This window comes from Gopherus evgoodei, chromosome 9 (genome assembly GCF_007399415.2).
Source record: "Gopherus evgoodei ecotype Sinaloan lineage chromosome 9, rGopEvg1_v1.p, whole genome shotgun sequence".
In the NCBI taxonomy this organism is placed as follows: Eukaryota; Metazoa; Chordata; order Testudines; family Testudinidae; genus Gopherus; species Gopherus evgoodei.
The window spans coordinates 20,899,295-20,971,383 of NC_044330.1; the positions used below are offsets into that span (position 1 = coordinate 20,899,295).

Below are 72,089 nucleotides of genomic sequence, written 5' to 3' on the forward strand. Positions count from 1 at the left end.
CCTGGAGAAGAAAAGGAATATAATTGTTACATTAAAGAGACATGTTCACTTACATTGCACACACAAATGACAGTTGCATGTCCAAAGTGAGCAGCTGCTTATGCAATTGCAACCAAATTAAAATTGAGTAACTTGAATTTTCTCTTTAATGTCCTTTGTGTGTTTGTGCATGGTACACATTTAACCATTTATCCCTAATTTTTAATTAAACTAATGTCCCCTTGTTGAGCCTGATTATTTCTGGACGAGAAGAATTAGGAGCACCAGGGAGCCAATTACAGCTCACCAAATCTGAAAACTAGCTACAGTGAGACAGAGCTGCCTGGCTGCGGCTTTAAGCTGCACCACTGATGGTGATTTCTAACCTGTATGACTGGTGCAGGAAAGTTGCGGTGGAATAGAGTTCCTATGCACCTTCTCTGCTGCCAGCGCTCCTGCCCTTGGCAAAGGGAGCAGAGGCATGAACTCAAACACACTGGAGCCAATATGGCATTCCCCCCCCCAGCAAAGAATTCTCTGCTGACCATTTGTGGTCAGTTTCCCAATTGGCACAAAGAGGACCAAATCTCAAAGGAGGATCCAGTTTGCTCTCTTTACATAATATTTATATACAACCTTGTGAAGAGGTGCGTTTAAAGAGAATTTTAAGATTTAGATTTGTAGCAGTACTGCCCAGGCTAGATTCAGGTCCTGCTGCTGACTTATTTCCCAGTTAAGGGAACAAAGACTGGATGCTCGCTCAAAAACACTCCCTTTTGGGAGGCTGATTCATTAACAATGTTCAAAACCAGATTTCCACCCAACCTTCCTAGTTGGCTCATACCCTCAGCAGAAGGTTTAGTCCTGTCCCTGCTATGGTTCTTCTCCAAAAAGTTCTTCCACTCCCCACCCCTAACTCCAGCCTTAGGTGGTTCTTACTCCCTTCAGGCTCATATTTGTCAGGGCCTTTGCCTGGGAACTGCACAGCAGTTCAAGCATCATTTGTATTTCTTTGAGTCCCTCCCTCATTCAACTCAGCATGGTTCTGAGTCACATGTTTTACTTGCATGACCCCCTGGACTGACTGCCCTCATCTGGCCCAGAGGAGGCTGAATCCCAACTCTGGAAAGAACCAGCTTCTCCTGTGACAAAGCTCATTAATGAATTTGTATCTTAGAAATAATTAGCTATAAGCTTTAGCATAAAAGTTTAAGAAATTCTAGTTATGTAATATTTCCTATACAGCTAAGGCTTCTCAAATATTAACTCAACTCATAAAAGTCCAATTGAACCCTTTGCCCCATTTCCTATGATTGGTCTTTCCACTACATGAGAAAACTTCATACGGACAATTAAGTTCCCTGAATATTTTGTTCAGTGTTTTCTCCATTATTTAAAATCTGATGTTTTCCTTCTAGACAATATAACTATGTGGATCCTTTAAAAAGAAATATCTGAGTTCCTTTCCAGGAAACAGTTACTTCCCAGTTACTCCATTTACTAGAAGGAGATAAGTTACTGTATTTTACAGTTATTTTCTCATGTTTATGTGTTTTATGATAAGTGCTACTGAATGGCTCAAGGAAGTAATTGTTTTAACTTAAAATGTTAATAGTTTAACAGGAGTTATTTGGGCTAGGTGAACTCATACAACTTCATGACTTCTTCCGACCGAAGGAACTTAATTACTTATATTCCAGACTCAAAAGAAATTTTGTAGCAAAAATAATGCAGCTCAGACTGTGGTTACCATGATAGAATCATGTCTAGGAGAAAGAGGATCAAGTGCACCTTTATTCATTATAATACACAAGAGTCAATAATCCTGCAGAGATAATGTTATTTCATGTTAAAAACATTACAATTACACCACAATTATTTGGGCAAACCAACCTGTGCCTATTTTGCAAGGTCATTCAGTGTGTTGAGGGCCTGTTTATCCTTAGGAGTTAAAAAAACTGAAGCATTTTAGCCAACATGCAATTTTTTGAACAAATCCTTCTGGCTGTTTAGAGCACTTTATGTTATGTATGATAAGGCAATAGGTGTGTCATAAACAGATAAGTAAGAGTTAATAGAACAGAAGTACTTCATATCTTTTTTACCTGTAAAGGGTTAACAAGATCAGTGAGCCTGGCTGTCACCTGACCAGAGGACCAATCAGGGGACAGGATACTTTCAAATCTTGAGGGAGGGAAGTTTGTGTGTGCTGTTAGAATTTGGTTGTTCTCTTTGGGTTCTGAGAGAGAGACAGAGACAGAGACTGACCAGACATGCAGCTGGGTTTCTCTCCAATCTCTCTGATACAGGCTCTTATGTACTCAGAATGGTGAGTATTAGGTAGATAAGGCAAGTTAGACTTATGTTTGTTTCCTTTATTTGCAAATGTGTATTTGGCTGGAAGGAGTTCAAATTTGTATTTTGCTGAAAGGATTTTAATTTGTACTTGTATACTTAGGCTGGGAGGGTATTCCCAGTGTCTATAGCTGAAAGACCCTGTAGTATACTCCATCTTAAATTTGCAAAAATGAGAGGAAAAAACAGTAAAAATTATTAAAAGCTTTTCCTTGTTTAAGAACCTGATTTTTTTATGTTCTGGTGTGTGAGATCCCAGGGGACAGGGTCTGGATTCACCAGGGAATTGGTGGAGAGAAAGTAATCCTAACAGAGAAATAAACTTCTCTCTCTCTCTCAGGGAGAGTCTGGGAGGAGGAGAGAGAACGAGGGGGGGAAGGTGAATTTTCTTCTGTTTTGAGATTCAACGAGTTTGAATCACAATAATCTTCCAGGGTAACCCAGGGAGGGGAAGCCTGGGAGAGGCAACAGTGAGGGAAAGGGTTTACTTTCCTTGTGTTAAGATCCAGACACAGGGGTCCCTGGGCAAGGTTTTAGGGGGACCAGAGTGTACCAGGCACTGGAATTCCTGGTTGGTGGCAGCACTACAGGTTCTAAGCTGGTAATTGAGCTTAGAGGAATTCATGCTGGTACCCCATCTTTTGGACGCTAGGATTCAGAGTGGAGAATTTTACCATGACAAGCTGCCTCTAGTATTAGCCATCAAAATAACAAAAGTGGATTCTTTCACATGGAGCATTTTTATATTGTACCAAGAGGGAATGAATCAGAAAGGTGGCACTGTGTGCCTCCAGTAGGGTGACCAGACAGCAAGTGAAAAAATCGGGACAGATATAGGAGGTAATAGGAGCCTATATAAGAAAGAGACCCAAAAATCAACTATCCCTATAAATATCTGGACATCTGTTCAGTCTAACCTCTGGGAAGATTAGTATTTCTAAAATCTTGCGACTCCATGTTTTGCATCAGCCACAAGAGTTCTGATTGCTTTTGAAGTGGCAAAGAGATTAAACTAATAGCTTTATTGGAATAAGTATCAGATGAGAAGCTGCAAAAAACCTGTTAAGAGTCATGGCAACTCCAGCTTGTTTGGGATAAAGGAAGTTGGATCAACAGTCTGGACTAGAGACTAGAGGTACTTCAGTGAAAATAGGCAACAACAGCTGATGGGCAGCTCAAACCCATCTTGAGCTCCTTCATTAAAGAAGATTGTTCACTGAATTCCAGTGGGTTTCTGTATGTGTTGCAGAGCAGCAAGACATCTGTCTGATAATGAAAAACAGATGGCTCAAGCACACTCAACCAGTAGAATAAATTATGAGAGGGTTGCGTTTTGGAGAGTGATTTATGGTAAAGTTGGTGCAGTGAAGAACAGGGATACTAAATAACCTAAGCATGGAGATATTTGTGAGTGGGTGGGTGGGCTGTGGGTTAGGATAACTCAGCTGAAAGTCAGTGGAACAAACCAATGTTGTTCCAAACTAGGCAAAAAGTGAGGAGAATTTCAGAAGTGTTATATAGGAAGAAGCAGTGAGATCTGGTCTCAGCCTAGATATACAGAGCAATGGAGTCAAAATGGACTGCAATGTTATGGGCTTGAAAGAGTTGTCACTGAGCTAGAGTTACTATACAAAAAGGTATTTCCTACTGTACCATGGTTTGGGAAGCAGCTAAATTATTCAAGACGACCCACACTTAACTCTGAGACTCAGGCTTTTCAAAAGGAGGCAACTAACTCCCTTAGGCCTCTTCAAAAATCCCAGCCTCAGTGCTGATTCATCCACTGGTTTCAGTAAAGTTATGCAAATATGTATTCATGACAGAACACCGAACATGACCATGACTTTTTCTTCAAATATATACATTAAACAGTTCCTATGGCATCTCTGCCTGCCAAGTACAAGTACCAACTCAAGAAGCTACACAAGAAAAAACTTAAATGCTTTTTTCATAATTCTGGAATAAATTCATAGCTAATGAAAGAACTACCATGATTTCCATTTGAAGCTTAATTCCAATATAATTCAAGTGTACAACACTGACTACTCAAGCCAGTTATGAGCAAAAAATGGAGATTTCACCATCAGCAAGACTGAAAACATCTATGCCTATAAGAAGCTAAGCAAAGGGGTCAATGTCTTAGACAGACACTTGGGTTTTCAGACATTTCAGTCTCTCATAAAACCAAAATTTAACTTTTGTGGGATTTTAAATGTGCACTGCCTATTCCAAATACAAAGATATGAGATCAAAACATGCAAATACTCAGGCCAATGTGACTGTCATTCACTGCAAGCAATAAATCATAGGCAAGCAATAGGATTTTCTGATATTTTCATAACATTGCTGAAGTAGCTCTGGGAAAGTAGGGCTCTCACATCCAACTCTTCAGGTGGGAGCTTAAAAGTGTCCATTTCTGGAAGACTTTCCTACATTTTTTGAATTTAAAAGGCTGTGTAGAGTCCAAGGAAATGTTCTAATTACTGATCACCATATACCACACAATTTCCACAATGAGAGGTGAGCCAAAAAAAGGACTTCTGGCCATGAAAGCGAGAGAGGAGAGAACATGCTTACGAGGACATGCTTACATTTTTCCCTTGAGCAACATGAAATCTTGTTCCATATTAGGCACCGGGTATATTTCAATCCATGGATGAGGAAGGTGCAAATCATGGATAGAAGGGTAGACCTTGGCAGTTAGTCAGCCACAAAACCAGGTTATCCCCTCCAAACTGGAGCAAAATACTTTATGAGTCTGCTCTTTCCCCTGAAATAGATTCTGGGCAAGCCAGAGTTGAGTCCTAGGGACTCGAGCAAAAGGGAAAAGATAGGAAGCAGTACAGAAGCAAGTAGCCTTTGTGTCAATGCCTTTTACTTTCAGTAGATTCCTTGGCCTTTTCTTCTGGGTTTAAGGGAGGAACTTCTCAATGGAAGCTGTGGGCAGCTCTGCCTGTGCACAGTCAAAAACAAACAAACTGTCTTATGGCCCACCAGTGGATTACCCTGAGGGGCTGCAGGTTGCCAGCCACTGATCTAGATCCTGGTTAGCCTTAACCCACCCTATTTCAAGAACTTTGCAGTCACAGGCCTAGATTCTGATCTCGGTGGAATTGCTCTGTACTACACTAGTATAAATGATATCAAGTCTAGCCTACCTGCATCTGGAGGATGTATCTTGCTACTCACTCATTTAAACCATACAACACTGCTGGTTTCACTGGGAAAGAATTTGGGCAACAGGATTTGTCTCAGGGAATAGGAATGTGTCCTCTTTGTTCTAATGTGACTGAGTGGCTAAATGTGAGGTGGTGAGTCAGGAGCTAGGTTTCACAATGTGACAGACTGATGAGACTCAAGCCCTCAGATCGCTACCCCTTCCAGCTTCTCCACGTGGGCACCAATGATACTGCTGAGAATGAATGACCTTGAGTGGATCATTGCAGACTATGTGGCTCGGGGAAGAAGGAAAAAGGAAGTTGAGGTGCAAGTGGTGTTCTCGTCCATCCTCCCTGTAGAAGGAAAAGGCCCAGGTAGAGACTGTGAAATTGTGGAAGTCAACAAATAGCTATGCAGGTTGTGTTGGAGAAGGCTTTGGATTCTTTGACCATGAGATGGTGTTCCAAGAAGGAGTGCTAGGCAGAGATGGGCTCCACTTAATGAAGAGAGGGAAGAACATCTTTGCAAGCAGGCTGGATAACCTAGTGAGGAGGGCTTTAAACGAGGTTCACTGAGGAAAGGAGACCGAAGCCCTGAGGTAAGTGGGGAAGTGGGATGCTGGGAGAAAGCACGAGGAGAAGAGCACAAGAGGGGAGGATCCTGCCTCAAAAGTAAGAAAGCAGGATGATTGGCAAGTGCCTATACACACACATGCAAGAAGCCTGGGAAACAAGAAGGGAGAACTGGAAGTCCTGGCACACTTGGAAGTATGATGCAATTGGAACAGAGATTGGTGGGATAAGTCACATTACTGAAGTACTGTCATGGATGAATATAAACCGTTCAGGAAGGACAGGCAGGGTAGAAAAGGTGGAGGAGCTGCATTGTAAGAGCAGTATGACTGCAAGTGTGAGCAACAAGAGTGATGTCATGATGGCAGTATGCTATAGACCATCAGACCAGGGGGATGAGGCTCTCTTCTGGCAACTAAGATGTTACTAGATCACAGGCCCTGGTTCTCATGGAAGACTTCAAATCACCCTGATATCTGCTGGGAGAGCAACACAGCGGTGCAGACAGACAGACAACCCAAGAAGTTTTTGGCGAAGTGTAGGGGACAATTTCCTGGTGCAAGTGCTGGAGGAACCAACTAGAGGCAGAGCTCTTCTTGACCTGCTGTTCACAAACAGGGAAGAATTAGTAGGGGAAGAAAAGTGGATGGGAACCTGGGAGGCAGTGGCCATGAGATGGTCAAGTTCAGGATCCTGACAGAAAGAAGAGCAGCAGAATATGGACCCTGGACTTCAGAAACACAGACTGATTCCCTCAGGGAACTGATGGGTAGGATCCCCTTGGAGAACAACATGAGGGGGAAAGGAGTCCAGGAGAGCTGGCTGTATTTTAAAGACTCCATATTGAGGTTGTAGGAACAAACCATTCTGATGTGTAGAAAGAATAGTAAATATGGCAGGTGACCAGATTGGCTTAACAGTGAAATCATTGCTGATCTTAAACACAAAAAGAAGAAGCGGAAGATTGGACAAATGACCAAGAAAATATAAAAATATTTCTCAGGCATGCAGGAGTGAAATCAGGAAGGCCAAATCACACTGGGAGTTGCAGCTAGCAAGAGATGTTAAGAGTAACAAGAAGAGTTTCTTCAGGTATGTTAGAAACAAGAAGTCAAGGAAAATTTGGGCCCCTTACTGAATGAGGGAGGCAACCTAGGGACAGAAGATGTGGAAAAAAGCTAATGTAATCAGTGCTTTGTTTGCCTCTGTATTCACGAACAAGGTCAGCTCCCAGACTACTGCACTGGGCAGCACAGCATGGGGAGGAGGTAACCAACCCTCTGTGGACAAAGTACCACCATATATACTCCTTCATAAGCCAATTTTTTTAGTAAAAATATGGAAGCACTAGAGACAGGTCAGCTTATGAATGGATATATAGAGGGAGAGGTGGGACACAGCCCCTCCCCCCAGAACGAACAAGGAAAGGCAGCACAGCCAGCAGAGACAGAAGAGAAGAGAAGAGGAGAGACTGGCCCAGCTGCTCTCCTCGCAGCCTCCAAAGCTCCTGCAGCTCTGGGGCAACAGGCTGCAGCCACACTGCCTGGCCACAGCCTGATTGTGATGGGGCCATGCCACCCAGCTGCAGCCCACTGGAACATGCTGTAGCTGCACTGCCCAGCCTGCTGGAGCAGCTCCAACCAGGCAGGAGACATGCTCCTCTGGCCCTCCTCAGGCAAGATGGGGAAGGGAAGAGTGTGAGGTCCTGGGCTACTCCCCTGAACCCTAGCTTCTCCCCCCAGAAAAAAAGTTTCCACCAGTTGCTGTCCCGGCTCATCAGGGTAAGCAGCTAGCGCACCGGGACACTGTTTATTTCCATGCCTGCAGACACTTGAAGTAAAGAAACCATCTCAGCCCACCAGCGGCTTATCCTAATGGCCTGGGAGCCAAAGTTTAGTGACACCGAATTACCTGGTCAGGTGATGAACATGTCAAAATGTTTCCATTTTTACTTATCCTTTGGGGGGTCAGCTTAAATGAACAGGCTTATGATAGTTCAGGACTATTTAGAAAAGCTGGACCAGCACAAGTTCATGAGGGCAGATGCAATGCATCTGAGGGTGCTAAAGGAGTTGTTGGATGTGATTGCAGACCCATTCGTCATCATCTTTGAAAACTCATGGCAAATCGGGGGAGGTCCTGGATGACTGGAAAAAGGCTAATGTAGTGTCCATCTTTAAAAAAGGGAAGGAGGATGATCTGGGGAACTACAGGCCAGTCAGTCTCACCTCAGTCCCTGGAAAAAAATCAGAGCAGGTTCTCAAGGAATCAGTTCTGAAGCACTTAGAGGAACAAGTGACCAGGAATAGTCAGCGTGTATTCATCAAGGGCAAGTCATGCCTGACTAACCTAACTGCCTTCTATGAAGAGATAACTGGCTCTGTGGATGAGGGGAAAGCAGTGGATGTGTTATTCTTTGACTTTAGCAAAGCTTTTGATATGGTCTCCCACAGTATTCTTGCTAACAAGTTAAAGTAGTATGGGCTGGATGAATGAACTATCAGGTGATAGAAAGCTGGCTAGATAGTTGGGCTCAATGAGTAGTGATCAATGCCTCCATGTCTAGTTGGCAGCCAGTATGAAGCAGAGTGCCCCCAGGGTTGGTCCTGGGGCTGGTTTTGTTCATATCTTAATTCATGATCTGGAGGATGGCATAAACTGCACCCTCAGCAAGTTTGCAGTTGACACTAAACTGAGAGGAGTGGTAGATATGCTGAAGGGCAGGGATAGGATACAGAGGGACCTAGACCAATTAGAGGATTGGGCCAAAAGAAATCTGAGGTTCAACAAGGATAAGTGCAGAGTCCTGCACTTAGGACAGAAGAATCCCATGCACTGCTACAGACCAGGGACCAAGTGGCTAGGCACCAGTTCTTCAGTAAAGGACCTAGGGCTTACAGTCAATGAGAACCTGAACACGAGTTGACAGTGTGCCCTTGTTACCAAGAAGGCTAACAGCATTTTGGGCTATATAAGTAGGGGCATTGCCAGCAGATGGAGGGATGTGATTATTCCCTTCTATTCAGCATTGGTGAGGCCTCATTTGGAGTATTGTGTCCAGTTTTGGGCCCCATACTATAAGATGTGGAAAAACTGGAAAGTGTCCAACAGAGGGTAACAAAAATGATTAGGGGGCTGGAGCACATGACTTATGAAGAGAGGCTGAGGGAAGTGAGATTGTTTAGTCTGCAGGAGAAGAGTGAGGGGGTGGGGACTTGATAGTTGCTTGGAACCCCCTTTCAGGTAGTTAAAAAGAGATGGATCTGGACTGTTCTCAGGTACCAGACGACAGAACAAGGAATAAGGTCTCAAGTTGCAGTGGAGGTGGTTTAGGTTGAATATTAGGGAAAAATTCACTAGGAGGGTGCTGAAGCACTGGAATTGGTTACCTAGGGAGGTGGAAGAATCTCCATCCTTAGCGGTTAAGGTCAGGCTTGACAAAGCACTGGCTGGGATGATTTAGTTGGGGTTTGGTCCTGCTTTGAGCAGGGGGTTGGACTAGATGACCTCCTGAGGTCCCTTCTAACCCTGATATTCTATGAATCTATGATCCCTGGACTATAGCCTGATTAAATTACATGCAGTGATGAGTCATTCTTGTATTAGGCTTTAGCCAATCCACAAGCCAGGAGCCATCTGATGACTCAGGTATATAAATCTTACAGGAGAAAACACTGAGCAGAATGAGTTGCTGTGTCATGGCCTGGAACTCTCCTCTGCTTATTCATAGATTTGAGGACTGGAAGGGACTTTGAGACTTGAGTCCAGTTCCCTGCCCTCATGGCAAGACCAAATACTGTCTAGACCATCCTGAATAGACATTTATCTAACCTACTCTTAAGTATCTCCAGAGATGATTCCACAACTTCCCTAGGCAGTTTATTCCAGTGTTTAACCACCCTGACAGTTAGGAACTTTTCTTAGTGTCCAACCTGAACCTCCCTTGCGTCCGTTTAAGCCCATTGCTTCTTGTTCTATTCTTAGAAGCCAAGGTGAACAAAAGTTCTCTTCATGACACCCTTTTAGATACCCAAAAACTGCTATCATGTCCCCTCTTAGTCTTCTTTTCCAAACTAAAGAAACTCAGTTATTTCAGACTTCCTTCATAGGTCATGTTCTCAAGACCTTTGATCATCCTTGCTGCTCTTAACTGGACCCTCTCCAAGAAAGAGGTGGAGAAATTGAAATGCAGAACTGGACACAAAATACTCCAGTTGAGGCCTAAACAGTGCAGAGTAGAGCAGAAGGACTTCTTGTGTCTTGCTCACAACACACCTGTTAATGATTCTGGGATGCATGTTTGCTTTTTTTTTGCAACAGCATCATACTGACTCATTTAGCTTGTGGTCCACTATAAACCCCTAAATCCTTCTCTGCCGTACTAATTCCTACAGAGTCTCTTCCCATTCTGTATGCATGAAACTGATTGCTCCACTTAGGAACACTTTGGATTTGTCTTTATTGAACTTCATCCTGTTTACCTCAGACCATTTCTCCAAGTTGTCCAGATCATTTTGAATTATGACCCTATCCTCCTAAGCAGTTGCAATCCCTCCCAGTTTGGTATCATCTGCAAATTTAAGTGTACTTTCTATGCCAATGTCTAAGTCATTGATGAAGATATTTACCAGAACCAGTCCCAAAAACAGACCCCTGCGGAACCCCACTTATTAATGGATCCCAGTCCTGCTGGAAAGGTATAACTACTGAGTATGGTTATCCAGCCAGTTATGCACCCACCACCATCTAGTAGCCCCATCCAAGTTGTATTTGCTTAGTTTATTGATAAGTATAAGGCATTTGATATGGTCTTGCATGATAAAGTCTAGGTATACCACATCCACCTGTTCTCCCTTATCCACAAGACATTATCCTATCAAAGAAAGCCATCAGATTTGTTTGACATGATTTGTTCTTTACAAATCCATGCTGGCTATTCCCTATCATCTTACCACCCTCCAAGTGTTTGCAGATGATTTCCTTACTTACTCACTCCATTATCTTCCCTGGCACAGAAGTTAAACTCACTCGTCTGTAGTTTCCTGGGTTGTTTATTTCCCTTTTTATAGATGGGCACTATATTTGCTCTTTTCCAGTCTTCTGGAATCTTTCATGTCTCCCATGATTTTCCAAAGATAGAGGAGGTATCTGAGCCTCTAACTATTAGCTCTTTGAATATTCTAGAATGCATTCCATCAGGCCCTGGTGACTTGCAGGCATCAAACTTTTCTAAGTGATTTTTAACTTTATCTTCTAAACCTACCCCTTTCCTATTAGCATTCACTATGTTAGGTATTCCTTCAGACTTCTCTGTGAAGACTGAAACAATTCATTAAGCATCTCTGCCACTTCCAAGTTTCCTGTTACTGTTACTCCCTCCTCACTGAGCAGTGGGGCTACCCTATCCTTGGTCTTCCTCTTGCTTCTAATGTATTGATAAAAAGTCTTCATTTCCCTTTATTCCTGTAGGAAGTTTGAGCTCATTTTGTGCCTTTGCCTTTCTAATCTTGCCCTTGCCTTCCTGTGTTGTCTGTCTATATTCATCCTTTGTAATCTGTTCTGGTTTCTATGATTCCTTTTTATTTTTTACATCATGCAAGATCTTGTGGTTAAGTCAAGGTGGTCTTTTGCCACATTTTCAATCTTTCCTACCTTGACACCTACCCAGCAGAATAGCTTGCTTTTGGACCCTTTGTAGTGTCCTTTTGAAAGGCTGAGGGGGAAAACAGAGGAGAGTTACCAGTTTTGATTCCTATAGGACCTCACCTATCAGTTCAGCTTACCAAAACCCACCTTCCCAAAATCCATTGTCTATTTTGCTGTGCTTTGTGAGATAGTAGGGACAGATTCCAAAAGCCTTAGCCTGCTCCAGCCCTGCTTTTGCACCAGCCTAGCTTCCAGCACTTTTACCTTGTTCCAACCCCGCTCCTGACTCTTTATTCTGCCTCTAACCAGTAGTCCTAACTGCCACCACTTCAACCCCTAGGTCCAAACATCCTCACTTTCGTTTCTGACATAACTTCTACACTATACACATGATGAGTTAGCATTTGGGATTTTTTTGGAAGCATTTCTTACAAAAGCAGTTATGCTAGCGTAACTGAGATCAGAATTCGGCTTGTCGTCTCTGGGTCTCCCCAATCTTAGTAGGAGTTCTCTTAAACTGAGTATACAGCCAAATGAGAGTTCTACTTAGCTAGAGTAAATAATCTGGGAAAAGGTCAATTGCATCCCTGAGCTGGTGGTAAGGATGCTAGATAGAACCGTGACTGAAGCACTGAGCCCACAGAATACATTCCTCCCATTTTAACAATGGATGGGAAACATCCAATATCAGAATCACAGGGTCAGAAGGGACCACAAGGGTCATCTACTTTAAATCCCTCATCTAAATGTTGGCTAAGAGGCATGTACAAAATCCTGAGTGCTGACTATCTTATCTCCCTTTAGGATCCACTTTGTTATGTAAGAGCAGCAGCATACAAGCCTCAGAGGAAAAAAAATTAGTGGTTTAGCTTCTCTCATAAGAAAGCTTGTTGAAAAAATTGCATGCTGAAATCAAAAATGTTTTGGTTGTGGCAGGTTTTTAGCTGAAAAATATTAGGTTTTCATTTTTGCAACAAATAGCTTTTTGTTTAAAAACAAATTTGGAAAATGTAAGATTTTTTTTAAGTCAATGTTCAGTGGAAAAATCACTCCCATTATCCAACTAGCTCAGCTCACAAGGCTCTTCTCTCTTTTTTATTCCCTCTGGTCTTGTCTACAATAAATGTCTCTCACACACTAACTACCATGATGTTGGACAATTTTGTCCTTCATATGGAGGACAGTAGTCATATTTAAGAGCATGTTATCTGGTCAGTGTTAACCCTAGGAAGAATCCATGGAACCACATAGGAGAATGCCAAGGGTTGCACACCCATGTTCTAAAGTGGCTTGAATCTTAGGCTACAAAGTTTGAGGAGCTGTAAGCTGCTGGTCTGTCTCCAGCCCATGAAGGACTGGGCACTACACCCAGAGTTGGGTTCAGGCCATTTTCTCGAGCTTCAGCTTTAAAAATTGTATCAATCTTCAGCAAGACCAAAATAAATTCAATTTAAATCCAACCATTAGTTTCCCTTTTCTCCAGGCCTACCTTGCCAGAGCTCATCGGCTCCCAAGAGCTCTCTCTGTCAGATGGCCTATACGAGGACTCCAGAGCCCATCATAAAGACAACCTGCTTCCTATTGGTATCCACAACTAATAAGTTTTCAATCTTTATAGAATCAGGTGCTCATCAAGAAATCCCTGAACCCCCCAGCTAGATCTGATAATTCCCTATTGCAGGGCCTCCAACACCTGCTCGTGAAGGGGGTACTGCTTCAGAAAGGGCTCACTATCCCTAAGAGGGGCAGAACACCTTGTTATTTTTACACATTTCCTTTTCTCAGGTATCTGCTATTGATTTATGGTTATAAAAGCTTTGGTACTACTGAAATTATTATTGATGTTTCATTTGGTAAGTCACCTCACCAGCTCAGAAATAGCTTCTTTCCATAGGGCACCAAACCATGCTACTAGAATGATATTTAAATAGCTTCTGCTTGATAAGAACTTTCAAACACTACTGTAGCTAGAGCAGCATCATTTGGTGCTCCACTTCAGACAAGATTACCCTCAATAGCCAAGACAAACTGTCTGTCCACTGGCAGGATTTCTACATTTTTAGAAATAATCTGCAAGCCTCTTTAGTTAGAATCATGTATAAGTTTTTTTCCCCACAAGAATGGACACTCACATGTTTTGCAAGACTGCGCCTATAGGGTTCTAAAATGAAACCTAACAGAATTAGGTGGCTACAACTGTGAAAATCTATTAAATGGTCCAAACCCAGCCATTTATCTTCAACATTCCCAAGTCCCAACTTAAGTCTTTGCAGGTAGCTAGGCAGGTCATGGGTGCTATGTGAATAAGATGTTGGTACCAATGAATTGATGGATTGCAGGCACAGTTTAAAATTCCACTTGTCTTACAGAACAGGGATTTTTAAAACAGGAGGTCAATGTTTATTGAGTGGAATTCACCTTGCGAGGGAGAAGAAATGTAGGGGTTTCAGGACTGTATTCTAGCCAAACTTAAATGTATATCTGATCTGCTTGAAATAAATATTTGTGGATAGTTAAATTATTGAAATAACCATAGCTTGATCACAACTATATTTTCCATGCTTGGTTAAAAAGGAAAGAAAAATCACTACACATGAGAAAAAATAAACTGCTATCCTGACTTTTTTCCAACTAAGCTATGCAATTTAGCATTTCTTAATACTGCCTCACTGTTCCACTCCACTTGCACCAACAGATGAAGCTGTAAGTTTGCCACATTTCCTCCATCCATTGCATCTGACAATCTATATCAGACATGGGGGAGGGGGGAAGTTGGGCAGGCAGCAAGCAAGAAAGGGAACAGTTGAGTTGTAGTAAAAAGTCATGTGGAATTGCACACAGGTCTGGGTGGAAAGTGACCTGAGAAATGTGGATCATTTGACAGGGGTAAATATTGCCACAGACATACTCCAGCAGTTCTATGCAGTCCTATGCCACACTCCGCCCTCTACTAGCAACAAATAGTTGATTGATATAAGGATCAAGTACCAAGAAATCAATTTGAGTTAACAAGCCACAAAAAAAAAAGACACTGAGGAAGGAAATTGCCAGTTAAAATTCTCCTCTGACTACCCTGGCTGAATATAGGTACATAAAGTAACTAATTGAGAACATGTAGCAGAGGGGTAGCCGTGTTAGTTTGGATTTGTAAAAGCAGCAAAGAATCCTGTGGCACCTTAGAGACTAACAGACATCTTGGAGCATGAGCTTTCATGGGTGAATACTCACTTCATCAGATGCATCTGACGAAGTAGGTATTCACCCATGAAAGCTAATTCAGAACAGAATTTAGTTACAAAAAAAAGTTAAATATCTCGGTAGGAAATCAGGAATAAGTCAACATGTTTTCCTTTGATTTAATTCCTTTAATATTTAATTGTGCAATTCTCTGGTCCAACTGGAAGCGAGTCATTTTCACATTGATAAAGGGGGCTTTGGAATTCTGTAACATTGATGTGTGAAGCATGGATACACTTTTTGTAGCTGCCCAGCAAACACTGAAAGAAAGCAAAACCACCAACCATTTCTAAATGTAACCATTGGTTTTTCTAAAAGCATGCATTGATTAGAAAACCATTTCCTGTGAAGTCCTGAGGAATCTAACAAGCAGCGTCATTCAGAGGCATCACCACTGAAATGCTGATTTTTGGCAGCAACACCTCTGGATGACGCTGCCAAAATACTGCCAACAAGCAACACCTACTTATGTTGCCACTTGGCAGTGGCATTTTGGCAGATGCTCATTTGCAGCCATGGTCTTCCGTGGCTCGTCGTCTGGCACCTGCCAGACGAAAAAGTTTGGGCACCACTGCATTAGGGTAACATTAGCTAACATGTTTGCTATCTGTGACCTAACCACAACTTTTACCTTTTATCTTGATCTTGCTCAACTAGTGGACTCTATGCTCTCAAACTACACTGAGAAGAAAGGTTAATACCTGCATTGACAAGAGGAAAAGGTCATAACCTAGTCCTGTAGGCTTTTCCTAATCTTTACAAAACCCGATCATCAAGTTTGAAAAAGTCACCATTTTTCTCTTGTTTCAAGTCAGAGTAATAACCAGCTTTCATATAATATAATACAAAACCTGTAAATCAAGCCAAGATTGTTCAAAAGGGCTGTAAAACCTGGTGAACTTGGCCCAAGTTTCAGATTCCAGGCAGACAACCCAAATGAGTAAATTTTGCTTGGCTTGGGGTTTTCACCATGGAACTATTACACAGATATTTGAAGGATGAGTACTTGTGGCACCTTAGAGACTAACGAATTTGAGCGTAAGCTTTCATGGGCTAAAACCTGCTTCATCAGCTGCATGCAGCTGAATACAGCAGGAAGATACACACGAAAAAAATGGGTGTTGCCATGCAAGTTATAACAAGAGTAATCAATTAAGGTGGGCTCTTAGCAGGAAGAAAAAAATTTTAGTGATGATCAGGATGGTCCATTTCCAAACAGTTGACAAGAAGGTGTGAACAGTAGGGGAAAAAAAAATAGTATGGGGAAAGTTTTTACTTTGTGCAATAACCCATTCAATCCCAGTCTTCATTCAAGAATATTTTAAAAAGATGTCTAGTTTGCAAATTCAATTTCATTCTGCAGTTTCTCAGAGTCTGTTTAATTTTTTTGGTTGGAGTATTGTGACTTGAGACACCTACAAGCTCTCTATCAAGCATTCTTACACCTACAATACCCACCTGCTGAAGTGAAGAAACAGATTGACAGAGCCAGAAGAGTAGCCAGAAGTCACCTACTACAGAACAGGCCCAACAAAGAAAGTAACAGAATGCCACTAGCCATCACCTTCAGCCCCCAACTAAAACCTCTCCAGCGCATCAAGGCTCTACAACCTATTCTGAAGGATGATCCTTCACTCACAGGTCTTGGGAGACAGCCCCCAACCTGAAGCAAATACTCATCAGCAACCACACAACAAAAACATTAATCCAGGAACCTAGTCTTGCAAAGCCTGTTGCCAACTCTGTCCACATATCTATTCAGGGGACAGCATCATAGGACCTAAATCACATCAGCCACACTATCAGAGGCTCATTCACCTGCATATCTATGAAATATGCCATCATGTGCCAGCAATGCCCCTCTATGTACACTGGCCAAACTGGACACAGTCTATACAAGACTAAATGGACACAAAATCAGAGGCCAAGTCAAAAGCCAGTTGGAGAACACTTCAACCTCCCTGAACACTCAATTACAGACCTCAAAATCACAATACACTAACAAAAAACCTTCAAAAACAGACTCCAAAGAGAAACTGCAGAATTGGAATTAATTTGCAAACTGGACACGATTAATATAGGCTTGAATGAAGAATGGGAGTGGATGGGTCATTGCACAAAGAACTATTTCCCCATGCCATTTTTCCACTACTGTTATTCACACCTTCTTGTCAACTGTTGGAAATGGGCCATCCTGATCATTACAGAAGTTTCTCCTGTGATAACCCACCTTAATTGACTACTCATGTTATTGTTGGTATGGCAACACCCATTTGTTCCTTACACACCTTCCTACTGTATTTTCCACTGCATGCATCCAATGAAGTGGATTTTAGCCCATGAACGCTTATGCTCAAATGAATGTTGGTGTTTAAGGTGCTATAAATACTCCTTGTTCTTTTTGCTGATACAGACAAACACGGCTACCACTCTGAAACCTGTCAGAGCTATTTGGAACCTATTCATCTGAGCCAAGATATAGTGCAACATCATTTACAGTGAAGCAGAATGCAAGTCCACACTTGTACAGTGCAAAATGCACTTCCCATGAGTGTGAATGAGAGCTCTGCAAATAGTTTCACTGTGGCATTGCCTTTTGAAAAGGTAACATTTTGTTGGTGCTTTCGGCATTCTGACCTCATTTCACTATTCTACTTCAGCAATATTAGCCTTGAAGAGCTCGAGAGACAATTTGCCAGCAAATGCAGCTCCGGTGTATGATGTGACATTGCATTGTTGCAAGATAATGTCATTGCCAAAAGCTGCATTGTAATGTCTGAATCATGGCATCACAATGTCAGTTTGTCACTATGTTTATGGTTTATCTTTGGTGACTGGAAGTCCTGAGATCCACAGTATTTACTCTGTGCTCATCTCTTCCTGGGTATTTGCTCAGAGGCAGGAGTTCTTCTCCCCTCCTTCCTGGCAGCTTAGAAGGGCAAGAAGAACTCATGGCAACTTCTATCTTTGTCCATAGCAGTAAGTGATTAAAACAAACAAGCTGCACAAAAGTCACATATGGGGTCCCAAAAAGGCAAAGTATGGCTCTGCAGACACAGGGTCTGATTCAGGGCCAGCTCCAGGCACCAGCTCAGCAAGCAGGTGCTTGGAGCCGCCAAGGGGAAGGGGCAGTCCATTGGGCTCTTCAACAGTGGGGTCCCTCAGTCCCTCTTGGAGGGAAGGACCTGCCACCAAACAAGAAAGCAGCATGGTGGAACTGTGCCAATTATGGCTTCCCCTCCCCTCTCCCCCCAGCGCTTGGGGTGGCTAAAACCCTGGAGCTGACCCTGGTCTGAGTCTTCACTGCTATGCACCTTGTGAGAGCATCAGTGCAAAGGGAATGCAAAATATTACCATATCAGAATGGTGGTGTTTTACATCCACTTTGTACTAAGGTAAACAACAACTCACAGCCCACAGAGCCATGGAGAATTGGGCCCAGAGACCGAGTATTACTATTCTACATACTGAGGCTAGGAATACACTGTCTCTTCTGGGATGAATACCTGACAGACACAAACAGATTATCACAGATCTTCAAAGTTTCAGGGAAACTGGGACAATTTAGTACAGCAGCACACAGTGGTCTGAATACTTTGAGTTGCATAAACGTCAGCATTCTGTAAGTCTCACTAGAACAGATTCTTCCATCAAATTTCTGATATTGCTGGTTTCTGAGTCAGATAAGCTGCAGCTAAAGGCTCCCTCACTTCTTCCACTGAATGACCTCTAGCTGTGGAAAGACACAGCAACAACAACAACAACAACGCTTTTGAAAAACTTGTACAAAAGATTTTGTGGTAAGGTTCCAGTTCCTGGCATTGCCTATTGCCTACAAACCAGCACAGATACACTAACTGCATGAAGAAATGTCCTTTTCCTCCCCTCTGAAAATTTGTTGGGGAACAAAGTATATGACTTTGCACATGGTCATTTCCTTCCAACTGGGGAGGGGTCAAAGATTAGCTTTCTGATCAAATGGGAAATGTATGACTTATCTATGTATGACTTGACCTGGGTCAAACTGGTGTGCAAAGGTATCAATCAAGGCAGGACTCAGTCTATTTACTTTAAGCTTTTTTTCTTGTTGTTTCACTGATGAGGTTAGCCCTTTATTAAAATTCTGTCACTGAATTCGTGCATCCAACAAGTGGGTATTCACCCATGAAAGCTCATGCTCCAATATGTCTGTTGGTCTATAAAAGATGCTACAGAACTCTGCTGCTTTTACAGATCCAGACTAACACGGCTACCCCTCTGATACTTGTCACTGAATTGAATGCATTGCTATTGGCTTCACTGGGAACAGAGTTAGACCAATTATGCCTTTCCCAGTATCCAGCTGTAGTCAAGACACAGGGCCCAATCCTGTGAGGCCCTGAGCACCTTCACATTGGCCAGGACCATCAATGTCTGGCATCCAGGTCTGTTCTTCAGCTTCAAGCTTGAAAACAGACCCCAGCAGTAAACATCTGAGCAAAGATGTGCCTATATAACTAGCAGTAATGTGAAAGGTTGGACACCTTGACAATACGCTGATGTTTTCATTTGACATGGCCCTAGGAATAGCAAAGGAATTTGTTTTAAGATGGCTCTTATTTAATAGCAGATAAATATGCATGATCTTAGTTTTATGACAGATGTCAAGAATACTGAGATGTAGTATAGGGAAGATAATTTTATTGCCACAGCAGCAGGAGACACCTTGTGATTAATCGATCTCCCTTTTCTAGTTTATTTTTTGTCAGATTACTGACAGGAAAGAAGAAATGTCAAAATGAGTGAATATGCATGCTCTACTGTGCATGGTATTATGACTGCTACAGAGATTATTCATTAGACAAAATTAAATACAAAAACTGCATATAAATGTTACTATTTAGACAAATGCAAGACTAAAATCACAAGTGTTGCACAGACCCTGTGTAAAAGATTAAACAAAGACACCAACTCACAAGCAGAGATTTCAGCTTGAGGTTTGACATTCCTAAATCTTTGTCAGTATGTCTCACAATGGGAACATTAACTAGACATAACTCTGTATGGAATTCTCAGAAGTGGTTACAAAAGATGAAAGGGACTGATCCTGAGTACATGCTGTGCATACTTATTACCTAATGAATGATTTTGAAAGGGGAATACATACAAGACAGGATCTGGTTATTTAATATGGTTTTATAACATTTAAAAATGGAGGTTCTCTCCTTTTACATTCAATACATATTTGATGTACAGATTATGCCTTTAAAGGCACAGCTCTGAGTGTCCACCCAGCACACAGACAAGCTACCTCTACTTGCATATTTGGGGTAATGTGCTTCATGGGTCGGGGGGGGGGAGTGAACAAAGGAATCCTGTGCTACTCAACCCAGGAACTGTAACTAACTAACTCTTGTGTTGAGTATGCATGGGTGAGACTTCTCAGCTTTCCCTGACTTCCTACTTGTGCAGTTCTAAGCTGCTGATCAGCGAGAGCTGCAAGTTCGTATCAGTGCCTGATTCAGAGAAGTCTGTTATAGCCCCCAGATACAGAGTCTGCCTCATTAGCTGAAACACAGACTCATGCTTTCAGCTCTAGAGGTCCCTTGTTCAGTCTCTAGTGTGTTGGTAGTCACATAACTGGGGGCTTGTCTGGGATTTATCCAAGCCTGTTGAGGCTGGCAGCTAGGGTGACCAGATGTTTGATTTTATAGGGACAGTCCCAATTTTTGGGTCTCTTATATAGGGTCCTATTACTCCCCACTCCCTCTCCTAATTTCACATTTGCTGTCTGGTCACCCTACTGGCAGCAGTTGAACAGATTCATGTTCTTGCAGTTACTGAATACTGCACTGAAATTGCATGCTCTCACTTGAAATGCTCAGGAGGTTTTTCTGATCTGGCTTGCAGACTAGGAGGCTTTGTGGACAAGCATGCATTTTGTGCCTAGCAGCAGTCTGCTAACAATCTGGGATGAGTTGTGCAGCTCTGTTTCAGGGAGCAGCCTGCTTTGGCTCTCTGTTTTTGGGTTCTTTGTGTTACTGTTCTGAATTCTAAGAAATAGCTTATTTTTTTTTAAACTTTTCATTTATGTGAGCAAGAGCTGTGTCTCAGTAAAGACTCAATATTTATCTAAACAATTGAGAAAGCGACACTGATGTTTTCAAATCACTAGTTAGGAGATAGACTTCTGAATGTTGGAAGTGAGGATGCAAAAACACAGACCTTATCCTGGACCCAAATGTAGCAAATTAGGATTTGTTTTTATCATGGAAATCAGAACCATAAGCTTGTGGGGTGTTCAAAATCTGAATTTTGTCACTCAAACCAATACGTATAAGGAGTTCTTTTCACACTGGAAAGGAGTTTCATCCTTAACTTTCCCTTTACTCTTGTTATGAAAATGCTAATTGTATTAGCAACATAGCTTCTGAATTTAATTATTCTGAAGTCTCAGATACCAAGGGAAAACACTCCACCCCTTACTCAAGACAGTTCTAAAGTTACAACATCAGACTGAGTGTTCTTATTTTAGCAATTCTTACACATACTTCTAGATGTTACTCAATCATTTCAATCACTACACAAACAAATCTACCACACAAGGAAAGCAGAGTCCCACTTACAGACCTTGACATAGCCTGGCTTTCCTTTATGGATGTGTTCAAAAAGTTAACTCCAAACTGGTCCAAGTGATGCCTGGGAATTTCAGTTTAAAAAAAAAAAAAAAAGGAGTATCTTCTGGGAAAATGGGACACTACACCCCCTTTACATTTACAGCCTGGATCTCCTCCTCCTATTTACATTTCCCTTGGATGAACACTAAACTGAAGAGGTGCAGCCTGATAACTTTCATTCAAGAAAGTTTGTCCAATGATTTGAGAGAGAGTTCAACTCCAACTGGAGTCAATGGGTCTAATTCTGCCCACACCTCTACAACCACACTGAAGTCAATGGAGTTCCATGAGCATAGATGATAGAATCGGGCCCAATGAATTCCTTCTGTTAGCAGAAAGATTCAAAATGTAGGTTTTATGGAACAGCCTTTAAGGACATACAATATCAATTTCCATTTTATTGACAACTAACCAAGGGGAGGGGGCAGAAAGGAGAGAAAGACTAATTATAAAAGTAAACTCAGAGCAATGTCAGCCAAAGTTCAGCAACTTCCTTTGCTAAAGATGTCAGTAGTCACAGAACAAGTTGTATGGCAGCAGCAAAAGCACACATTTGAAACAGAGGAAACTATGCATACTTGCATGACAAATCTCATTAAACAAACAAGTTACACACTGCCAACAGAATACTATCCACCCTAAACTTCTACAGTGCCATGGCTTTTTAGATCAACCCACTTCATATGTCAAGTGTATTTGAGCTTGTATAATTGGCACAAAAATAATCCTTTTGTTTCCAGATTGATAGCATCACTTGTACTGCATCCAAGAACTGCCAGAAGATTAAGTTAGTAATGAGATTGTACCTTTCCCCATTCCAATTATTTGTCCTGACAAACTAATGGATGTGCCATTTTCTGTTCTTGCCATGAGAATGGATTAACACTGGTATTTTCTGTTCAAGAAACTGTTTTCTGAGATGTTTAAGAACAGACTTAGCAGGCAAGGGAAACCCTTCTCTCTAGAAAACAAATGAGATTATCTGGCTTTTTTTTTTCCTGTTTATATATTTTCTGCTATCAGTATACTGTTTCCTTTTAGTAGAAAGCAGTATTTTTATGTTGGCTCATACCATGTTGTACAACACTGACCTTTTCCACCATGTGTATTTGTTTTAGAGATCCCAGGTTTCCATATCAAAGATTCAAGTGTCTGCAAAAATGGTGTTCTGCTGACCTATAGCTAATCTAGGTATTTTGCTACCCATGCAACATTTTGTCTATAAACAAGAACATCATAGGACAACCCTTCAGATGCTGCAGAGGTTTCTACTACATAATTTTGCTCCTTTGGATACTTAATCTGCACTAGTGTCAGGCTTAGTCTCAGGCTACTAGTCCATTCACACTCTGATATATGCTAAAATTCTGCACAAGTCACCATTTTTAAAACCCGTTTCACAAATGTGTGTCTCCTGGAACAATACTGGTCTGAGTTTTGCACCAGAGACAGACTTAAAGTACATGTATCATGACCCATTGGGTCAGAAATGGAAATTTTATACCACTGAAAAGGAGAGCGATTCCTAGCTTTCCAAGCACAGCACTTGTTTTTAGCTCTGGTAGGGAGTGAAATAAAAGACTAACATCATAGATGGAAAAGCTGTTTCTTTAAATTATGGCCATCTATGTTTGCCATTGTCAAAGTAACACCAGTCTGACAATAAAGTAGTATCTCCTGCAGACTATATATACTGACTCCCCTTCTTGCTATTTTTCATGAAAACCTGTAGGACTTTTCCCCACAAGAGATTAAACAGCAAACAACATCTCTAGGTTTTTAAGAGCATCCTGTAGAATTCCACAGAATATTATATCCCTGATATAGAATTCTATAGAGTAATTAAAACAGAAACACCTAATAGAAAGGTGTTCTGAATTAAATGTTATAGGTTCTTACATTAATATAAAATTACCCTTCCAAAGAAGCTACTTCATTAAATTCTATAATTTCCAAAAGGGTTAAAGAAATGAATATCAAAAATATATGAATTGATAGAGCTTATTTGTGGAGTGCAATTGTAGTCAAACAAATATCCAAGATTAAGTTTGAAGCTATTGATATAAAAGACAGTCCTGAATTTTTAAATAAATTTTCAATCTGAAACTTGTGCTCAACCAGAACCATCTTCACAAAGCAATAGGAAAATTAGTATTAGTAAATTATGCCTGTGGATTATTTTTGAGTTTGCACAAATTTCAGGTCCCTTACTCAGTTTTCACTAGTGAACAGTACCAGAATTTAATCCAAAGCTCTTTGAAGCTAATGGGAAAAAAATCCAACAGAAATAATCAACCCATTTTAAAATTAAAGGGACATCAGTTCAGCAATCCACAGCATTGAGCAAAGCATTTAAGAACATGCTTACCTTTAAGCACATGCTTAGTGATTTGTCAAACTAGGATTGATTTAACTGTATACTTATGTGCTTTGCTGATTGGGGTATGTATCCCTATTTTCTAACACATGTTCTTGCCATCTTCAAGAGCTTAAGGCTGTAGGCAGTGATCAACCAATAACTGAGTGCCATAGCATGCTTGCTTTTTAAAAGGTCATTATAAACTTTCATCCAGTTCAGGAGCATGAGGGATTATGAGCACACCTGAGAGATGTGTGGCATAGGACTAGTGTTATATCATTTTAACTATTTAACACTAATGGTTTCCACAATGCAGTTTTCCTGCATTATCTACAAGTTACTTATAGTGAAAAAAGCAAGTCAGTATTGCCAAAGTATGATTAAAAAAGTTTTCCATGAACCTCTCAAAACTGAGAAGAATCCCAGTGTTTCCAATGGAAGAGTAATCCTCACTCTTTGCTAGCCTTTCATAGAAAGGTAGTAACATGGCATCAAAAATTAGGAGCAGATTAGACATTATGGTGATGAGATTTGTAGGTACCTAGATAGCTTACCATTATCAATGCATAAAGAATGTTCAGCCATTACAATTCTGGAAGGGTGTATGAGCACCTAGAGCAGTGTGTCTCACTTTTTTTGTATTGGTGACCCCTTTCACATAGCAAGCCTGAGTGTGACCCCCTTAATAAATGAAAAGCACTAATATATTTGACACCATTATAAATGCTGGAGGCAAAGTGGGGTTTGGTGCAGAGGCTGAAAGCCTCTGCGCCCCCCCCCCATGTAATAACCTCATGACCCCCTGAGGGGTCCCAACCCCCCCAGTTTGAGAACCCCGACCTAGAGTGATGGATAGATACTGATAAATATCTATTGGTATCTAATTTATTTTTTTCCAGACTTATCCAGCATCCACCAATTCAGTATCCGAGCATGTCACAATTATTAAAGATATAGCTCTCTCTCTGTTTCCCTGCTCCTCCATCCACAGGACAATGGCTTGAATTTTATTTTAAAAGAAAATAAAGAGAAAGTGCTCAGTAATCCTTTTGTTTCACTGAGTTCTGAAAGCAGTGAGCTTGACAGTAATCCTCCTTTCTTCTGGAAGCAAGTTCCTCAGTTTAAGTTCAGCTGTTTTGAAAGTTCTGTCTCCTTGTGCTTGCAAGCCTCCCTTAGAGGTTAGTCTCATGGAACAAAGCTGTCATGAGATGTTCTGTCAAGGAAGGAGGATTTTATGGCATGAAAGGCTTGAATATCCAGATCAGTATATTGGATTTGACTCTGTATTCAGTGGTGAGCTAGTGCAATGCAGAGCACTGAAGTAATGTGCTCACATTGGCTCATGTTGCTCAGCAGATCTGTTGCCTCCTATACTATCTCTATGCCAGAAAGCTCTTCCTCCAGCCTCTGTCAGAGCAGCCTCCCTTATTGGGAGGTACTTGTGGTGCATTAAGAGCATATTTCTGTGAGACTATACAGTAAAATGAAATTGCCAATGTGACATGCTAGACGCTGATGAGAAAACTCTCCAAAATAAGTGGCTGTTGAAAGGTATTTGCCAGTGATGAAAGAATACCTGAACAGCATTGTGTTTTCCAAGGCATACTTCTCTATGCAGGTCAAATCCTCACGAAGTAAAGCAATCCCCTGCCTGGATGGCTGATATCCAAGAATTTTGCAGCAAAATGTTACAACTCAATTAGGTTCTTCTAATTATGAGAAGCTTCCCATTTGTCCAAATTCCTCACTGTGAAACTGAAGTTTCCATATCCTCAAAGCCAGATTTCATTCTATTACTCTGAAACCTAAACATGGTTTTCATTCAGCCAGCAAGGGATAATTCCCGAGTCTCAAGTTACATTGACTACTTGATACGTACCTTCAAAAATACCCAGAAAACTAAGGAAAAGTTTTTTCCTGACTTATACATTTGGTATAGAATGTACTCAGGATCATTCACACCAAGAATATCACTCAAAGGGCCTGATATTTCAGTGCCAGCTTTGGTTTCAGGGAGCAGACACCATTATTTAGGGCCCCAAACTGCAAAATGAAGGAAGGAAGGAAGGTGGATCCCTGTGCTTTTGTGCCCCACTGACTTTGGCAGTTCCACACAGGCAAAAGGCTTCACTCATATGGACTTGGTGCAGGATCAAGGCAAGCTCTTTCGGCCTGGGCTTCCCTTTATTATGTGTCTGCATAGTAACACACACAGGACCTGCCCTTCACGGGGCTTCCGGATGCTAGTGTAATAGAAATAGTCATAATAATTTGCCCTGTGGTTTTTTTCCAGCAATTTAGAAGGAAAAGCAAACTTTTGAGTTCATAGGCTCTGTTCTGAGTTCCGCTCCATTTCAAATTCCTGTCTTTGCTACTGCTATGAAACAACCTGGATTTTTTCTTCCTTTACAAGAAGGAAAAAATACTTGAGAAACTTAATGAATCAGCTGGAAACCAAAGAATTTAGAAATTCACAGAAGTTGGATTTATAATGGTCTACCTGCAGTATACTACTTCCTTGGAAGATAAATTATGATGAGCCAATTTCAAATGATAGCATCAAAACATCCCTGAAGGTTTAGAAAGCTGTACATTTGTGAGATGTAGAGTTCTGTAGAGGAATAAGAAGTGCTGTGTATTAAAATGGTTGTTTAGCTATTGTTGAAGCAGCAAAGAGTCCTGTGGCACCTTATAGACTAACAGATGCATCATGAAAGCTCATGTTCCAATATGTCTGTTAGTCTATAAGATGCCACAGGACTCTTTGCTGCTTTTACAGATCCAGACGAACACTGCTACCCCTCTGATACTTAGCTATTGTTGGTAGGTTATCAGGATTATAATGAAACACTCCTATATCATTGGAAAAGCAGAGGCTAAAAATGAAAGATGCCTGTAGGAGAGCACATCGAAAAACAAAGAATATTTGAAGGTTAATTTTCTAATCTTTGCCCAAAATAGGTTTACTGGCAAGGGATGGAGAAGGGTAGATGGGGAGGTGAACAGGTGTGGCTCAACTCCTTAGCATCAGTTCTCCTCTTCCACAGACCCTATAGACCTCTTCTGAGAGGTGTGCATTTTGGGTCATATACTCTGTGGGAGGTAAGGGGACGATCCCTTACTTCAGCATCATTTATCCCTTAGACCGTGATTTCCTGTATGTTTTGTTAGCAAGGACCTTGAGAGAATAAATTTATTCCCCCTCTGCACTATAAACCCCTCCCCAACAGTGGAGGTTCTAGGGCAGCAATTGGAGGAAGAATTTTTGCATCAACGTACTTACAGGGTTGCCATGGAGCTAGAAGAAGTCAGAGAAGCCTGTTTGGAGGTAGAGTCTGATAATCTGCACAAAGGGGGTGTAGCCGTGTTAGTCTGGATCTGCACAAAAGCAGCAAAGAGTCCTGTGGCACCATATAGACTAACAGACGTAACATAGGTCTGTTAGTCTAAGGTGCCACAGCACTCTGCTACTTTTATGCAGATTGTTTTGTTTTATTTGCCTAGGAGGAGTCAAAGCATAGGTGTCAGGAATCTGCTGGCTTTGTGGGACAAACTTTCTATGTCTTCAAGTAGGGTACATCTATACTGCAATCACAGGGTATGATTGCAGCTGTGGTGGACCTACCCAAGCTAGCTTTGATCTAGTTAGCTCTGGTTCTGGAGCGCAATAGTACATGCTTCAGTGTGGGCTGCCCTGTGAGTAATTATCCAAGGTTCAACACCACAGCTTCACTGTTTTGGAACTCAAGATAGCTAGATTAGATTAAAGCAAACACAGATATCTACTCCATTTACAATCACAGCCCATGATTGTAGTATAAACATACCCGTGAAGTTGAGGAGGGAAAAGAGGGAAGAGAAAAAAATTCAGATTGTTCTTTGTCTACCTGAATTGCCTGCCAATGGATCAAAAGTAGTTTCACATTTTCTAAATTGTGTTTTCTCGAGCTGGAATCACTACTATTTTTTCCCTGTAGACAAATATTTGACTCTTAGGCTAGAGTTAGATGAGGAAAAAAAATGTTAATTTGAAATTGTCAAGGTTCCTTCCCCACTCTGAACGTTAGGGTACAGATGTGGGGACCTGCATGGACACTTCTAAGCTTAATTACTAGTTTAGATCTGGTATCACTGCCACCATCCCCCAAACACTACTTTTTTCCTCTGGTTAGTTTTGAGGGACTTCTCCAATTCCCTGGTGAACACAGATCCAAACCCCTTGGATCTTAGAACAAGGAGAAATCAATGCGGTATTAAGAAAAAAGGCTTTTAATTAAAGAAAAAAGGTTTAAAAAAAACTCTGGGAGAGATTAGCATACCAGCTACTCTCAGAGAGATTCAAAACACAGCATGGCACGAATTTAGTTACACAAAAAAATACCCAAATACCCACTTCAATTCTACCTCTAATAGCAATAAGACAGGTTACAAAGAAACAAACCTATTTATTCCTTTCTAAAAAAATTACTCTGATAAGAGGCTGATTCCTTGATCTTTTTCACTCTGGCTGAAACAAGCTCTAAACAAAGGAAAAAAAAACCTCTCCTTTCTTTTGAAACATCTTGTTCCCCCATTGGTCCCTCTGGTCAGGTGTTAGCTAGGCTAGGTGAACTTTTTAACCCTTTACAGGTAAAAGAGGCATTAACCCTTAACCATCTGTTTAAGACAGAAAGACAATATTTTGATTATGTGACATTGTGTTGGACATAAAAAGAAAGTCAGGCTCTTACATATATTATGAAATACAGCAGTTAGAATCAGATCTTTTTTACTCTACATTACATTAACAAAGAAAATCTACCAAGGAATACTTTCATTGGGACAGTCCTGGAGAAGTCTTAATATCCAGGACATAATTCATCACTGCCCACACCATACACACTTGCCCCTTATTTCAATTCCAAATTCAGAATTGTATGGATAACATTCTAAACAATGATTACTATCTAGCCTCAGTGAAAGCAGTTACCAGCAATCCCAGCTTTCAGCACTCTTAGAGAAAATTGGAAAGGAAGGAACTGTTCTTGTTAATTACAAGACTGACCCATCCCAATAGGCTCGCCAGAGATAGAACCCTGAATCATTTTGAAACTAACAGTTTGCCTACCAAGTTCCAAACTTTAGTAAACAGTTGTGTTAAATTTTGATGCATGATTAATTCATGAAGTTCTGTCCCAGATCTCAGAGATCTGGGACAGAAGATTTGCCAATGAAATACTATAAAACTTTGTTTTACTGAAGAGTTTAAAGCTTTGTAGCTTGTGGTGCACATATTAGTGTTGCTCTGGGGATGCAGTAACTTGCCCTCTTCTCTTCTTCAAAACCTTTTGAAGTTTTGGGGGTTATTTTTTCCTTAAAAAAAGATATTTTATGTACCACAGTCAGGAATGCCCTGCGGCTTATCTGTCAGGTGTGTACCACAAAAAAAAGGCCTACTTGTACATAAAGGCCAGGTCAGATAATTCACAGCTTGTATTATGCAACAAAAGAACTTTCTAGAAGTTTTCCCAAGTAAGATACCTGCTGCTGACAGAAAAGGAAATCCATTTTTGCTTGTTGTTAAAATTAGCTACAAGATGATTTTATTAAACTACACAGCAACCTAACATTAAAAGAAGTCACCATTTTGTATTTGGATTTACTTGCTAAGGTTATAAAAGCCTAATGGCTCTAAGTGAGCAGATATACAGCAGAAAGCCAGCTTAGTGAAGAAAAAAATCGATAAGGTGAGTGTCAGTTCAAAAACTGAAACAGCATCTAAGAAGTCTGATTGAAAAGGAACATAATGGGGTCTAGTTTCCTTTCAGTGGGCTAGAGAGGTACGTGTGTCTCTCCCTCAACATTAATGGGATTTGGATACTTAAATCTTCAGAGACCTATTGTTCTCCCTAATGGCCCTTCCCAACCAGCCATCTAGACTGATTGCATTCTGCATAGTGGGCATTCCTCAGGTGTAAACATTTGTAATAGATGCATAGACAATATTCCTAACTTCAGATACCAAAATGATATATGCATACAAATAGGACAATCATTCAGTGAATCGTATCCGTTGCATCTGATGAAGTGGGCTGTAGCCCACAAGCGCTTATGTTCAAATAAAAATTGTTAGTCTAACGTGCCACAAGTACTCCTGTTCTTTTTGTGGTTACAGACTAACGCAGCTGCTACTCTGAATCCTTTTCAATGATATCTTACATGACCTATCTTGCATAGTTAGGCCATAATCGTATCATATGACTGAAGAATATGGGGTGTAATGCCACCCACAGTAATTGGAATGCTGTGCAGAGGTCTAGAATTCTTCCCTGTGCCCACTACATTATTAGTAATAGGATTGGGCAACTCAATCCCCTCTCCTGAGAAACCATGGGTAGATTGAAAGGGGAAGAAGCCATTGCTAGGCATATTATTCCCAACATACTCTTGGGGAAAGTGACCTCTGGGTTCTGCAAAGATATTATATCTAGGGCAGGGTCAGCTAGTGATGGATCTCAGCTAGGAAAGGAGATAGGTTGTTGTCATAAACAGATAGCTAAGGGTTAATGTCTTACACCTGGAAAGAAGTACCTAAAACACCTGACCAGAGGACCAATCAGGAAACCAGACTTTTTCAGATCTGGGTGGAGGAAAGTGTGTGTGCGCGCGCGAGTCCTTTGTTCTTGGTTCTTCTGCCCGTCCCTCTCGACTATGGGAAGAATTTTTCTATTTCCTGCTTTCTAATCTTCTGTTTCCAAGTTGTGAGTACAAAAATAGTTTTTTGTATTTACATGTATGTAGTTGCTGGAGTGTTTGAATTGTATTCTTTTTGAATAAGGCTGTTTATTCATATTCCTTTTAAGCAATTGACCCTGTATTTGTCATCTTAATACAGAGAGACCATTTTTATGTATTTTTCTTTTTAAGACCTGTTGGAGTTTTTCTTTAGTGGGGAACTCCAGGGAATTGAGTCTGTGCTCACCAGGGAATTGGTGGGAGGAAGAATCAGGGGGAAATCTGTGTGTGTTAGATTTACTAGCCTGACTTGGCATTCCCTCTGGGTGAGGGGTAAAGAGAGATTAGCTCTCGGTACTTCTGTTTTCCAAGGCTGGAAACGGGGAGGGTGGAATCCCTCTGTTTAGATTCACGGAGCTTGCTTCTGTGTGTCTCTCCAAGAACACCTGGAGGGGGGAAGGGAAAAGGTTTATTTCCCTTTGTTGTGAGACTCAAGGGATTTGGGTCTTGGGGTCCACAGGGAAGGTTTGGGGGGGACCAGAGTGCCCCAAAACACTAATTTTTTGGGTAGTGGCAGCTTTACCAGGTCCAAGCTGGTAACTAAGCTTGGAGGTTTTCATGTTAACCCCCATATTTTGGACACTAAGGTCCAAACCTGAGACTAGGTTATGATACGGTGGCAGTGGTGGGATAGATAGAATCCAGAAACCAGTAAGAATATTATATTTTTCTTTTCTCTGCTAGGGGCTTTTTAGCAGAGAGGGTTTGGTTTTAAAAGGAACCATAGAGAATTTTTTTTCCTCTGCTCTCTCTTGCAGTTTCTGGCTTGCATATTAAGCAAGCAACCATTAAGTAACTATTACGGGTCTTTTGTCACACAATAGCACTCCCATTAGGAGTCAGATACCAGCACTATACACATGCAAATAAAGTGGTTTTTCTGGTTTACTTTACATTGAAAAGATTAGCTAGAGGAAGAAAGGGGAAAAGGCACTGTTGCTAGGCAGACCCCGGGAGGCAACAGAGCCTGCAGTTCAGACAACACCAGAGGGCACCCCAACACAAGAAAACAGGAACCATGCCTTCCAATACAAAAATGGAGGCCGAAGAACAAAAATCAAAGAAGCTGAACACAGGCGACAACTGGAAAAAAGACAAAGAGATGGAGCTGAAAGAAAAGGAAGAAAGCATCAAACTGGCAGCCTACAAAAAAAAAAAAAAAAAAAAAAAAAAGAGAACAAGCAGCCAAAGACGCAGCCCACAAAAGAAAACTAGAAGAAGAAGAGGTGGCCCACAGAAGGAAACAAGACGATGACATGGGCCACTGCCGAGAAATGGAAAAAACAACAAAAATAAAGTTGAGAAGGAAAAACAGAAAACATGAACTGGACTTCGCATGCAGCCCAGCTTGCGCTGCATGCGCCAGCCAATCCTAACAACCCTTCACCAATTATGGTTCCACATCACAGGAAATTTCCCACCTACAAGGCAGGTGATGACACCGAGGCCTTCTTGGAAAATTTTGAAAGAGCCTGTCTTGGGTACAGCATCCCTGAAGACCAGGACATGGTAGAATTGAGGCCACAGCTCAGTGGACCTTGAGCAGAGGTGGCAGCTGAAATGTATATCCAGGCAAAACACATGCCTCACCCCTTGACTCCAAATTCTAAGCCCAACCCAAAGCCCATTGAAGTAAACAAAGTGACTCCCCTTGACCGGAATGGGTTTTGGATCAGGCCCTTTTTGTGGGTTGAAAATCTGGACCCCAACACCACAATATTATTTTGAAATCTTTATTGCCATTACTATTATCACCTTAGCATGTTCAGTGTGTGGAAGGATTTCAAATATCCATTTATCGCATTCAGCTTTTCACATTTTATTCAGCTTGGACAAGGAAATTTGACTGGTCAATGCTACTTTTTGGTTTCCATGTAATATTCACATATTAAGGTTATGTCTTTGCACTGAGTTATTGTTACTGTAGGATAATGTTCATATTAAAAAACCAACTTGTTTTTTCATTCCTATTTTTATAGGAATTTTTAAGTCTCATAAAAATTGTACAAGACCTTATAGAGTTTGTAAATCACAGTTAAACAAAACTTAAAATAGAGATCAGTGTTGATAGAGCTGCTTAATTTTTAGGGTACGCACTTTGCCTCTGAACTGAATGCTTTGGACAAATTAGACCAATCTACTGAATGATTCCACACTGTTTCAGCTCTCAGCCTACAGAGGTGCTTTAGTCCAGTCTTAGGGGTAATCTACGATGGCAGCATTAACATACTGCCACTGCAGCACTTTAATGTGGCTTGTGTAGTCGCAGCATAGCACTGGGAGAAAGCTCTCCCAGACCTCTAAAAAACCCCTCCATGAGGGGCAGAGCTACAAGCACAGCTCCCAGTGCTGCTGCCCTGTCTATACTGGCACATTACAGTGCTCAGGGGGTTGTTTTTTCACACCTCTGAGTGAGAAAGTTGCAGCGCTGTAAAGTGCCAGTGTAGACAAGTTTCAGGAACTAGGCATGATGCCTTAATGCCTGATGAAGTTAACCTAGGAGGCACAGTCCAAAGGAGTAGGGTTTGGGAAACAAAAAACTATGTTTAATCCCAGATCTTCATCTGATTCACTATGCAGCCTTACTAGCTCTGCCTCAGTGTTGCCATCTTTCATAAAAAGGATGCAACAGATGTGTCTGAGAAATTGTTAATGTTTGTGCAAGTGAAGCACATGATAGGTGCTATGTACTATTATGGGTATATGCTGAGCCCAGGGCCGGTGCTACCATTTAGGCAGCCTAGGCAATTGCCTAGGGCACCAGAATAAATGGTGGGCGCCGTTTTGGCTGAGGGGGCAGCAGGCGGCTCCAGTGGAGCTGCCGCAGTGGTGCCTGTGGATGGTCCGGTGCTCCGTGGCTCCAGTGGAGCTGCCGCAGTGGTGCCTGCGGACAGTTGGCTGCTCGCACGGCTCTGGTGGAGCTCCCACAGGCACCACTGCGGCAGCTCCACCAGAGCCACAGGACCAGTGCGCGGGGTGGCGAAATTGCCGTTCGCCTAGGATGCTCAAACCCCTAGCGCCGGTCCTGGCTGAGCATCCTTTTCTACTGACACATACATCCTCTAAAGTAAAACATGGTAGAAGAGACAATCACCATTTTACTTTTGATATTCAATGCTGGCCATTAAACAAGATGTGCAGTTGCAATCATACTACATAACAGATATATGCTGTCTGCTGAATGCACTGGGGGTTGGGGCAAAAGGAATTAGTTTCCTTAACTCTATTCAATGCAAGTGAAGTTTAATAGTCTTCTTCACTGCCCTCTTCCCCCTCCTCCCCCCGCAAAGAAATGTATGGACCTGAAAGCAATTAAGATGTTATAGGGCATGGTGTAATGAGTGATGTGAACTGGCGCATAGGCAATGCCAGTCAAAAATTACTGACTAGCACAAGAGAAATATTCCTAGACTTTCATATCAATCAGCTGCAAAAATGATTATGCACCCGTCACAGATAAGGCTGCCACCTGCCCAGCTTTTCCCAGAATCATCTTGTTGTTGAGGTAGCTGGTCAAACAGATAGCTAAGGGTTAATGTCTCTTACACCTGGAAAGGAGTAACCTGAAACACCTGACCAGAGGACCAATCAGGAAACAAGACTTTTTCAAATCTGGGTGGAGGGAAGTTTGTGTCTGAGTTCTTTGTTTTTGTGTTCTGCCTGTACTCTCGGCTATGAGAGGATTTTTCTGCCTCCTGCTTTTCTAATCTTCTGTTTCCAAGTTGTAAGTACAAAGATAGGAAGACGATAGGTTTTTTTTTGTATTTACATGTGTGTAGTTGCTGGAGTGTTTTGAATAAGGCTGTTTATTCATATTTCTTTTAAGCAATTGACCCTGTATTTGTCACCTTAATACAGAGAGACCATTTTTATGTATTTTTCCTCTTTTTATATAGAGCTCTCTTTTAAGACCTGTTGGAAATTCTTTAGTGGGGAACTCCAGGGAATTGAGTCTGTAGCTCACCAGGGAATTGGTGGGAGGAAGAAGTCAGGGGGAAATCTGTGTGTTTTAGATTTACTAGCCTGACTTTGCATACCCTCTGGGTGAAGAGGGAAGTACTTCTGTTTCCAGGACTGGAAACAGGGAGGGTGGCGTCCCTCTGTTTAGACTCACGGAGCTTGCTTCTGTGTATCTCTCCAGGAAGCCAGGGAGGGAACACCTGGAAGGGAGAAGGGAAGGGAAATGATTTATTCCCCTTTGTTGTGAGACTCAAGGAATTTGGGTCTTGGGGCTCCCAGGGAAGGTTTTTGGGGGGGACCAGAGTGCCCCAAAACACTAATTTTTTGGGTGGTGGCAGCTTTACCAGGTCCAAGCTGGTAACTAAGCTTGGAGGTTTTCATGCTAACACCCATATTTTGGACGCTAAGGTCCAAATCTGGGACTAAGTTGTGACATGCTGTCCTGGGAAATCGTTAAAAAAAAGTGCTCAGTAAACTGCCAGCTGCCCAGTTTTGTGGGCTTCGGATCATCCCAAGTGACCTGATTTTTGGTACCTCAGAGGTTAATTTTAACCCTACTCCAAGTGAAGTATCTGGTCTGGCTTTTGGTTAGTTGCTGCCTCAGTTTCCCCACAGGTCCAGAGTCCGAGCACCTCCCTAAACTCTCCACCACATGTAGGCAGCTGCTAGCCTCTCTCCTCAGCACATGAAGGACTCATTGCCACAACAAGAGTCTTTTCCAGGCAAAGTTTTTTCTCCAAACATAAAACTTAGGAAAAAACAGTGAACAGTTGTGCAGCCCACCCTGAGCTGCAGCATCCCAGGGGCTTACTTTTTGCTTCTGAGTCCCTCTACTTCAGGGCCTGCTACAGTACCCCCATCTCCCTCCTGTAGCTCCTTCTCAAATAATGGCTTTCAGCCCTCTACAGGGCTAACCTGAATCCTTCCCAGCTGGGTCTGATCAATTGAACAGGGCTGGCTGGAATTAAGCCTCTTATCCCTTTAAGGGCCAGGACACCTTGTTACAGTGCCTGGCCTGACCTTATTCCAAAAGGTGTTTCATACAAAGCAATAGCTATAAAACCAAGTTGGAAGGAAATATTTAAAAATATATAACAAGGTTGCAAATGCTTAATTGCTGTTCAACATTAGCAGTATGCCCAGCTAAACACACCTTTGTGCTGCTGAGCATACTCTGTGCCTTTTCATTTAAAGACATGCCGGTGGTCATCAGTTATGGCAGTGGGGCCATAGCTAAAGGATTAAACAATGTAGCTGTAATGTTCGCAAAATGTATTGTATGATTTAGAGTTTAATTTATTGAACCGATGTACACCAAATGAGGACCTAATCCCCTTGTTCTGAGTGCAAAGTGTCTTGAAAGAACAAATGCACAATAATTTTATCATTTAGGAACATCCTTAAACACTAGTCTCAGAAAATAATTAATGTTTTGTCTGATATATGCATGTTTAGTATGTTCATGGCTTCATATACATGTCCTATACAATTGTAACCACAGCCAAAGTTAAGGTGTACTTATTTCTAATAGATCTCTGTTCCAGTTCCACTGATGCAGTAGCTCTCACAAATCAACTAATGAAGTAAACGAACATTAAGTATTATGAAACATGGGAAAAATGTCCTAGTTTCTTTTGGGGGAAAAAGATGTCTGAGCCTACCAGGTTGCATGTTTAACAGCCAGATAACCAACCAACAAAAGAAAATAAATGTAATTTTGTAACATAACGTGTTAAATTGGTGTATGAATGTTGATTATAGTTAGTCTCCACACACACAATATTAGAGTGATTTGCCTGTGAGGGGGGGGGTTCTAGGAAAAGTCCATGTTCAATTACAAAGTGCTCTTTATGAGAAAATAAGAAATAATCTAGGCCTGGCTCTGCATTACCTTGGGTAGTCACACTAGTGTAAACTATTACCATTCTATACTGATAACATCTTAAACCCACTTTGTAAAGGGGTAAATGACTATAGGTAGTAGTATGGCATAGTGGATAGAACCCTGGCCTAAGATTTAGGAGACCTGGGCTCTGTTGGCACCTTGAGCCCTGAGCACATGCTGGATGACCATGGGCAAGTCATTGCATCTTTGTGCTTCAGTTTCCCCACCTGTAAAAGATTATTACTGACCCCAGTGCTACAATGCTTTCAGAACCATGAATGAAAAGCACTAAATAAGAGCAAGTATTACACGATGAGCAGGCACTGGAGAAAATACAAATTTGATTTGGGTCTAGATCAGGAGCTCTTCCCCCCCACCCCCCATCTTGCTGGAACCTGTGGAGCGGTAGGGAGTCTTGTGTTGAGCATCCTGTTCTGATTTCCAGAAGAGAGGATTACAGAGTGCAAGAATTACCTCCTTAGAGAGATCCCAAACATGACTACCCTGGAATAGAGCTTATTCAAATCAATAATAAATCTGTCTCAGTTTGATTCATTAACTAAATGGGTGAAAGTTACATGGAACACATCTCTTTAAAATGAATAATGTACTTTTTCAAAAAAATGAAATGTTCTCATTTTCAGAATATAACCTTTGACCAAATGAAAAAATGTTTTGTTTTTGATTTTCAGGTCTCCTCTGTATTTTTCAGTGGCAAAGAGGGAAAAGGAAAAAAGTGGGGAAAAAAGAAAATAAGTTGGGCTGGTCAGAGAGAAAGTTGATGGGAAGGGACTGAACAAAAAAAAATTCACAAGCAGCAAGCAGTTCCAAACTAATGGTGAAATCTGGTTCCCCTGAAGTCAATGAGAGTTTTGGGCTGCTTTTGGTTGGGCCAGGCTTCCATCCTAAAGCACTAAACAAAAAGTTCTGCCTCATTTCAGCTTCAGATCTCTCTGTTAAGAGACTTCATAGAGTATTAGATAAAAATCTAGGTCCCAATTAGGTTCGGACTGAAGCAGTGGGGAGAAAAAAAAATACATAAATGGTACACTCAACTTTTGTATTGGGTTAAAATAGAAGAATTATACAACTGTATATGGTTTGGAGATTGAAAATTGTCTTGGTAAGTGTTCCTAAATTTACTAATTCTTATTTTCTTCCACAAGATTGTCACTGTAAAACAATGCATTGGTTGGATCTTTGTCTCATGGAGAGTGCTGCTGGTGTTAAATTTAGATGCAGCCTGCAAACTTATCCCAGTCTCTTGCCAGAAAGTTGTGAAGTGCTGAATGGACATCTAAAAAAGCCGCTCCTGCTTTTATTTTTATTTTACCACACTCCCTATTGTAAGCAATGACTTTGTGGTCCCCATGCTTACCTTGAGGTTAGTTTTTGAAGCACACCAAGTATCAAAGCATCATGAAAAAACTGAGGGAAAACCTCATTGTCAGTTACAAAGAATGCGTGGCTGAATTAGCTAAGGCTGTGCTCAAAGAGCATGAATACTTAATCTACAGAAAGAATAAATAGAAATCTATGCAATCTAATTTCAAGTTTTTAGAGGCTTTTTGCTGGTGTGTTATGTAGCATCTTTTCTTTAAAGGTCTCGTCCAGGTTTTCCTGTTGCTTCACTTTTGTAACTTTCAGTCTTTATTTTCCTTATCCATGTGTTATGTACAAGAACTCTCTTTAAATGACGACATCTACAGCAGAAAGACGATCCTTCCATGGAGAGTTTTGGTTTGTCTACATGCAGATGACTTTGGTTTTAATATTTTATGGTGGATGCCAGATTTTGCTGCATTTAAGTTGATCTAAATCCTTTTGCAGGGAGGGGGATACAAATGTAGTAATTCTAGGGTTTTCAAAGGGTGATAAAAATTACCCCAGCATATTATATTCCCAGGAGTCTTGCTGACATTGCAGCTAGGATTTTGATAACTGTCTATAGCAAGGAGCTCATATGCAGCAGCTTTGTAATGGAGGATCTGGATATAATATTTAAAAGCTACCTGTAGTGTTCGTTGATTTTGGGGGTAGGGGCACTGGAACAATTTTCACGGGGGAGGGGGGGTTAAGAGAGCCACTGATCAAACTATAAACCCTGTATATAATGAAAACCACTTCAAGCTGGTAGTGCAGTAGCACCCTCCACACACTATATCCAGCATCTATATTTGGGAGCCATTTAAGTCACTAGATCAGGGTTTTGGAGGTTTATTTTGGTGATGGATGTTTAAAACAGGGTTTGTACTGAAGTAAATGAAGTCTTCCTTGTAAAAAACCCTTAACCTCCTTTCATGTATCTCAAAGAGACAAGGATTTGATAGCATCTCATGTACCCAATTTTGCAGCACTTTCCATAGAACATCTCTGCTCTATATTTTCCAACTTCATCATCATCCTTAAGCTGAAGAGTAGAATTTCCTGGCCCAACCCCTTTAAGCACAGAAACAAAAATCATGCAATGCTTCTTTCATTACCCATCTTGCTAGGCTCAAAAATTGTTAGCCAAATACCCTGAGGTCTGCTTGACTAGAGCATTCTATTTAAATTATGCCACGAAGCTTAAGAGTCTCACAACCCTTGTTCTTTATGGATATTGTCAAATTGTTCATGGTGGGATAAGCAATATTTGATTAGATCTAAATGCAAGATTAATATGGGTAGCATCAAAAAAGTGACAATGTTCATCTTTAGGATATCATTCAATTTGTATAGCCGATAGCTTCAAGGGTGACGTGTCTGACACTACCTGAAATCAATTGCAAAAAACCTCAGTGACTTCAGTGGGCCCAGGAGTTCACCCTACATCCTTTTGCCAGCTCCTCCACAGGTATACAGTGTTTTAATTAATGCTAAAACATTCTATGGTACAAAGTATGGGAGACTAGTAATATCTCCATGTGGAACTTGAAGAAAACAAATGAATCATAGCCTCATCTGAAACCCATTGTGGGTAAACAGGTCTGTCAGGAGACATCAGGAGCCCAAGTACATCATGTTTGCTGGGACCCCCCATGTCCTCCCATTTCACTTTATTTACACAGATCTTATAGACATTTTGGAGTCTCCAGTATAATCCCCCCTTCCCTCTCTCCCCCCCCCGCCACACACACAGCGCACCCTACTCCCCATCAGTCCTGTGAGCAAAGAGATCCATTTCACATTTGCTGGTGATGGGAAATTAAAGCAAATGCAACTAAATGTGTCTTTGAGATGCAGGATTGTAATCAGGGCCAGCTCTAGCCATTTCGCCGCCCCAAGCATGGCAGAACGCCACGGGGGGCGCTCTGCTGTGCACCCGTCCCATGGCTTTGGTGGACCTCCCACAGGCATCCCTGTGGAGGGTCCGCTGGTCCCGCGGCTCTAGTGGACCTCCTGCAGGCATGCCTGCAGATGCTCCACTGGAGCTGCGAGACCAGCAGACCCTCCGCAGGGATGCCTGCGGGAGGTCCACCGAAGCCACCTGCCGCCCTCCTGGCAACTGGTAGAGCCCCCCCCCCGCGCAGCAAGCTGCCCCAAGCACACACTTGGCATGCTGGGGCCTGGAGCAGGCCCTGATTGTAATGACCATGAATGGAGCCACTGTAGTCCTGGTCAATAGCTTATGTTCCAAAACCACAGCAGTTCTGAACCTGTTAGAGAAAGAGGCCCAAATTGTGCAAACCTACTCATGTTGAGCAGCATTCCTTCAAGTGAGTCAATGTGGGAATTCACTAGGGTAAATGTTACTCAGCATAAGGAAGGGCTGCAGAATCTGTAAACCTCTTCCTGTGCCAACAGACAAGGAACCACTTTGCACAGAAGATACCAGAATAAAATGTTTACCTCAGACAATGGGATCACAGTTTTGGTGGCCCTTCTGCCACTGATCTGTGAAGAAAAGCAGAAGACTGGCAGGGAGAGACTGGAAAAGTATTTAAGGAGAATGATTTGATTAGTAAATGTGTTTTTGACCAAGATTCAGAAATATGTGCATACAAGTAAGCCACTAAATCCCTTAGGCACCTTAGTTAGTGGGCTGATTTTCAGAGGAGCTGAACAATCAACAGTTCACCCTGAAATCAATGGGAAGTGCATCAGGTTCAGCACTTGTCAAAATACAGCCCACTTAGGACCTTACTTTATATTTAGAAAACCTTGTCTTCTGATTTTATTTTCTTTCAATCTTTGGAAGCAAACTCCATTTAAAAAAATGGAGTCTATCCTTTATAATATCCCGTTATGCTTTTAGACACTTGTAAAACACAAGTTCATAGACCTGGGAGGCTAATTATATGGGTGCATTAATTACCTTTTTAGGTTCGTATATATGACATTACTGCAGTTTTTCTGAAAGTAATTTGTTGCCTAGTATAAAATACCATAGATTGTAAACATGAAGTGAACCCCTATAGTTAATGTGATTGGGGGAGGCCACAAAAGGCCAGAATCTGTCACCCATTGTCATGTGCAGTAATATTTTACTTCAAGTAGTTTTGTTTACATCAGTAGGGCTAGTAGAGAAGTAAGGTATTGTTCCTTAAGTAAAGCTGATAGAATCTATCCTAATGTAATTACAGACATTATATGACAGGGGTGGCCAAGCTTACTGAGCCTCTGAGCCACATACGATAATTCAGAAGTTTGGGAGACAAGGCACACCTGCCAGGGCTCAGGGCCTGAAGCCCCGAGATCCTACCCCACTACCCTGCTGCAAGGCCGAGGACCCAAGCTCCACCTCTCCCCCACAACAAAGTCTGATAGGTGGAGAATGAGGGGGTCCTAGAGCTGTATGTAGCTCATGAGCCAAAGTTTGGCCACCCGTTATATAAAGAACTCAATAAGATTTTAATGTTTAGTAAAATTCCATTCTGAGACATTCCTAGAATAGCTCTGAGACTGTGAGGCTTAATGTCAGATGCAATATAGAACACGGACATCAGACAAGGTGTAACTTGCTGGTCGTTGTGTTATGTAACAACCACCCTGTACCCAATCTGCAGTGGATGTGAGCCTCTTCTAGTTGTCAGCTGAAGAGCCTGACTCTTTAGCTCAAGCTGTGGTAGCTCAAATCTTTAAGACAGGAGGCCTGAGGTTCAACCAATCATGCATTGGCTATCAAAGGCATATTCATTTTTGTATATGGGAAGTTTAAAATGCTGTGGGATTTGTCCCTATAAGTTCAAGTTAGGGGGTCATGACTGCATTTCTGATGTCAATTTCAAATATAAAGCAGATAAATTTGTGCTTTCAATGTAAATTTGGGTCCCAAATGAGGAAGCAGTTACAAACGAATTTCACACACAAGAATTGTAAGAAATATAATACTGCTGTCCTTGAGCTGTGCATCTACCTTTCACAGCATCAGGGGAAGCAGTGAATCTTCTTACCTACCTTCTCTCAGCATGTTTTAATGTTTTTAATAAGCGGAATGGTTTATCATAGTTTCCATAATAGTTACAGCATAAATATTGATAATTGTCATTGCTTTCATTTTACATGTGAACATATTTTGGTGTTAACCCATGTGATACTAATCAAAATAACTGATCTTTTGTTTTTGCTTGATACCTGTTCATCAGAACCATATATCACTTATGTTTCTAATAATGATGATTTGTTGATGTCTGTATCATACACCTATGAGAGCCTGTCAGCTTGGCATTTGTCATGTGTCCATTTCTTGCTATCTAGCCATTCAGCATGTGCTACACAAGTTTACATTCAGTTAAATTGTCTTCTCAGCAGTTGTCAGTTTCACCCTGGTTTCTTTACAAATGAACTGTCTATTTGGCATTTGGCTACTTATATGTCTCTATGAATTAACTCATTACTTATACTTTAGAAGAAGCTAAATAATGCTAAGATACAAAGGAAGCTTAAGCAAAAGCAGTTCTGAATTTATACATACAGCATGCCATCTAGTGACAGAACTGCAGATACCAAGAATGAATTGTACAAGGTTACATTCCAGCAGAAAACTTATTTTTCTCACAAGGGTACTTCAAAGTTAAATGTCCCAAAGCAAAGGCAAATATATGAGAAGATGAGTGTAAATATATTGATGAATAAAAAAATAAGCAGGTCAAAACCTGGCAGTGTCTCCTACAGGTATACAAAGTTTTATAATTTGTTTAAAAACTGATACCAAGTTTTTTTTTAATAGGCTTTTTTAAAAAGACAGGCATTTTCCTGTATCTCACCCTCTGATGAACAGTAACATTAAAATTTGACAAATTGCTGGAGGTTTCCCTAAAGTTACTGTAGCTCCATCCAGTATTATCCAGCACAACATTAAGTACCATTTTATTTTAAAGGACTCAAGTAATCACATATACAATTTAGATTCATGTTGTAAAGGTGGTCAGCCTAAGTTTTTTAAAAAATTCCCAAATGTACACCAGTTCTATTAGACTTCATATCTTATCCATCATTTCCCAAAATTTACCAAAAAATCACAGTAATTGTGAAATTCAGGTACTGCTGAATAAGAGTCTACTCCATTAAGTTTTTCCACTGATTTCAGTATGTTAGATCAAGTCCCCATCTGTACATTTTACACCTATATAGAGGACCAACACCAGGCCAAGACAAAAATCAATTTCATATCAAAAGAAAACAAGTCAAATTGAATTACCAAAGAGTAATTTTCTCAACATTCTTTACATGGGATAAGTTCTGCACATCTGTGCAATACTGTCAGTAACTATTGACCCGGAAGGTAACTCAGCTACCACACAGCCATAGGGAAATTCGCTGGCTTTTTCTGTTTCCTGAACTATAAAACCTACAAAATCATAGTATTTGGAAAGTTATTTAATATCTAATTAACAAGCCTGTAAATTCCACTTCATACTATTTCTGAAGCTAACACAAACTGAGGCTTGATTTACACACTAAGGGCCAAATCCTCAATCCACTGAATCTCTCAAATAAGTTTGAAAATTGTATTCCCCAGAATCAGAACTGCAATGTCATTCATTTATAACTCTAACTCTATATTCTCACTGACAGTGGCTTTCACCAGTAACTCCATTATCTCCATGGAACTCTTGAAGCTATGCCCTATGTCTTGATGATTAGGAAACATTTAATTTAAGTTATTTCTAATGTGTTTAATTTCTTATTTTCTTCATCTATAAAGAGACCTGATTTGTCTGTTTTTACCAATGAGTAGAAGTCAACTTCAGTGAAGATATACCAGTTTGAGTCTGGAGTAAATGACACCAGACAGAGTCCCATATCTTGTAACTATTAAAGAAAGGGTTAAAATAGAACTCAGCTCTGCCACCATTGAATTAAACTGCATCATTCCCATTGACTGCAATGAGGGCAGGATGAGACCCATAATAGCTATGCATATGGAAACACTGTTAAGGGTACTATGGCAATCATAACACTGAAATTTCTGTGGTAGATTTAAGCCAGACCCTTATCATTCCAACAGTTTTATTTTTAGAGAGAAATAGCTCAAACCTCACAAATTAATCACAGAACATTCCATTAACCACCATACCTCGCTTATAGCCCTTCATTTTCTCAACACATCTGTGCTGAGGTGGCACAAGCAGCAAGCATTTTAATTTTACACCCTTGGAGAAATAGGTCCAATATGTTGTGAAGTCAGATTTTTACTAAACTCCTTAACTTCAAAAGATGAGATGCATGCAATATAAGTATTGTACAGAAAGCACAAAAATTGAGATGGAGGTAGAGAAGGCCCAGAAATGTTAAATACCAGTTGGAAGCAACAAAATAATGAGCCTATATGTGGAATCTAAGTTATACACAATGCCCAGAGATGTGTGCTTGCAATATTAGATTGCAGCCTCTAAATGAGATGGTCCTAACAAAGCAAGAAAGGAAGACTAGTCATGCGTTTCATTGTGTTTGATTGGGATGCCCTTTATTGATTCTACCACACAGTCTAGTTAGTGACTTTAGGCAAATCACTTAATTCAAGTCTCAGTTTTCTCATTTGTAAGAGCAGGGATTAAAAATTCTTCCTCTCTCACACTTTGACTGTCTACATTGTAAACTCTTTAGGCAGAGATTGTCTCTCACCATGTTTGTACCACAGTGAGGCCCCAACTTTAGTTGGGGCCACTTGGACAGAACACAATACATTTAACAATAAAAACTCCCCACTCAATGATACCCAAGATGAGATACCAGTAGAATTGGTTGGAAGATTTTAGCAGAAATATGCTGTTTCATCTAGGTGGAAATGTTTCACAATGATGCAGGAGATTCCACAAAACTTTCACTGGAAAGGTGATTGGGCCAGAGATACTCAGTATGTTGGCCTGGGTTGTGGAAGACCCAGGTTTAACTCTCTGCTCTGCCTGATTGAGTGAGCTGGGATGGAAGAGGCTGGTCTGACATATAAAGCACAGGGACTCAAACCTTGGTCTTCTACATCCCAGGCCAGTACTCTAACCACCAGACTAGCCTGTGTCACGCACACAAACCTCGCCAACATAATTCCATTTTCATGACCAAAAGGGTTTGTTTTCATTTCAATGAAGAATGAAAAACAAATGATGGAACTTCAAAAGTTGCCATGAAACTGATGTCCTACAGACACAGTTAGACCCCAATTCTCTGTGCAAGCTCTCCACTGCCCTGGTCTCTTTACAAATGGTGTAGCATTACATGTTCTTGTAGGGTGATGCACAGTTTGCCTCTATAGTGTTAACATAATTCAAGCATAAAAAACAATGGCAAAACCTGTCATGTCACTCTCTCATGGATGGGTTAGAAGAGACAGCAGTTTGCAACTGCTGAAGCTAATGGAGCTGCTACTTGAACTTAAGCAGTAGAAGTTTGTTTGGGAACTAAAAGGACATGGGCCTCCATCTATGACCCATAATGAGGAGTGGGAGAGGATCATGACAATGAAATATGTAAACATAAAACCAAGCAATGGATTCATTTTAATGCTTTCATGGTATATTCAGTTACAAGTATTGCAATTATATTCTTTAGCATTCACACTGACTACCTAAATGTATTTCATCATCATCACTTCTCTGGTACTGGTTTAATTCTTATTGAAGAACTGTAATATTCATATTCTGATAAGTTATGATCAAAGCACTCTTAAAATAATCACCAATATACCAAAGTCTCATACTAGTTCAAACACAGAGTACATTATAATAGTACTTGAAGAAACAGCTTTCTTGTGATAGTTTGGATTAATGCTAGCAAAAATAATCATAGAATCATAGATTATTAGGGTTGGAAGGGACCTCAGAAGATCATCTAGTCCAACCTCCTGCTCAAAGCAAGACCAATTCCCAACTAAATCCCCAAATGGCCCCCTCAAGGATTGACCTCACAACCCTGGGTTTAGCAGGCCAATGCTCAAACCACTAAGCTATCCCTCCCCCCAATAATAATGATCCATGTAATTCATGAATAGCTCTGAATTAATTCTGCAGCAAAGATTCTCCTACATGAGAGTTAACTCATCCTGTTGCCATATCAGAATTTATGAATGCCCAACTGAAAGTATATCCCACACTAAGCACAGTCTTGTTTAGTTATTCTTTGTTTAACTAGAGAGATGACAGGTCTGAAATACTGAAGAGTAGCCAAATAACCCACCTGTGAAGGAAGACCCTGAATGCAACTGAAATGGTATGGATCCCTTTGTAAAGGCTCGGGAAACCCACAAAAAGGTCTGAATGCTTGGAGGACAACACCCTTGCAGTCACACTAACCCAGCCTCTTGTCTACAGCCCATTTGCTTGGGCTTAAGTGTGGTTTAGCTGTAAAATACACAAACATACTTACAGCATTCCATAACAATTTCTAGTGGTCTGATCCTGTAGGGTACTAAGTGCCCTCACCTTTCTTTGCTTTCACCCACAGGGGGACTCATGTCCACAAACAGGTACATATCATGTCAGGGAGGGATCACGTGTTCAGCAAAAGATGCAATCATGTTTCACCTCCACATGTGGCATGGAAATCTACACTACATCCAGTGTGGTGAATGATTTTAAGCCAGAATGTAGAGGCAACAAAGGGAAGGGAAACAAACTTAAGGTTGAGGGAAAAAACAGTTATTGTTTACAGAGTTATATAAGAAAAGCTAATCTGTGCTCCCACCTAGACTCCACCAGTGGGCCCAAAATGTTATCAATTCTTTCAACCTACACACAATGAGGAGCACAGTATAAAAACCATGTAAGTCTGTGCACTAAAATAGCTAACTGCACGAGACAGAACCCTGAAAAGCATCATCTTCCTCAAAACCAAATTCCATATCAGTTTAGCAACAAAAGTCAGCATTTGGACACCTATTTTAAGGTATCCAAACCTACATCCTGGGGACTCTCATGCAGGATATGTGACACACTCTCCCAACAGAACCCCTTCAGCTTTACCTGGTGATGTTGTCTTGCAGGTGGAGGAACAGCATGCTCAGTTTTTCAGTGGATTAATTTATCTTCCATTGCCTCTCTGAAAGCCTGGGCTCTCCTTGAGTAAGGGATACCCATTCTTCTCACACTACACTGCAGCAGAATATTGCACAGACTTGCTTCCTAAGACTACCACTCCCTCTGAAAGTAGTCATCAAAATGGCTTCTACTAAACCTATGACTCCTGAATATATGAGATGGGCCTAGGCAATTAGCCAATCAGTACCCAGGACAGAGTGTCTCATGTGACCAGTCTCAACCAACCCACAAGATGTGGAAAAGAAATGAGGGAAACAAATGCTTGCTGTTAGGCAATGATTGTGAAAATGTCCTCACACATGTTCTTCATCAAAGACTGGCAAACTTTGAAAAATCTATTTCCATTTCATACAACTTGTCAAAACCAAGGATTTTTGTCCAGATAAAGAAAACCAAACATTGTTGCTATATTTCATCCAGCTTCTCCATGTAACTTTTGTTCTCAGAACTTTGCCTGTTAGTTCTTAAATATGAAGCAACTTTGATTTTTTTGGAGTGGGTAAATGAAATAAACCAGAGTATTTTACATAGTATTAGTAAATCAGAAACATCCAAAATAGCAAAGTAAGTCCTAAAAGAAGGAAATACATATGCTATAGCCATACTGTTAATTTAATTTTCAAATAAAATAGTATGTGGTCTCTCCTGTAGATGTTACACAGTATACCTTAGCGTTTGGAGGGAAGTGTTGCTGCAATGCAGAGTTATAATTTTATATACCTATGGTGAAAAATTCCTAGTACTATATAGAGTTAAATAGATTTCCTCCAGTACATTAATCAAAGCATCTTTGCCCACTCACACTATGGTATGGTATTCATATGAAGTGCCAAGAATGTTCATGATTTCCAGGTGGCAATTATTTTCTGTTCTGATTAGGAGACAGGATGAAAGAAAATGCCAGCAGACAGGAAAATGGTAAAATATTCCTGATCATGCCTTCGCTACATCACTGCCTGACTTTCAGAACCAAACATTAACATGATTTCTTTGTTTTACAACCTTTTGCAGTAATGGTGTCTGGGAGACATTTTACCACACTCTGAAAAGAGTACTGTTCAGAAAATCTTATTTAAATATTATGGTTCACGTGGAAGAAAGGGATATTTTACATAGCATTAGCATTTCTACATGGCATTGCATTTATACACACTGTATAGCATTTGCTAATGACAGCATTGTCATAGAGCAGTTTTTTAAAACAAGACAATACATTTGGAAATGTACAAAATGTTTGTATGCAAAATAATATAGTTTTTCCTATGAGAAAAGAATATACATGCTTGCCTTGTTCACAAAGAAACATGATAAACAAGCTTGATTAACACACCAAGGACTGAATTGTGGACTGCCAGAACCAAGAACACAAGCTGCTATAGTTTGAGCTGAATAACCAGGCTTGTCTATGAGGGCTGTCACAGACTCCTTTCCTCTGTAAGTCAGCAAAGACTGGGACCTGTAACACACACTCACCTCTGGGTTACACAAGCAGGCTTTATAATAAAACTTGTCTCTGTGTTTCAAGTTAATGAACCTCAGACTTGCACAAGGTTATCTGCATGCACTTGAAGTTGGAAATCTTGCTAAGATTTCCTGTGAGATTTTGTGTACTTGCCAGTTCCACCTCTTTCAATATAGGTGTAAATCAAAAGGTGAATAAGCAGCTTTTCCAAATGTTCCAAAAATAAAAAAAATGGTTTGGTTAATATTTGGGTAGTTCCTCCTTATTTCCAAATCAATTTGCCAGTCCTTATCAGATTAACAGGAGGTAAAATTCACCTCAAATAGGGCTTAAGTGGCACTTAAGCAGTGGGTTGACCTTGTGTCTGCACTTTTCAGCAGGGTGAATTTCACTTAATCCTGAAGAAATATTCCTGTATTTCTCCTTCTGAAAGCAAAACATTTATTTAAACATGAAGTGAAGTTTTGGAACTAAAGACAGACACACTGAGACTATAGTGGAACTGTGCTGATTTACATTGGATGACTTTGCCCATAATGAGAGCATGGAATGTGGATCTGCTAAATCCAAAGTTTTCCAACATTTCAAGGGAGCAGCACTAAGATTTAGGTCCAGTTTCCAATCCAAGTCCATTATCATTTAAAATTCCAGTAAAGGTTTAGTTTTCCTATGGGAGGGAGTAAATGAGCCCTGTGTTGTTGTTTTTTTTAAATTAAAATGTAATACTGGATTTTATAGTGGGATTTTTATAAACTTTCAAAAGGCTAGACTATTTGGGCAGGCTCTGTAAAGTTTGCCCACTTAACTGAGTTCTTGAGGTCTCTTTGCCTATGTCTTCACTGCAGAAAAGTGTTAACTAGCTAACTCAGGTTAAAGTAGCAGTGAAGACACGGTGACTTGGCTTTTCACATAAGTTAGGAGTTAGAGTTAAAACCCGCTATTTTAATCTGAGTTAGTTAATGCAGGTGAAGTAACCCAAGTTAAGAACAGACCTTTGTTTATTAGCTGTGATGACCTACCCTGTTTCTTCCTTTTCCTACCTTCCTCTGGACTCCATCTTTTTTTAGGTTTTAGAGTAGCAGCCATGTTAGTCTGTATCCACAAAAAGAACAGGAGTACTTGTGGCACCTGAGAGACTAACATATTTTTAGTTTGTCTGAACAGATTATTCATCCTTCATCCAGTTCCTTTTAACATACTGGCCACAATTTTTTCTATGTACTTATGTAGCCCATATCTCTGTAGTTTCTGAACACCTCACCGATGTTAATGAATTTATCCTCAAAACATGTTTATAAAGGAACTGTTTTTATTCCCACTTTATAGATGAGAAAGTCACTCACAGGAAGTCTGTGACATGACTTTTAGACCATCTTTTATATCAGCTAGATTGGTTTTCTATTTGTGGGTGTGCAGATAATCTCTGATGGGCTCATGCCAGCTGCTCAGGCCAAAATTCCCTCTGACATCAGTTTCAACCCATGTATTCTGTATGCTATCAGAAAGCCTTGATAACAAGGGAGAAGATGGCAAAGGGCTTATTGAAACCAATCCAAACTTTAAAAGTGTCTGTCAAAGTTAGGATTGAGGCTGGGGGCACTTAATGTTTTCCAGATTGGGTTTTCTTTATTTGTGAATCAATTGCTACAATGCACAGTACTACATTTTGCTATTTCTGGTGAACAGCTACAATAAAAATAAATGAGCAATGCACCTTGCATCATTTCAGGATTCTCTGCAGTGTCTCCATCTGCTACAGTATCTTGAAGCAGAACAGGGTTCCTGTTTATTGTAAAACAGTTCACTCTTCTTCATGCTCCAGAAATAATGGTACCTTTTTTAATTCTCATTAGAAATACGGGCCATTCTAGTTTCAGAAAGCACTAAACATTAAATAAGTAGCAGTGGCATAGGGATACCTCCTACAGCAATGGTTCCCAAACTTGTTCCACTGCTTGTGCGAGGAAAGCCCCTGGCGAGCCGGAACGGTTTGTTTACCTGCCGTGTCTGCAGGTTTGGCCAATTGCAACTCTCAGTGTCTGCGGTTCACTGCTCCAGGCCAATGGGAGCTATTGGAAGCGGCGGCCAGTACGTCCCTCTGCCCGCACTGCTTCCAGCAGCTCCCATTGGCCTGGAGCAGCGAACCGCTGTCCTACTACCATTTTGGTCTTATTCTTTCGGTCTTGTCTTATTAATACAGGCTTCCTAACTATTTCTCTACTTGTAGATATGGTTAGTTGCGTAAACCAAAGTGGCAGGGCCACCTATAGAGAAAGGACCATAAAGATAAAGATAATCACTAAAATTAGCACAGGCATAGGCATTAATATTGCTTTGGATGGAAAGATAAATCAGATAAGAAAGAATATTATCTAAAGCCTACATATGCAATACCCAGGTGGGGTAGAAAAGGATGTTTTATGTTGCTGAGAGTCAAGTAATTTTATCCCCAAAATAATATAAATATTGTCTGGAGAAACAAGAAATTAGAGGCCAGATCTTAACAATTGTCTCTCAATGCCAATTCGGGGAGGAGACTTCTCCTATTTTAGTCAGATGGGGTTGTTAGACATACCTTAGCAGAGACCAGGCTTAAAGACAAGCAGAACAACCACAATTATTAACTACAACTATTTTATTAGTAGGTAAAAGAAAATGTGAAACAGAACAAAGCAGTACAAACAATTAAAAAAGGGTTACTTCAGTTACTAAAAATTTAAGTCAACCTATATTAGATCGACTTACAGCCACCACAGTAATTATAGCAGTGATATATGTCCACAATACCCTTCTGGGGTCTGTGGTGTGCATCCTCACCAAGAGTGCTTCCATCTATCTCAGAGGGGCAGTGTGGGGAGCTGGCAGCTTCCTACCGGGAGCCCAGCTGCCCTACCAGCTCCTGGGCTCCAGGTGGGATGACCCCCCCCTCGGCTCCCTTTCCCCCCCAGAAGAGGGGGAAGCCATCCAGGGCACCTTACCTCCCCATTACCCTCTGGGAGTGGAAGGGAAGTTGCCTGGGCCTTTTCCCTCCCTGTTTCCCACCAGGAATGGGGTCCAGCTGCCCAGGCTTCTTGCCTTGTCTCCCAGCCAGGAACGGGATCCAGCCATACAGCTCTCCAGGGGAGCTAGAGTCTAGCTAAAGTCTAGAGTAGACAAGAGCTAGAATCTACCTGCCCCGCTTTCTTGTCAATTTCTCAGTTCTGCTGGAATTTGACATGAGAGCTAATTACCAATATAAGTAACACAGTGTCTACACAGACACTGCGTCACCCTAACTACACTGACATAAGCCCTGCGCCTCTCGTAGAGATGGAGTTATTATGCTGGTGGAGAAGGGCCATTACATTGGTGGGAGGAAGGATTTATGTACACTGACATAATTATGTTAATGTAAGCTGCCTTATGTCAACCTAACTGTGTAGTGTAGACCAGACCTAAGTCTCTCCTGTACGCCTGTGTGGAGAGCTTTGAACAGAGATTACACCTTTGAGAGTGGGCCTGTCTGGGGCAGAGGGTTTAGGGGCACTCCTCTCTCTGTAAATTAAGACCAAAGTTTATTATTCCATGAAATTAGCAATGAGATCATTGAAACCATTTACTGATGGATAAAGGTGGATCATCTTAACTAAGTCTTATGAAACCAAATAAGTTTTTAAATCAATTACTCAGAAGAAGCCAAATAAGTGGGTTTCTTAACATAGGCAAATTAATTAAGAATTATTATTAATTATTTGTATCATCATAGCAGTTAGAATCCTTCATCATGGACTGAACCCCAGTTTGTTTGGCATTGTACCAATATAGAAAAAAAAGACAATCTCTGCCCCAAAGAGTTCACAATCTATGTATAAGACAAGAGACATAGATGGATAAATACACAGACAGAGGAGTACAAGGAAACAACGAGACAATATTGGTCAGCCTGATCTTAAATCCATATCAAATCCCACTATTTCTCTCTTATCAACAGTAGATCTATGTCTTCACTCTAGAAATTAATGGTCCAAACAGTTTGTATTTAAGATAAGCTACAAGTATCTTATGTTACAATAGTATTTTCAATGCCCAATTAAAATCACTACAAAAAATCTAATCCCTTCTCAGTGCTTTAGCTAGCTTCCATTTTACTAAGCTGTGTTGAAGTCCTGGGGATAGCCTCATCTGAATTGGAAAGTTGTTCCTTCTTGGTGCTTCTCTGTCACTGCTTGTTCTTATTAGCTGTCTATTTAAAGAGATGAGATAAACTGGATGTGCTCTGATGAGTACAGTGAAGATGAGGAGGGAAGTGGAGAGAGCAGGTGAGCTGCTAGATGCTCAATTCAGAGAGTTTTTATAACTCTCTTTCCTGTAATTTCATGAAAGGAGGAAAACATCCCTTTCACTCCTTTGTCAAGATTCAAAATTAGCTGCTGTCATCCTTTCATTGGCTCCATATCTTCATGGGCCTTAGTAACACTTTAAGCTCATGAATATGTAGACTGTTTAATGCATAAGTAGCACACTTCTAACGGTTGTTCTTCAAAGGTGTTTAGGCATCTAACTCCTACTGAAATCAATTGGGGATCTGGGCTTTGTTTGTTTGTTAAGAGGTGACACCTATGTTTCTGAGTTAGGTGAGGGAGTTGCTTAAGTATTGCCAGATAACTAATGAATCCCCCAAATTAATATACATATTCTGTAGTTAAACAGCTTCTTGTATTAGTTACCAGTCCAACAAGGTCATCGGATTCCAAGCTGGTACCTAAAGCATCTAACCATTTAACAAGCAATGATATTAGGAAGATATTCCAATAGAAGTTTTGCATTTAAATAAAATATTTGCAAATATACATCTGTGGTGGAATGCATCAGAGCATCTCAAAAGAAGCTTGTCATCTCAAGTATTTAAGTAACAACCAAAGTTTGCACCACTAAAAGGAAACATGAGTGGTGAACCGGGGCCAGTGGGAGCTATGATCGGATGAACCTGTGGACACGGCAGGTAAACAAACTGGCCTGGCCCACCAAGGGCTTTCCCTGGCAGGCCATGGGCAAAGGTTGCCAATTCCTGAGTCAGATAGAAGTAAACAAAACCTTCTGTAAAACATTTTCCAACCATCAATTTTTCTGTTGTTTCAACTATAGAATTTTACAGTATTCATAAAATAAATTACTTTCAATAAGAATTTTGTGGGGGGTTAAGCTGAGGTATTTTTCTATGAAAAGGGGAAGGGTAAGAAGGCCTGCTTTTATGACTTGACTTTATAGCTTCTAATAACATCTCTTATTTACAGCTCTTCTTTGAAGTATCTTAATAAATGGCATTTTTATTTTTTTAAAGTCAGGACTTTTTTTCTTCTAAAATATAAATATCTTAAAGCTTATTCTTTCAAGGTAAGAGTATCTCTATACCAACTGGTGTCTTATATAAGAAGAGGTGTCTTGTTCTTTGATAAGACCTCTTGTAATTTGTTTGCCTTTTGACTAAAGCCCTTGGCTTTATGACCTGCCATTTGCAGGATATTTACAACTTGCCACTAAAGACTTCTATTAAATATTTCATACAAACACAAATCACAATAATCCATGCTGATATATATTTTCAAACACAGCATAAAGGAAAATAGCATAGCAAATTAAATCAAAATAGATATTATGAAAGCTGCATTTTAGGGATTGAGTGCAAATGTGCAATAAATATGGTTTCATGGCCAAAGAGATGTCACATTCCCTGACACTTGGCCCTAGCAACTGAAAGCAGAAACCCCTGGAATTTAATTAAATTAACCTGGCATTTCATTTAAAAAAATAAATAACCAAAAATGTGCTGTTATATTCTCCAAGCATCTGAGGTATAAACATATTGGGAAGTATCTCTTAAAATGGAGTAAAGGTGCAGGCAAGTTTGGCATGACTCAACATTATTAAATAAATGATAATTTTGTTAATAAACATTTTTGCCTCGACATTGAGGTTTTCCCCCTTCACCCACCTGCTCTGCTGCAGGCCCTGATTCCTGAAAAGACCAGATTCAATGAACATTTTTAAAATATTGTGTGCAGACAGCATGAAAACCCTAAAAACTGAGCTTGCATCTGAAAAGGAGTGATCACTAATGGCTTTATCCTGACAGGTGCTGAACTGTTAATTCCTACTAAAGCCTAAATTATTAAAGCTTTTATAAATCAAAGACTCACTGTAATATACTACAATAGAAAATTGGCCTAATTTATGCTCATTATACTCAAGTGTCTAAGAATGTTATGACACTTGGTTAGTACCAATAACAAGAAGCTGGAGCCTGAGTGGAACAAAGGATAAACACTGGTCCTCCCTTAAAGCAAATGGGAGTTTTGCCATTGACTTCAATGAGACCAGGATTTATCCTAAGCCTTTTTAATGAACTTGTGAGTGACTAAGGACTTGGCATTTTTACAGCATTTGATTAATGTTGTCTTTAATCATTATTAAGCATCACTATTTCTCTTTTGTCCCTAAAACAAATGGATTTTCCAAGTTTTCACAGGTAACTATTCATTCTCCGCTGGGATAAAGCCCTATGTACTCAGATTCTTGCCTCTTCTTTGCTTCATGGAAAGGAAATCTCCCCTAACTATTAAATTCTGCATACATCAGATAAGAGATTAAGTAGATAAGCATATAAACTGGCATAAATTTTGTCCTAATATCCCTATTAAATACTAATATACAATCATATTGGTGTTTCATGGGTAGAATTAAAATCAACTTTAATTTAATCTGAGCTTCTCCCAATAAACCCTTGTTGTATTTGACACTTTAAGTTTAGTCTATTTCTGCAGTCTACTCTGAGGAAATGTGAAGATTTCGGGGCTGCTGAAGGAAGGTAACAAAGGAGGCATCTATGCCAAAAAGACACTAAGGTGATTGAGTCAACACCATGACTAAGGAAGTCCAATCTCATAAGATGGAATTGGGCTCTGGCTGTTGTTATGCTGAGTCATGAACAGACCTAAATGCCATGCGTAAGAAATGATTTTGTGGGGGAAAAGAAATAACAAGGAAAAAAGAATGTCCACATGCTGAGTAACAGGCATGCCAATGAAGAAAATCAAAAACAAAACCTACCCACAATATTAATGCAGAAGAAATGGGATATACTCCTCCCTGAACAAGATGTTTGAAAAGAAATGTGTGTTGAGAAGAACCTATAAGGATGGACTCACGTACAGAGAATCAGCTCGGTAATTTTATTCACATTATAAATTTGTGAATCTTAGTATTTTTAACTATTTGATCAGCTTGATGATGAACCTCTTCTACACTTTTCATTAATTTATATGCCTCTATCATGTACATTCTGATTCAGCTCATCTCTAAATAGGTCTAAGCTTTTAAATCGCTTTTCATTTAGAGAAGCCTTTCTGTGCATTTAATCATTTTCATTGCCCTTCTTGGGATCTTTTCTAAATCCGCTGTATTTTTTTTGGAGGTGGGGAGACCAGAACTGGCCATGGTGTTCAGGATGAGGGTGTTTCATCAATTTATATAATGGTATTATAAGATTTTCAATATTATTCTCTATCTCTTTATCCCTTCTTTTAAAGTGCAGAAAAACCTCCTTCTTGGCTTTTTATTATTTTTCACTCCTGCTGTGCATTGAGCAGATGTTTTCATCAAGCTGTCCATGGTGATGCTTAGACCCCTTTCCTATGTGGTTACAGTTAATTTAGAACCCATCATTGTATATGAGCAGTTCAAATTATTTCCTCCATTGTGAATTCACCTTGTCTATATTGAATTTCATCTGCTATCTTGTTGCTCAGCTTTCCGGCAAGATTTAGCTCCATTTGAAATGCCTGAGAATGCGCTTGAGATTTCACTAACTTAAAATAAATAAATATAGTGTGTGAGCCACAAAATTTTCCATGTCATTGTTCATCAGATCATCCAAATCAGGCACACACTGCTACTTACACAGCTTTCTGTTAGATGACACAATTTTGCTAGCAGCTCAGCCATTTCACTCTTAAACTCCTTCAGAATTCTTGTATGGATACCATCTGGTCCTGCTGACATTGAAATGTCAATAAGTAGTTTGTTCCTACACCTCTTCATTTTTTGACACCTCGGTCTATGAAAGAGCTTTACTTGTATTACCTGCAAAGATTAGCTCAGGGCAGTTATATTTACCTGCTTCTTAAAATTGGCTCTGAGCACGCATTTTACTGGCAGTATTACCTAGCAAACTGTCGAGTTTCAACTATCTTAAATGGCAAATGGTGGCACACAGTTCTTCAGGACAGTCTTTTGAAAGGGTGAGACTCAATTGGGCCAAGATCCATGTCCTTTGTTTGCCTAAGTCAGTCAGAGAAGATCCTTGGCCAGAAAACATAAGTGAGTCATCTCCTGACACTGCCAATGACCGCACCTCACCTTTATACGGGGGGAAGTTTGGCTGGCTGGCCAAATAAGGGGAGCAGTGCTTTATGGCTGAGAGGATGGGGTAAAACTTCAGCAAAAGGGGACAAAGGGGCCAGCATGGTGACACTTACTCATCCCCTCAGGCAGCAGCGCCAACCCCCTTTAGGTGGTAAAATACCAGGTTTGGTCATGACTTGCTGTGGGCATTGCACTAGCCGCCCCTTTTTTAGGGTGACTGGGAAGGAATTTTTCTCTCATCACTAGACTGGCCTAGGTGGAGTTGTGGGGGGTTCACACTCCCCACAGAGGGTTCAGGGAGGACTTTCTTCATGCCTGGCATGACGAGCGGTAGGTTATATGTCACAACTCATTATATAAGTGAGAGGCGGATGTCCAGTGCAGGTACTCCATAGGGAAGGTATACAGTGACCAGATAAATGGTCCCATAAATGGTAAGGTCCCATAAATGGATTGTTTGGGGAACCTGGATGGAAAAAGGAGGGGAACTGGTGGAAGTCCCTGGGTAATTTTTGAATGAACATAGTGTTACCTGCACTGCACACTTTTATCTGCCGGGTAGTCCCAACATCTAATAATAAAGTTGTGGCCTGATTAAAGCCATATCAAATATCTACTGTTCTTTCTGTGTAGCTGGACAATGGGCAGGTGGAAGGCTTGAGAAATTAGTCAATTTAGAGATTATGTTGCAACTATCTGAGGGCTAGGATATCCCCAGAAGCAGCTAATGTTTGGAAAAAGCCCACTAGAAGCATAATAAACTAAAGTTTGACAAGAGGAATTCCCCTAATTAGCACTAGAGAAGATCAGCATCTGCAGCACTAAAACCTATAAAAGGAAACTTTGTTAAACAATATTTTTTTAACTAGAGTATCTTCTTTATTTTTTAAACAGAGGAAAAACAACGAAATATGGTATCTCATAAAGAACAAATGCAATGAAAAACAATACATGCTACTATTATCCTTTTCTCAGTGTACTATACAACTGTAAACCTTTACATAAGAACATAAGAACAGCCATACTGGATCAGACCAAATGTCCATCTAGCCCAGTATCCTGCATTTCAACAGTGGGCAATGCCAGATGCTTCAGAGGGAATGAACAGAACAGGTATCACCAAGTGATTCATCCCATCGCTTGTTCCCAACTTCTGGCAAACAGAGGCTAGGGATACCACAATGACTCAAAAATCTCTTTCTTGAGTGGTAACAGCTAATTTAGTCCCCATCATTTTATATATATAGTGGAATTATGTTTTCCAATGTGCATTATTTTGCATTTAACAACACTGAATTTCATCTGCCATTTTGTTGCCCAGTCACCCAGTTTTGTGAAATCCCTTTGTAACTCTTCACAATCTGCTTTGGACTTAACTATTTTGAGTAGTTTTATATCATCTGAAAATTTTGCCAGCTCACTTTTTCCAGATCATTTATGAATATGTTGAACAGGACTGGTCTCAGTACAGACCGATGGGGGATACTGCTATTTACCTCTCTTCATTCTGAAAACTGACCATTTATTCCTACCCTTTGTTTCCTATCTTTTAACCAGTTACTGATCTATGAGAGGACCCTACCTCTTATCCCATGACGGCTTACTTTACTTAAGAGCCTTTGGTGAGGGACCTTGTTAAAGGTCCTTCTGAAAATCTAAGTATATTATATCTACTGATTCCACTTGTCCATATGCTTACTGACCCCCTCAAAGAATTGTAGTAGATTGGTGAGGCACAGTTTCCCTTTACAAAAAACATGTTGTCTCTTTCCCATCAAATCATGTTCATCTATGTGTCTGACAATTCTGTTCTTTACTATAGTTTCAACCAATTTGCCCAGTACTGAAATCAGGTTTACCAGCCTATAATTGCCAAGATTACCTCTGGAGACCTTTTAAAAAATGGATGTCATATTACCTATCCTCCAGTCATTTGGTACAGAAACTGATTTAAATGATAGGTTACAGACTGCACTTAGTAATTCTGCAATTTCACATTTGAGTTTCTTCAGAACTCTTGGGTGAATACCATCTGGTCCTGGTGACTTATTACTGTTTAATTTTTCAATTTGTTCCAAAACCTCCTCTAATGACACCTCTGTCTGAGACAGTTCCTCAGATTTGTCACTCAGAAAGAATGGCTCAGATTTGGAATCTCTCTCACATCCTCAGATGTGAAGACCGATGCAAAGAATTCATTTAGTTTCTCCACAATGGCCTTATCATCTTTGGCCTTTAATTATGCACCTTCCCAGTCATTCTCATTGAAGAAATCTACCTTCGTAAGATTAAAATAGCTTTAAATAGAATGGATGTCAATCTAAGAATACACTTGAATCCTCTTTTTTATCATTCTCTCTCTTTTCTGTTCTTTTAAACCTTAAACAACAGCAACGAACACACACTCATTCACCTGTTTCCTAAGATAAAGTTGAAAACATCATGATTGTTCTATTATATTAATTAGAAAGGTAGTTCTAATGGCAATCTACTTATAGTTCATGATTATTAAAGTTTGTGCACATCCTGTCCCCTTTCTCTTGGCTCATGAAAGGATGGTCTGCAGTCTGGGGTAACGAAAGAGCACTGGCAAACCAGGCCTCTACTATCTCTCTGGAACACAGGGAGAAAATATCAGTCTAAGGATATAATTTCCTATTGCCTCTCTTCTTTGTGGAGATCCACATTAAGGGGATTTCCAAGAGCATCTATAACTGGAGAAATCCCTAGCAGTGTAGCACCACGGAGGCCTCTGCATGGAAAGTCATGTCTGTTATTGATCTTTTGGGTAGCCACACAGAAAGAAACCAGCCCTTATTCTCCCAAGTTTACATTTTGACATAGCTCCAGCACTTTAAGGACAGGAACAGTTGCAAGACAAAGATTACATAGTCATTACAGCCTTTACACAAAAGCAGTATATCAAAATGAAAACTGTGCCAGTGCCAAGTAGATGTTAATGAGTAGTATCTGGAAAGGTTAAATATAAATACACATAATTACAGCTTTCTAGTGACAAGAAATTATTAGTTTCTTTCTTACTCGCAAGGCATAGCTCCAAAATACTAAACTGAAATAAAAGTATATATTTTATCCTGCAATCATAATAGGACTTGGAGAGCTACAATTATAGCAATCAGTTAGAAAAAACGCTGAATATACATCACGGATAGTAACCTCATCCAGTATTATATTTTTTCCTCTGATGAATGTATATAGGCTAGTCAGATAAACTAAGCTGAATACTGGAATTTAAAAACGGCATCAAGAGATCATTTCATTAATTTTAAATTTTAAAATTAAAAGATGAATTATCTGTTCACATATACAGAAAGAAGAAACAGCCTATAAAATCAGGCACTCAGGATAAAGATCTATTTTCATTCACATGCTCTGTGGAAAAAATACGTTTGCTAAGAAAATTCAATGAATGTTTTCCATTTCATTTGATTGTGAGAGGGGTAAATGTTCCCCTTAGCTGGCAGGGGAGGAGGAATAGATTCTACTAGCGCCACCATTAAAGAGTCATTCAGAGCTAGCATTTGCAATTAAAATCAAAAGATATTCTATGAAATGTTGTGAATACTTTGCAGCAGTGACATTGCTTTTAGTCTTAAGAAAATCTCACTTTTACTATCATTTGTCCAAACTACAAATAAGCTTTGTACCAGAAATAAAATATACTGTGCTTTAAAGGAGGTCTTCTCCAGAGTGGTGTTTAACCACATTTACTTTGACTGGTTCATCCAGCTGATCGAGGGTTTTGTAATGTAATCCTAATGATCTGCATGACACCCAGCCATCTGCCCACAACTACTGACAATCCCCAGCAGGGGTACACAAACAATAATATTACAGGTTACAATTAATAAAAGATATGTGCCTATATGCCCAGGATAGCTTTGAAGGTCACAACCAACATGCATAATAAATGGAAAAAAAATGTGTGTCTTCTCCCATGGGGGTTTAAAAACTGCTGAGTCCAGTAGCAATACTTTGAGGGACATGGTAATGTGGACAATAACTGAGATGAGTGGGACAAAGGGAGAGTAAAGCACAAACAACTGATTAAAAGAGTGGTCTTTGTGGAAAAGCAGTGATGTAACTCCTTAGAAAAAGGCTGCATTATTCTCCAGCAATATCCTGAAACTCTATCATAACTAAAGCTTTGCAAAAAATAAATTGAACTTTGAAAACCATTAATTTGAAAACTGTCTTCTCATTGAAAGCAGCAAAGAATCCTGTGGCACCTTATAGACAACATCGCTTGCCTCACAACCTAAGTCGTGCAGAACGCAATGCCATCCACAGCCTCAGAAACCACCCTGACATTATCATCAAAGAGGCTGATAAAGGAGGTGCTGTTGTCATCATGAACAGGTCTGACTACCAAAAGGAGGCCGCCAGACAACTCTCCAATACCAAATTCTACAGGCCACTTCCCTCAGATCCCACTGAGGAATACACTAAGAAACTACAGCATCTACTCAGGACACTCCCTACACTAACACCAGAAGAAATCAGCATACCCCTAGAGCCCCGACCAGGGTTATTCTATCTACTACCCAAGATCCACAAACCCGGAAATCCTGGACGCCCCATCATCTCGGGCATTGGCACTCTCACTGAAGAACTGTCTGGATATATGGACTCTCTACTCAGACCCTATGCCACCAGCTCTCCCAGCTATCTCCGTGACACCACTGATTTCCTGAGGAAACTACAATGCATTGGTCACCTCCCAGAAAACACCATCCTAGCCACCATGGATGTAGAGGCTCTCTACACAAACATCCCACACACAGATGGAATACAAGCTATCAGGAACACTATCCCTGATGATGCCACAGCACAACTGGCTGCTGAGCTCTGTGCCTTTATACTCACACACAACTATTTCAAATTTGATGACAATATATATCTCCAGATCAGTGGCACTGCTATGGGCACCCGCATGGCCCCACAATATGCCAATATCTTTATGGCTGACCTGGAACAACGCTTCCTCAGCTCTCGTCCACTCACGCCCCTTCTCTACCTACGCTACATTGATGACATCTTCATCATCTGGACCCATGGGAAGGAGACTCTGGAAAAATTCCACCACAATTTCAACAGCTTCCACCCCACCATCAACCTCAGCCTGGACCAATCTACACAGGAGATCCACTTTCTTGACACCACGGTGCAAATAAGTGATGGTCACATTAACACCACCCTATATCGAAAACCTACCGACCGCTATGCCTACCTTCATGCCTCCAGCTTCCATCCCGGACACATCACACAATCCATTGTCTACAGCCAAGCACTGAGGTACAACCGCATCTGCTCTAACCCCTCAGACAGAAACCACACCTACAAAATCTCCACCAAGCATTCTCAAAACTACAATACCCACACGAGGAAATAAGGAAACAGATCAACAGAGCCAGACGTGTACCCAGAAGCCTCCTACTGCAAGACAAACCCAAGAAAGAAACCAACAGGACTGGAAGGAGGTTACTAGTGGAGTCCCTCAAGGATCGGTTTTGGGACCGATCTTATTTAACCTTTTTATTACTGACCTTGGTACAAACAGCGGGAATGTGCTAATAAAGTTTGCAGATGACACAAAGTTGGGGGGTATTGCTAACACGGAGAAGGACAGGGATACTATTCAGGAAGATCTGGACCACCTTGTAAACTGGAGTAATAGTAATAGGATGAAATACAATAGTGAAAAGTGCAAGGTCATGCACTTAGGGATTAATAACAAGAATTTTAGATATAGGTTGGGAACGCATCAGTTGGAAGCGACGGAGGAGGAGAAGGACCTTGGGGTATTGGTGGATAGCAGGATGACTATGAGCCGCCAATGTGATACGGCTGTTAAAAAAGCAAATGCCATTTTAGGATGCATTAGGCAAGGTATTTCCAGCAAGGATAAGGAGGTGTTAGTACCGTTATATAAGGCGCTGGTGAGACCCCATCTGGAATATTGTGTCCAGTTCTGGTGTCCCATGTTCAAGAAGGATGAATTCAAACTGGAACAGGTCCAGAGACGGGCTACTAGGATGATCCGAGGAATGGAAAACCTGCCTTATGAAAGGAGACTCAAAGAGCTTGGCTTGTTAAGCCTGGCCAAAAGAAGGCTGCGGGGGGATATGCTTGCTCTATATAAATATATCAGGGGGGTTAACGTTAGGGAGGGAGAGGAATTATTTAAGTTTAGTTCTAATGTAGGCACGAGGACGAATGGGTACAAACTGGATATTAGGAAGTTTAGACTTGAAATTAGACGAAGGTTTCTAACCATTAGAAGAGTGAAGTTTTGGAACAGCCTTCCGAGGGAAGTAGTGGGGGCAAAAGACTTATCTGGCTTCAAGACTAAGCTTGATAAGTATATGGAGGGGATGTTATGATAGGATAGTTTAATTTGGGCAATTGATCTTGGATTATCATCAGATAAGTCTGCTCAATGGTCTGCAGAGAGATGTTGGATGAGATGGGAACTGAGTTACTGCAGAGAATTCCTTCTTGGGTGCTGGCTGGTGAGTCTTGCCCACATGCTCAGGGTTTAGCTGATCGCCATATTTGGGGTCGGGAAGGAATTTTCCTCCAGGGCGGATTCGCCTTCCTCTGCTGCGTGGGGCATGGGTCACTTGCTGGTGGATTCTCTGCAGTTTGAGGTCTTAAAACCAGTTTTGAGGATTTCAATAACTCAGTCCTGGATTAGGGGTTGTATAAAAGTGGATCGGTAGGGTTCTGTGGCCTGCCTTGTGCAGGAGGTCAGACTAGATGATCATATTGGTCCCTTCTGACCTATGAGTCTATGAGTCTATGAGTCCACTGGCCATCACATACAACCCCCAGCTAAAACCCCTCCAACGCATCATCAAGGATCTACAACCCATCCTGGACAATGATCCCACACTTTCACAGGCCTTGGGTGGCAAGCCAGTCCTTGCCCACAGACAACCTGCCAACCTGAAACATATTCTCACCAGTAACTGCACACCGCACCATAATAACTCTAGCTCAGGAACCAATCCATGCAACAAACCTCAATGCCAACTCTGCCCACATATCTACACCAGCGACACCATCACAGGACCTAACCAGATCAGCCACACCATCACTGGTTCATTCACCTGCACATCCACCAATGTAATATACGCCATCATATGCCAGCAATGCCCCTCTGCTATGTACATCGGCCAAACTGGACAGTCTCTACGGAAAAGGATAAATGGACACAAATCAGACATTAGGAATGGCAATATACAAAAACCTGTAGGAGAGCACTTCAACCTCCCTGGCCACACTATAGCAGACCTTAAGGTGGCCATCCTGCAGCAAAAAAACTTCAGGACCAGACTTCAAAGAGAAACTGCTGAGCTTCAGTTCATCTGCAAATTTGACACCATCAGCTCAGGAATGAACAAAGACTGTGAATGGCTTGCCAACTACAGAACCAGTTTCTCCTCTCTTGGTTTTCACACCTCAACTGCTAGAACAGGGCCTCATCCTCCCTGATTGAACTGACTTCGTTATCTCTAGCTTGCTTGCTAGCATATATATACCTGCCCCTGGATATTTCCACTACATGCATCTGAGGAAGTGGGTATTCACCCACGAAAGCTCATACTCCAAAACGTCTGTTAGTCTATAAGGTGCCACAGGATTCTTTGCTGCTTTTACAGATCCAGACAAACACGGCTACCCCTCTGATACTTCTCATTGAAAAATACAAACAATTTGCAATTTCAGTGAATAAAAAAAATCGCAAATGTCAAAATGATTTACATGGGTGTTAGCACATGGGGAGGAGAAAAGGGGTTCATGCCCTGCGGAAGTGAAATCACTTAAAATTTGAGTAAACATCCTTGAAAAAAATGTGATGGAATTGCCAAGCTCTGTTTATCAGAATAAATCAAAATTAATATTTTAAATCCATTGACAATAAAGGCCAGAAAATGTGCAACCCAGTAGAAATTAACTTTGCTCTGCTCCTCTATTAGTTATGCTTTCCTTTGGGCATCAGCTGGTGGCAAACCCATAGGGTAGCAACTAAATAGCCTGCATTCTCTGCCTCACTTTGCTGACCCAGCTGGTGGCAAACTCACAGGCAGAATTTATTTAAAAAAACAGCCCTACTATGCAAATTCTAGTTCTCATTCCTTTGTTGGTGTTGTTAATGCAATAAATCTTCAAATCAAATTCATTTTTATCTACATGTGTGCTGATTAATTACCAATGACTTTAAGAGATGAAAAACATTAATTTTGATTACTGGCTCCTACAGCATGCAATCTTTTCCCCACTTTAATTTAGATTGTATTACCTGAAAGTTAAAACACAGTCCATTAAAGCCAAACTGTGTACATGCTGTAATGTGGCTGCTAATGCTCACTGCAGACACAGTAACTACCAGCTTCTGTTGCTTTTCACAAATCGATACCCTTCAGTAACCCTCCAATACATTTTGGGCATTCAGAGTGATACAGTAGCACTACAGCGAATTGCTGTGGCACTTTGATTCTAGATGGATAGAAGGCTGTTGGCTGACTATTAACTGTGGCAGATAGAATTCTTTCCTGTGTACTCCTAGTAGGGGCTTCCTACAGGGTATGGCATTTCAGGACCAATAATAGAACAGAGATATGTGCCCCCTCTTTGTACATTTGGACCTGGTAAAATTACAAAGAGAAAGTTTAAATGTGTCCTGTTAATGTCATCTAATGTCATTTCTTCTTAATGAAAAAAATACAAAATAAATAATAATTTGGACAAATTCATTTAAAAATATCAGAACCAACACATTCCTTTTCCAAAGGGCAAGTAACAGACGTTGTTTTTAGTATGAGTACTAGCTGCACTAAAAATGAACCAAGTAGTCACTATCTACTGGTATCACTCAACCATTCTAATTCTTATGCTCCACAGGGATTAGGTTTTGTACTCCAATAAATACACATGGATCCCCAGGACACATACAGGGACAAATATCAGGGCAGCAAGAATCCAGATGTTAGGGTGCTAATGCAGGACTTGGGGAGTCCTAGATTGAATTCCGTCCTCTGCCCAGTTATCCCTGGGCAAGTCGCTAAGGTTATGTCCACATTTATGAAGGTGTGTAGAGTACAGGCACTACACACATAGCTACATGCAACAGTGATAGACTGGCAGTGTCCACACTTGACACTATGGTGTGTAGCACACCACAGTGAAGGGCCCCGACAGCTCGCCCCACCAGAGCCTTTCCTCACTGCCAGAGCTTTTCACTGCAGCAGAGAAAGACACAGGCAGTGGGATACTATACCGCTAAAAACAGCAGTGTAGACATGGGAGACACTGCTTGGGAGTGTAGAGAGCTGAGTAGCTATATACATAATATACACTTGGGGGTTCAGGTGTGTGCGCACCTAAGCCATGCCTCAGGATCTACACTGCTAGTTATGCTCATGCTAACTGGTGAGCAAGGTCTGTACTCTACAGATCACCATAAATATAGATGAACCTTAAATCTCTGCACCAGATCCCCATCTGTAAAGGGAGATAATAGTACTTTTCTCCCTCACAAAGGAATTGTAAGGATAAATGCATCAAAAATTGTGACGCACTCAGATATTATCTGGCCACTTCAGTACTCATGGAAGACAGATGTTCAAGAATCTTAATATTAAAATATCACTTTCAAACAAAGCAATCTAAGCTTTAATCGGAGTAGGTTAAAGCAGCATAGAAATGATATTTTCATATAGCACCTGAGGCTATAGCACATCCAATGCTCCAGGTCAAACATAATAAAATAATTAGACTTTAAGAAAAAAAAATGAATTGCATGTCACAAATGAATGAGAATTCACAGAATTACCATGCTTAGTAGAAAATAACAGCTTCCTTTCACCAAAATGTTCAAGCATTTTGAGTAGAAATGGGAAGGAAGTGATCCCATGAGAGTTTTCAAGATTTTTAATTGTTTCCCCCACCTGTTTTGGGACAAAAATTCTAAATCACAAAAAAATGTTTGCAACCTGATAATCCAAAAATATTTGTTTGAGTCAGGTCAATTGAAATGTTTTGTTTTGATGTTTTCAAAACATTTCTTTCTGATTTTGACCTTTTTTAATTTTTTCAGCTTTTTTGTGTAAATCAACTAAATTTTCAAAACAAAAAGTCCATTTCAGGCTCAAAACTTTCCATTTCAAAAATGCCAAAATGGACAAACCAATTTCAAAACTTCTTTTGCAAACATTTTTGCAAAACTGACCCTTTCCCACAGATAGTTTCAGTTTGGACAAATCTGCAGTTTCAATTAAAAAATATTTTGTTAGAAAATTCATGACCAGCTCTAACTGGAACAACAAAGGGGAGGTGGGAATAGAAGCACATAAATGAGAGAAACAACTTACATATTGGATATAGTTTCTATAAACTCTGGATTTACTGTAATAAATATAGTCTGCTAAAGCCATTGTCAGTTATTGGTCTATTTGTGCAATCCTTGTTCACACAAATGTCCCTTACCTATGTGATTAAACTCCATCGTATTCAGTGGCATGACTCATGTTCATAAGAATTCAATCCTAACACTGAGGTTTTTGCTTTAACAGTGTGCAAAATAGGAACTTGAGTTTATTCACCTTCCTGTGAAGCATCACACCTGGGTCACTTTGATCAGGTAAAATACCTCACTTGAAGAAACACTAAGTGGGAAATACTATTTTCTTGTAAATCTGTAGATTTTGGGTTGGGCTACTTTTTTGTCCTCTTGCTTAAACTTATGCTGTTAGTTAAGGTGGCTCAGAAGGGATGGCTGACAGTGGATCAACTACAGATGGACTTATCTCATGTACTTTTAAGCACTGCCCTTCTTTGGAGTAAGTAAAGAGTTTTGCTGGAAAGCTGTGCCAGTTATTGAAACAGTGTGGACTCTACTATCTCCAAGGCCAGTCAGGTCAGCTAGCCAATGCAGAGGGGGGCAGTAACAAGGCTCTACCCATTTCCCTTTTGCAGGGAGCTGTCAGCATTAATCCTATGGAGTCCTCCTACTCCATGTACAAGCATTCCCATTGTGCCTAGCCCCTACACAAAGGGTGAAGGAAATGAGGAGAGGGTCCTTGCACATCCACATGAAGTGAGAGGCAATCTGTCCCTTATACTCTGCATCTTTCAGCTGTATGATCTAAAGTCAAGTAGCTGATAAAGACCTCATTGTGCTATAAAATACGCAATTTATTTTACATTTTTGAGTTAGCCACTTAAATATTAAGCAAGTTATTGTTATATTATATATGTAACTGCTGTGGTAATTTTGCTTTGTGCATGAGATTAATAAGTTGCAAGATCCAAATAAAATAATTTCTAAAATGCTCACATTCAAAGTCTATTTGAGCAATCTTCTGTAACAACTGTAATGCAAATTCTTCAAGTTATTCCATCCTTCCCAACCATCCTCGTTTGCTTTCTCTGTATTATTCAAGATATTCCTCTCTCATCCACTACCTACTAAACGGCCCACTCAAAGATTTAAAGTCTCAGTTTGTCACACACACATGACTTGGACAGATGTCCTGTGCTGCTGCATTGGAAACATGGTCTCTCTCACTGATTTACAACACCTTGTTCTCTCAGCACAGGGAAGCAATATGTTATAAAGGCCCAATTTGTCAACTCAAACGTCGTTATAAATTACTAACTGTGTCCTATGTAGCACAGATTCATCTCCCACAAACCGCTTCTATTGAGAGCTTAATGAGGAAGTGAAATTGTATTCTTCTGAGTCTGCCATACTGCAGAACGCATTGTCATTATTAATTTCAAAGCATCAGGTCATCAGCCAGCCTAGAGTAGTATTACTCTGTGGCTCTGATGTCTGTTGTTTAGTGCTGTTAATGAACTAAAACTATTCTATTATACAAATAGTGAAGACAGCTTTTTTTTTCCCCAAAAAATGACAAACTAAACTGCTTTTTGTTCCTTGTGTTTTTCTACAATGTTCTGAACAGCTGTCTTGAGTTTTAGAAGTTATGTCAGCACAATACATGTGAAAATAATCTAACTTGTTAGTTTCTTATGTCAACAAATGTGACAAGTCAGGTTTTTTTTATAGCTTGCCCATATGGAATAGCCTATCTCCCATACGTCTGCACACATTTGATCGAATGTGTGGCACAGAAATGTAAATTAGATAGCTCCTTTGTCTAAAATTGACTATAGAGATACAGCCTATGTGAAGGTTGTGAGAGGACTACCTGCTTATCCTTACTGAAGTGTGAGGAAGTGGAAATGACTAGCTGTAGAACTTCTAGCAGGCTATGAAACGCCTTCCTTTCATTCAGCACCAAGGATATTCTGCTCCCCAACCATCCACATATTATTATACAGAGAGATTTACAATAGAAATTAAATTACGAAGAAAATGTCTGCAGTTTATATAGGCTAGTAGGATTTCCATCTATGTCTGCCTCTCCAAGTACTGTTTATGTGTCTGTTTCCTGTAGGTGATATGCTGGAAAACTATAGAGTTATTTCCAATGGGTCTTCCTCTCTCTCTCTCTCTCTCTCTCTCTCTCTCTCTCTAATGCATTGGTTTATAAATTATTTTGAACCACATGGAGTAGTCTTGCATTTCCTTCTCATTCCTGGGGTTTTGGAAGGGAAGGAATATGTTACTAAGTACCAGATTCAAACATGTCAAGCAACCTGCACATTCAGACACATGAGCAGAACCTAAAGGTTTATCCACAATATTGGAAGTGGTGGACTGTTAGAGCTGGAGGAGTGGATTGGTGCAGCTTGTTGTCTACCTTTTGGACATTAGAGCTTTGGTGACGTTTGACTGTTTCAGGTTTTTTTTAGTAAAGACACCTCTCCCCTTATTTTTAAATTGCTTCATAGACTTATTTAGCCACCCTCTGCTTCACATTCAGCAGTGGCTTTTCCCACTGTCTCCACACACAGTTTCCCCAACACCTAGAGTGAAAGACTTCTCCTCCAGAGCCCATGCCTTCTGGGCAGCCTCCTTTCATCTGTCTGAGGCACTGTTTCTCCATTTCTTTTCAAATGTCCCTTGAAGACACATGTTCTCCATTACTCATCAATTCATAAAATGAACTCTCAACCCTGTCAATGTGTAAGAAGGGCATAAACCCAGGGCCATATGAAAAGGATGAGGAGCACAGCTACCAATTTTGAGGAGGGAGCCACAAGCAGGACTGAGTCTCTGCCCTCTAGCACTTTTCCACAGGTTCTGGTCTCTGTGTCCCTGGAAGGGTAGCAAATAAATTAGTACAATCTCCCAAGTACTGCTCTGATCATGTTGCCCTTCCTCCTTCTCCTCTCCCAAGCAATATTCCCCTCAATTATCCTTCATTCTGAGAGATGTCACTCATTTTAATCCCACCATTACATTTCACATAGATTAGGTGTATCCCTTCACTTTTGCTGTTGACAATTATTTGTGCCAAATTTAGAATCATGAAACTGAAATTACAGAAATTGATGTTTATACCACAGAGGAATGAATCATGCATCAGTTCAAGTTGGTGTCCTTCATTTTGGATCTTAAGCACATTCTGTACTATGTTTTGGCCTTGACCGGGTGAAAGGTACGTGCTGTACACTTGCACAGAGCCAATCATAGTCTAGCTCACAAGACATTGTACAATATGATAAATCCAACATCATTCTTTAGAAACAGGAGCCTTTTTGTTTGTTTTTAAAATACCTATGTGTTCTCATCCCTTAAAAAATCCAAAATCATTGCTCGTAACTCAACACTTGCAAATTCCACAATAAACTAGTAGGTCTTCATGATACCAGAAAACATTGCAGTAAGGAAATGGATATTTGTTTCAAGCGTTATCATTTAAAAGTAACAGTAAGTAAAAAGTGATTTAAAAAAAACACCTCACCTTTTTATGCTTTCCAGGTAAGTCAATTCAAGGAAAGTTCTCTAAAATAACTGAATTTAGGGTATCAGATGGCTCTCTGAAATAGCACATATTTTAGCTTCTTGTGTAGCAGCCAAGCTGATTTAAATCAACTAAAGGAGAGGTATACTTTAATCAGGTCAGCCAACAGTTATTAGATCAAACCTGCTTGAGATTCAGACATTCAGCTAAATCAAATTTGCTCTGAATCTCAACATTTTCCCTGTGTAGGGACAAAGTGAATACAATGTCTAAAATATTAAAATTATTCCCATTTTGAGAACAAGGATTAGTACAGACCTTTATTTTGCTTTTAATCCACTTTATAAGATTAACCTGTGACTTTGTTTTTGTGCAAAAAATGTAGCAAACAAAATAGGACTGCCTCAGACTATATAAGTTGGTAGAGGTATAAAAGCTATGATTTTACACTGTCTTACACGTTGCTTAGTCTTTTACATCTGTGCAAAATGGCAGCACAGAGGTAAACGATAACAAAGCTGTAAGACAGTTGAGAATCAGACCATAATTTACATTTAATAAAGGACACACTTCTCCGTGAGTCAGCACTGACCCTAAAGTATTATACCAACACTATTACCCAAAGTGCTATGTATAATCACGAGAGCTGGCTGGAGACTGATCATTCCATTTAGCAGCAATGTTAGAGGTTTAGTGAAAATAAAGTTGTGTTGAAATGTCTGTTTATGGACTGAAACCTGAACTTTTCAATTCAGGGAGGGATTTTGGATCCAAGGTTTTCTGATCACTTCTGTTCTGAAAGCAAGTGAGGGAGAGAGAGAGAGACGCACCCTCTATAGCCTGGTAGTTAGGACACTGCCCTAGAGAGCCCTAGACCCAAAAAAGATTCCCCTTGAAAAAGTTGTCAAATTCAGTATGTTTCCGCCAAATATTTTGGCTTCAGCAGAACACCATATTTCAACAAAATTTAGTTTAGTCAGTAATGTTTCAATCAGCTCTAATAATCACCATTCCTACTGTCTTGTCTCTTTCCAGGATAGACTGCAAATTCACAATTAACTGCAATGCAACCCTTCAACATCAAAGATGGCAATGTGAGAGAGTCTATCTGGTTAAGTGAAAAGAAAGGAGTTATAGGTCCTTTAAGAATTTCCTCCTCCTTCAGGTCAATGGAGTAGAAATGGAGGGGGAACCATCACCTGATCTGGGACTGGGCCAGAAGGGCTCAAGTAAGCCACTGGCTCCCTACACAACAGGGGAAAGATATATATGCCCTGTCTTGATGGA

General features: G+C 40.5%; 1 long non-coding RNA gene across 1 annotated transcript; it reads right to left on the minus strand.

Annotated features, from left to right (window-relative positions):
• Positions 1-10,410: 10,410 nt before the first annotated feature.
• Positions 10,411-32,984, minus strand: LOC115657827. Its single transcript, XR_004002066.1, has 3 exons — positions 32,974-32,984; positions 28,060-28,066; positions 10,411-10,499 (listed from the first exon to the last, which is right to left on the minus strand). It is a non-coding gene; the product is annotated as an uncharacterized LOC115657827 (long non-coding RNA).
• Positions 32,985-72,089: the final 39,105 nt, after the last annotated feature.